At 47.1% G+C, this 71,502-nt stretch overlaps 1 protein-coding gene across 1 annotated transcript; it reads left to right on the top strand.

Moving 5' to 3' along the window:
• Positions 1 to 24,586: 24,586 nt before the first annotated feature.
• On the top strand, positions 24,587 to 47,990 carry SPOCD1 (SPOC domain containing 1). The gene is made up of 14 exons (XM_074934343.1): positions 24,587 to 24,607; positions 25,643 to 25,774; positions 27,341 to 27,463; positions 28,227 to 28,332; positions 31,683 to 31,821; positions 33,580 to 33,739; positions 34,388 to 34,504; positions 35,571 to 35,696; positions 36,707 to 36,824; positions 37,453 to 37,597; positions 38,838 to 38,991; positions 43,321 to 43,410; positions 44,392 to 44,578; positions 46,558 to 47,990. Exons 2-14 carry the CDS (start codon positions 25,646 to 25,648, stop codon positions 47,613 to 47,615), a joined length of 2,652 nt encoding a protein of 883 aa, XP_074790444.1. The 5' UTR covers positions 24,587 to 24,607; positions 25,643 to 25,645; the 3' UTR covers positions 47,616 to 47,990.
• Positions 47,991 to 71,502: the final 23,512 nt, after the last annotated feature.

Genomic DNA, 71,502 nt, shown 5'->3' with positions numbered 1-71,502 from the left:
GAACCACTGGTCTAGGAGTACTAACCTAGGGGCTCTGAAGCCCTGGCTCTAGAGAGAATGGGACTGGAATGCAACTATTCTCTACGCTACTTGAGATCATTAGCACTAAGTCTCCTTGGAAAAACACTTTTATATACTATTGCTGTAGATACAAGGGGGCTGAATTAAGATTACACAGACAAACAATTCTTGCGTTTCCTAACTTTTTGAGTGCTTGACTTTGCAACATTAATGTTTTTTGTTTGTAACTTAGCCTTTCTAAAAAAGCAAACTGGGGGGAAAAATGTCAATCAGATTGACACCCCAAGCTTCATCAGGACTCACTGACCTCTGCCACTTGGGCTGATGGAGTGACTGACAGTAGTACACGCACTGGTCAGGGGCATGACACATGCTATTATTTGCGGAGGGTAGAGGAATGGTCAGACTCAAGAATCTCGGGTTCTGTTCCAGGCTCTGAAGGGGAGTGTTCTCTTGTGCGCGTAGACACTTCTGTCTGTTTCACTCCTCAGCTTGACCTCTTCTTCCCTGTCCCAGTAGTGTCTTTCCCTGGCTCCACATTCTTGTCTATACTCAGGCTTCTTATGCCAGTCTCTTCACCCAGCTAGCCTTAGTCTCCCACTTTGAGTTTGCTGTTTGAGTCCCAATCCTCCCTGCCACTAGGTCCTAGTCCTGGTCTCCCTCCCCCGGCAGGTTCCTTCCCCCACCCTGACTCTTTGAGAAGTGGCTCAATTTTGACACAACTGCATTTTCCAACAGAAAACTGTTCGTTTGGAATTTTTTGACCAGCTGTAATCAATTGCTTAATTGCCTGTATTTTTAAGCCCTTTATTTCCTTCCATCCTGCCTGCTATGCACTCTGCTAACATCAATACATTGCTTGCTCCCCCCCCCCCCCCACCCCAAATCCCATTTTGAGTCTTCTAAATGTGTTGTTTCTAGCTATCTACCCCAGATGCCACCAGGGAGTGATAATTAGGCACAGAAAGCTAATGGGGTTAGTGTGAAGGGCTCCCCTGACAGCTGCTCATCACCCTGTTGGGTATTAAGGACATAAATGATGTGATTCTGAGGCTCTTTTCTCTCTGGTTCTAATTCACTAGGGCCCACTGGTGCATGGTGCTGAATGCCCTCCTCCCTACTGAATTGGTAAAGGAAGAGGGCACTGCAAAGCTACTCCATGTCACACCAGCATGAGGTCAATTAAAGGCCTCCTTGGCTGATTTCTTTAAGATGGCTTGACTGTGTGTGTGTGTGTTTGTAGAACTGATGGCATTCAGGAATCCTTGACATGCTTGTGAAAGCTGAGCAGTCTTCTCTGGAACTGGATTTACTTCCTCCCCCTTTATGCTTCAGCCCTGAAAGGGATGTAATTAGCAATGTTTTGCACCTGTGTCTATACCATCTTTTGTTCCCTGCCCTCCTCCAATTTTCATGATAGTGCTGTGGACTAGGTAAATATTCTTACCCCCATTTTACAAAAGCGAAAACGGAGGCACAGTGATTATATGCCTTGGCCAAGGTCACACCTCAACTCACGGGTGTGGGGGGGAATTGGAACCCAAGAGTCCTGCCTCCCGATTTCCAGCTCTGTCTACTGGACATGTGTTTCCAACCACATTTAAAATTCTGCCAAGAGAGAATTAAATTACCAGCAAAGTTTTGGTTTTGACTTTCTGGCATTGTCTAATCAATATGGGCCCTGCCAAAAGTAAATGCTAAGGTAATAGCAAAGATAAAACTTAGGTTGCTTCAGAATGGGGTTAGGTGACACAAGAGTTGAAATGCTGGACCTTGCTGGAGCCTTGTCTATACCACAGCTTCCATTAGTGGGGCTGTATCTGTTTGGAATTATGGCTCCAGGGAAGAAAAATCTGGCTGTGGACAAGAACACTGAGGGTGGAATGTGGCCCTTTGTCTGGAATAGCGATGACTGTTGCAGACAAATGGGGTGGGAGAGAAACAAAACCACCGTGAAAAATGCAACAGAACTTGTGTTTCCGTCTCACGATGCAGCTAGCAAAGAAGACCTGTTGCTAAAATCAATCCAGAAGTGGGGATTGTGGCTGGAAAATCACCAATTCCTCCTCTGACATTTACCAAAACTTCTATACTATGGGTGTGAGATTCTAGGAGATGATATGGTTGTTTTTAAAAACAGTAAATTTCCTGAAACTTTCTTTTATGAGTAGGTAAAGACTCTCTCACCTGCTGCTAACATCCCTTGAGAAAACAACCAGCAGGGTAAGATTGTTTAAAACAAAACAGAAACTCCTGCTCTGGACAGTTAATCAATGGCATTTTTAACAGCCCTTCCTGGAGATCTTGGCTGGATGCAGCCACCTGCTTAAATAGAAAACCTTTGATTCTGTGCAACTTGCTCTGATAAGAGGTGTTCCAGTGAGATGTCAATGACCCTCTTCTTGCAGCTATTTCTCTGCTCAGTTCAGGCCCAGATTTAACTAAAATATTAGCCCAAAGAGCTTAAAACTTCTCCTGCTTAATCTAATCCAGGTGGCTCAGCCCAATTTTATCACCAGCAAAGCCCCATCAGATGCAAGCAGGAGTCTTAAGCATAATCTTCTAAATTGGCTCTCTCCCATATGGCTTGCAGAAATTCTATCATTACATGTAGAAGGGAGGTTTAGATTGGACATTAGGAAAAAATTCCTAATTGTCAGGGTGATTAAGCACTGGAATAAATTGCCTAGGGAGGTTGTGGAATCTCCATCATTGGAGATTTTTAAGAGCAGGTTAGACAAACACTTGTTAGGGATAATCTGATAATACTTAGTCCTGCCATGAATGCAGGTAACTGGACTAGATCACCTCTCGAGGTCCCCTCCAGTCCCATGATTCTATGTAGGAAAGATGTCTGATTAGTCCCATCCAAGTCTATCTGTTGAGAATCTTGGTGTTGACGGATGTTGGCTGATTCTTTATAGCACTGCTCAAAGCTATTGAACAAACAAAATATCCAGTTTCCAGCATCAGAGTTCTGGATAACGGTAAATTACTCAGAGGCCCTATGCCAAGTTGTCCCAAAACTTTTACTTTTTCATTTACAAATCTTGAGCAAAATTTGTATTTCATGGGGTGGTGGTTCTTCTTTATTATTTGTATTACAATAGCGCCTAGAGTTCCCAACCCAAATTAGGGCCCCAAGTGTGTTCAGCACTGTACAAACACAAATTAAAAGACCGCATCTGCCCAGAATAACTTCTCGTCAGGGAGCTGCCTACTGAGCTGGCCGCCTGGCTCCCCGTAGATCTTGGGGAGCTGGAGAGTCCACCTCCCCACCAGGTGGGCAGTCCAGGGAACCAGTCAGCTGGGAAGCCCACTGTCTGCCCAGGGAGCTGGGGAGTCCTGACAGCCTTCCACATGGGCTGTGGAGGAGCCTAGCAGCCCACCAAGCAGGCAGCCAAGGGAGCCAGCTAGCTGGTGAGCCTGCTGCCTGGGAAGCCAAATAGCCCAGGGAGATGGGGTGTCTCCTGACCCGGAAGCTGGGCAGCCTGCCAGGTGGGATGCTGGTACACTGGACAGCCCAAGGAGCTGGGGAGCCCCAGGAGTTGGGCAGGCTGGCAGGAAACGAGGCAGGCAGGCAGTCTAAACGTTGTCAAAAGTTTCAATGGCGTTGACAAGTTCCCACAGAACACTTTGATCCCCACGAATTAGCATTTTCGGACAGAAAACTGTTTGGCTGGAAAACTTCCAGCCAACTCTAATCTATCCACTCTCACAAAGGGACAGACTGATGGAGAGAGATCTATTGACTGGCAAATCAGAGCGACAGATGAAATGAAATCCGCAGACAGATCCGGTGCTATGGAGGACTACGGACGGTGAACCTAGCCTCTGTTTGCCAGAAGCTGGGAATGAGCAGCAGGGGATGGATCACTGGATGATCACCTCTTCTGTTCATTCCCTCTGGGGCACCTGGCACTGGCCACTGTCAGAAGCCAGGATACTGGACTAGATGGACTTTTGGTCTGACCCAATATGGCTCCTCTTAGATACTGATCCAGGTGGAGAAAATGAACATACAAGTCAGTGGAGAACTTGCTGTAATGCACAGCACTATTTGTGGTTCGGCCTCCTCTGCACTGCCATCCTCAGAAAAGTGCTTCTTCCAGGACCGATGAAATCTCTAGGCCACCCCTTAAAGTGCTAATATGAAAACAAATGATGGCAAAACCCACCCATCCCCACTCAAAAGAAATCCAGAAAAACACAGAAGCAAATCATGCAACTAATGATATGGGCTAATTATCAATGTGCAGTCACTTGCTTTTAGCTGCACCATCTCCCTCATCTGCCATTAGCCCAGGGCGGGGACCTCTTCTTCTCATATGCCTGTAATGCCCCACTTTTGGTGTAAGAATAATAATAATCCTGGCAACCTTTACGAACACAGTCTGTGTTCCAAAGTCAAGCCCAAACCTACAGCCATGGGGGGGAGAGAGAGAAAGATCCCATTAAGAAAAATGTTGTCAAGGAAACTGTTCTCACTCTATGCAGCCAATAATGCACAAAGAAAATTCTCTCTGCTGCACAGCTCAGTACAGCATGAGGTAGGCTCCACAAATGTAATTAGGACAGCAGGAACTCAGCGTGGCTACAAAGACTTGTTTTGATTCCCATGTGGACTCCCATCCCAACCTGCTGTCGCTATTTTTTGAATCTTGAGTAACAAGCCAGACTTGCTTTCCTTGTATGACGCTGGCCAGAAATTTTAAATGGGAGAAGGGTGAGGAGGAAGGTGACATATGTTAGAACAGACTGGCTCTTGGTAGTGGTATTCTTCCTGCAAGCATAATTATTCAAGCAAGACGAATACCCTGCATTTCAGTTAATTTCTCTCCAACTTGTGTTAAATCCATTACAGGATGCCTTGCGTTTGACATTTACGACTGCCCTTAATGACAGTAAATTTAAACCCAACAGGGAAGCTGTGGATTGCTGCCAGGTCCGTAAATGCCACTGTATTTAGATAGGATTCCTTTAGGATCACCCCTGTGGGGGAGGTTACAGCCTTCACGATTGTACTAACTGGGACCAGGAGCAGTAAGAACATTGATCTCTCTCGCACATGCATGCTTTCAGAATCCAGACTCATGTCACTGATAACCTGAGGTTGCTTCCTGGTTACTAGGTAATACCAGTATTCAAGGTGAAGCCCTGACTTCTGTAAACACAATTTTTCTCATGGATTTCCTGTCTGCTTGTTGTTAAACTGAGACAAACCCGCTCATTCATTTCAGGCCCTCAGACTGGAATTAAATTGGGTTCCCAGAGGCCCAGCAAAATTACCAAACCTTGTGCCTTTGCTTGGAAATTGTTTTTAAATGAATTTTAGTGCTCACAATAGCTAGAGGATGATTGAACTGGCTCAAATCAGGAGCCATGCAGTCGAGCATACAGCTCTGTGAGCGCACCTCAATATATTCCAGTCCCCCAGGCCCAGCTGTTCCAAAACTGTCAGGCGACATCCACTCCTGAGCCCTCACACCCTGTCAGTAATCAAACTAAATCCAGACCTACAATGAACTCCTCCTGTATTCCTGTCCTAGACACCTACACAGCTCTACTGATGCACCTCACACCTGACCTGCAGCATCCTTTGTTTATCTTAGTCCTGGTTCTCTTCTGAATAGAGACTTTCAACTGTGTCCTATTTTGCCAGATGGCGCAAGGTTTCTTCTGATGTGTGCAAATATCAATTAGGGACCAGGGTGAACCGATTAAAACCATTTTCACTTGTAAATCCAGCACACTGTAAGCCAGTCCTGCGCAGCTGAAAGATGAGGGCTCTAATCTATTTCCCCCACCAACCCTTTTGTATTTATTATTTGTATCTACTCCCTTTATTCCACCTGTTTGAGAACAACAGGTGATTGCAAGAGGGCAGCTGCTGAAAAATGCCACACGGGCTGGATCAAATCAGCAGGTGACATTTTTTCACTGTGATTATCTTCAAGATCAGCTGGGGCTGCAACAAACCAGCCGCCCTTTCATTTACTAGAGGACAAAACTGCTATTACCCAGTCTTAGAAGAACAGATGAGCGCAATGTGACTGCGTGTGATGTCCCTGTCTAGCTGCGAAGCGGCACCACGGTGGCACTGACGCACCAGCACAACGTCGAAGCCAGGCTGCTGCAAGGTTCAAGAGGAGAAAAGGCCTCTGGAAGGAGAATTTTTTTTATTTTATCGTTCAAAATCACATAACTATCAACGGCCTCTGAAAGCCTAGAGAGGGAACAGGCCGTTGCTTCTTAAAAGATCTTTACATCTGTAGTTTGCTTGCTGGACAGTGGATTCAAACTCTCTGCACTGCTCCCCAAAAGTACCATTTGGAAGCTGGGCAGACCCTCCCGTCTGTGGAAGGACAAATGCCAACAAGAGTGATTTAATTTTTAATCTCATAGCATTTTATTTTATAAATCTTGCTGATGATGTGAATCAGGGAAAGATCCAAAGTACGTATTAGAAGGGAATTCAGATCGCCTCAAAGGAAGATGGAGGAAGGCACTATTGTCAAACCCACGCATTCCAAAATCATGAGATTTGCATAAAAACTAACATGATTAAAAAAGACCATTTTGGGTTCTTTCTATTTGCATTCTGGGCTCGTAGGATCATACATGGGTCACATTTTCAAGCTTTACTCTGCAGCCATGAGGGCTAGAATTGTACTTTTCTCTAAATAACAGCTGAGCTTTTCATGCAAAACTCTTAATTCTGCCTGCCGTGGCTTTAAGAAAAAGACCACATATTGTGAGAGCTGACAACCCTGGGAAGGAGTCGAGAGGCTGCTGGAGGAAGGGAGGAATGCTTTTAGAAATGAGTAACAAACAATGAATTTTTCATCCTAGAACACCAAGCTGCTGAATTTGGATCTGGATTCACAATTGAAGTTGGCCGCGGAGGGGGAAGAGTTCAGTTCTGTGGTTGTGGATCCAGCTGTGTGTAATTTGCTGCAACCTGCCACTTCTTTCTGCTGTCCACTGAAGGTCTCACCTTTGCTTTCACTTGCTATGCAAAACACTGAGTTGTGGTTAGTGGTCAACGGCCATCTCCATCTTGCTTTCTGGCATCCCGCCCCTGCCGAGTAGTTCGCTAAACAGGTGTCTCTCCCCGCTTGTTTGATCAGGGAAAAGTTTCATAAGCTCTGGCTACAGTGGGGATGGAGATGCCATTAATGCTGCTGCTGTTTGGCAGGGAGAGAGCCCCCCTCTGCCTGCTCTTGTGCATTCTGCCCTTGTGCACTTTGCCTGGCCACCCTATGGGAATATCCAGGAACCTATCACAATGATCCACCAAGGTCTGCATCACCACTGACTAACACTCCTGACTGTGTACTGTGCTCCTGGGTTTGTTGGGGGTGGGGGGAGACATAGAATGGGTGCATAGTTTACAGCAATGGCTGGAAACACCAACTGTTTAAATCTCTCAATAATCTCTAGCACACTGGCCACCTTGACCACACGCCCCTGCAACAAACTGTAATTGCCCTGCTCTCCTCCATCTCAACAGTACCCACCATGGTGCTCCTGATTCCAAACTGGTGCCCAGCTGATTGGCAGCTACCTGGGGAAGCAGTCAGCTCCCACGAGGCAATCAGCACTCTGTTTCACACAGTGAAGGAAGCTCTGACCCTTAGGGTTTGGTGGTGCATTATCTGGGCTTGTTCACTTTCCTTATTCTGATCCCACCTTGAGAGCAAGGTGTTTGCACCAGTCTGGGGCTGTGGTCCTGATCCAAAAGGGCCGCTGCATCCCATAAACATCATCTTCAAGCACCCCACCAAGCCAGCTTCTCTGGGAGGTGTGGTTAGGTGAATGAGTGTTGCCACAAAAACTCCAAGAACCGCTGGTCTTGGTCTCCGGCTGTACATGGATCACACCAGAACAGCCCCCAGAACCTCACTACAGCTGCCTTGCAGAAGCTCCAGCCTCAGCTCTTCTTGCCGAACAAGGAATGAGAGTTGAGCATTCATCCCGGCCTCCAATCAGAGGACAGAATTAGCATCTATTTTGCCGATAGGGAGAAAAGAGGCCATCTCATCGATGCAAATGGGTCTGGGCTTCCTCACACGCAGCCCAAGATGCTGCTTGGTCCTTCCTGCCATCTAGCAGTCCTGTGCTGATTCAGCAAGGCACTGAGACAGCCCAGTCTGCTCTCGCAGCAGAACTTGCTGCCTGATTCCTCCTCTCCCCAGATGCCCAGAGCCTGAATAAAATTGTCTCTGAGCATAAATACCCCCGGAGGGTGAGTGGCAGTCCCCAGGGTCCCAATCACTCTGGAATGACATCATTAGGCCTGTAGGGGAACTAACTGTACATCTGAGCTTCCAGATCAATTAGAATCAACTCCTTGTTCTGGGCATAAAAAATATACTAGGAGCATTTGCCCAGTGGACCCAGCAGTGAATCAATTATGGAAAGTGGTTAGTGCTGTGCTGAGGAAATGCCTTTTAGCCACACAGCAAACAGCAGGTTTGTTTTCTCTTCTTCCTTTTTTGGCCATGTGTCTGCCACTTGCTTGACTGGATCAATGCACCAGGAACCGTTCAAACTAATTTCAGCCCTGATTCCATCCATCACCCCATCCCCCTCCTGCCCTCACCCTGCTTTGGCTCTTTTAGCAGCAGACACACATTGATTCACATACCGCTCTCAGAGTTGCCTGAGTGCACAGGGGGTTTCTTCTTCCTTTAAAAGTAATTGCATTTAGGTACCAAGCCTGGGGACCTTGCGGAATTCCAGCATGATAAGACTGTTTGATATGCCCCGGTTTTCTGCTCTCCCCATCCCTGCTTCTTCTATTGTAACCCTTGCTGTCCAGCAGGCTGGATATAGTTGAAAGGAAAGTACATGAGCTCCTAACCTTTAAGATCCCACACACCTCGGTGCCAGCCCACATCTCTGCACTCATTCATCCTACCTCTCACCTAATTACTCCTCTTGTCTCCTTCTTCCACTCTTGGCTTTGCACCGTTATTCATGCCACCTTTCCACTTTCCTCCTTTAAGTTCACTTCTTCTGTGGAGCCTGTTCAATCCAAGTCTTTTGGGGAGCTCCTTCAATCAAGGTACTGGACCTTCAAGGTACAAGGACCTTGAGCTTTGCTGATCCCTTTTGCACTGCATGAGTCTCCACACAGCACAGACCAACCTCCCAAAGTCCTGTCCCAAGCATGAATTGCACTCTGTGTCAAATTGTAATGAGACCTCTGTGGAATGGTCTCTTCAACAGCTGTTCCAAAATCCTGGTCAGGACCCTAGAGAGAATGACCCTGGGGACATTACAAAGCATTCTTACATTGTTCTCCTCCTTGCCAATGATGCCTCTACATCTTCCACTCACAGGATATTGTCCCATATATTGTCATTGTCTGAGTTAGACTGGAAGCTCCATGGGGCAGGGGCCTTGTCTTTCTACGCATTCTGTAAAGTGCAGTGTATCTTACTTACGGTGCTGTGTAAACAATAGGGCATGTCAGAACGTGTTCTCAAACGACACACGTTTAATATCAAAGAGAGAGAAAACTGCATGTGTCCCCTGTGACTCCGCTTCATTCCATTTGGTTTGAGTGCTTTGCTCAAGGTCTCTTGCAGGCCCACTTCCTGACAGCCACTGCCGTCCTGCCATTCTTTCATGTAACAATTTTGAGGACAAGTCCAAATGTAACCTCTCAATGTATAAGACCTGTATTGAAACTGCAATAATGCAGAGTAATTGTTTTTCTAGTCAGCCAAGGCTTCCTGACTGCAAAATCTGCAGAGCCGAATGCAGCAAGCAATGGTTTCATAATGGATATCAGCAATTTCTCAGCTACCTGAAAACCAATACCGAATCGATAGGCCGGAAGAACTGGAGTAGCTTTGATCTGTACCCCGTTACGCCCTCCCACAAGGCCTGGAAGAAATATATTTGCAGACTTATAAAGTTAATTGATTTCCTCAGTGTGGATGAACAGGTGCACTCATTTACTTAGAATTCTCTGGAACTTTGATCGATCGATCTATCTCTCCCTCCCCATCCACCCTCCCTCTCTCTCTCGCATTATCATCACTATAGTATTGTCACACTTCATAAAACTTGCATTATAAACTCAGGTCTCCCTCATGTTTGCTGTGTAGTTGAAGTGGAAAACAAAAGAGGATGGCACAGCAATGCTAATAGGAGAGGGATTTTTTCCTGGCATATGTGGAATTCACAGTACCTCTACAGCAAGAAAATGAAAATTATACTAAAACACTGCTGGGATTTATTGAATGCTCACTTTGCATTTGGTGTGATTCAAAGAGGGAATTTTAGATGGATTTGGGGTGACCCGTCCTAACAGAATTCAGACAAGAAGCAATTCCTCAGTCAAGAAAGATTCAGAGCACACACTTATTAAACGAGAACACGGATTTTTTTTAACTAAAATGATAAATTACCTGCAGGCCTTGGACTCCAGGTATGCTGCAAGTACAGCATAGCAAGGTTTTTGTGCCCTTGGTTATACAGTATGTTATTTTCTTACATACAGTGATAGTACTTTGCAATTATATAGCATGTTCCATTCACAGAATTTTGAGAGGATTAGTGATTTAATCCTCACATCACCCCAGGAGGCAAGCAAGGATTAATGCTCCCATTTTATAGATGTGAATTGACGTGCAGTGAAATGAATTGACTTGCCCAAATCATGATGTCTGTGGCTGGTCCCAGACTTAGACTGTCAACTCTTTGGGGCTAGGACTGTCCGTTTGTTAGACGTGTGTCCTGTGCCTAACAATGGGGTCCTGCTCCCTGACTGGGGCCCCCAGGTAGTGCCATGATACAAACAATAAGGGCTGAGAATCAACCTAGCTCTCCAAGTTCTATGCCTTCATCAACAGACCCTTCTCCTATAACAGTAGGCAGTGTAAAATAGCGTTAGGCAGATCTTTATTTTACAAATATATGGAGGCAGTAAAGAAACTAACTGCTAACAAAATATAAGATAATAATGGGATAATAGCGCTGGTTCTCAGAATGTCAGCCAGTGGCTCCTACTTCAAGTCAGGAGTGTCAAACATCTAACCTACTTGCTGTGCTTAGCTGACCCCCCTGACAGATCTAGGTTGTTTATTTACTGTTCTGTTTCTAAGTTCTTAACCATTTCTAGGTTCTTATCCTGCTTTCATCCCATGGTATCCAAGAGCCTTCCAGGGTTTAAAAGGAACACAGTGACTAACATCTGTCCACTGTGGTTTCTCTCTTTGTCCTCCAAGGGTGAAATTACACGAGTTTTGCTTGTTTGTTTTAATGTTATTTAGGGCTTGTCTAAACATGAAAGTTATTCCAGAAAAAGATAGGGAAAATGTAAGAGCTGTTCCTGAATAACTCCCAAGACAAGCCCTTAACAGCTGATGTTTATGGGTTATTGTTGGGGAAGGCAAAGTGGAAGAGGTGTGCTTTACATTTGGACTAGAAAATGGGGCGGTTAGTGGTGGTTTTTTAGATCTTGCAGTAACGAGTTCGACAGGCTAGGGTTGGCCTCTGAAAAAACCTACAGAATGCAAACTTTCACATGGAAAAGTGATAGCTCTTATGGTGGTGAAGAAATCATCCCAATGTTGCCCAATCTTACAGAGCCTGACACAACCCTGCCCCCCACCCCACCCCCACCCCGGTGAGGAGAAATGTGAGCTGCCTCTTTCATCTCAGTAGGGTGGTGACTGTTATGCTGCTGGATCTTTCTGCAAATTTCCCACTGCCATCAATGGGATATGTGCTGTGGATACAGGATAATTTAACTTGGATTTCTTTGTAGCCCTGGGCCACAAAACATAACTAAACATTTAATTCGTCCCACTGTCAGTTTGACAGCCCTACCATGGTAGAAGTTTGGGGCTATGTGCTAGCTATTTGTGACAACTGGAAAGGTGGGGTTTATTCCCAGCTCTATCACTGACCTACTGTGTGACCCTGGACAAGTCACTTTCCCTCCCTGTGCCTCTGTTTCCCCTCAGCCCTTTGTCTGTTTTGCATAGAACGACTGTAAGCTTTGTTGAGCAGGGACCATCTTTTACTATGAGTCTGTACAACCTCTAGCACACTGGGGCCCTGCTTTCAGCTGAGATATGCAGATGCTACTATAATAATCATCATATACCCCACACAACTAATAAAAGTTATCTGAACCAGTGGGACAGCAGCTACTCAGGAACGACTGGTCAGAATACACGGATTTCTCTTTTAACTTTTAAATTCTGTGCTGTGGAACGGTGATCGCCAGCCTCCAAAAGTGGAGTCCTCTACCTGGGCAGAGGCAGTGCAAGCTTCCCTTTATCTTGCCAACATGCCTCGCCCATGACCTAGAGGGAACATTTCTTGCCAGAGTACAAGAATTACAAGCAGAGTGTGTCACTGCAGGGCTTATGGCTGTAGTCATATCCATCCCCACCCAGCAGTTTAATTGAAGCGTTTCATGGCGGTTTCCAAGTGCGTCAGTTGTTCAGTGCTGGCTGGCTTTGCGGAACAATTAAGTTTACAGGGACTTGAAAGGCTTCCAAGGACAAGGACAAACTCAGGCTAGGTGGGTCACCAGGAATAGTGTGGTGATCTGACTTGACGACCCAGGGCTTGTCTACACTGACACTTTACAGCACTGCAACTTTCTCGCTCAGAGGTGTGAAAAAACATGCCCTCCCACCCCCGAGCACTGCAAGTTTCGGTGCTGTAAAGCGCCAATATAAACCGTACTCCCAGTGCTGGTAGCTACACCCTTCGTGGAGGTGGTTTTTTTAGAGCGCTGGGAAACCTCTTTTAGAGCGCTGGGCCTAGTATGTCACCCGCACACAGAGCTTGAGTGTAAATGGAGGCTGAATTGCAGCACACCCCACACATGCGCACACTGCTGTGAGATTTAGCATTTGGGGTACCACAGATACCACTGGGTGCCAGTCAATAGGTCACCCAAGGGGCAGATGGTGTGCCAGGCCCACCACAGAGGTAGGTGGATCATCATTAGGGTTGTTGGGAATTGCTGTATGTAATGGGCGGGAAGGACTGCGTGGGTAATCTTGGCAATGTCACCTTCCTGCTAACAAAATTATACTCCCCCTTGGACAACCCACAGCCCCCACCCCCAATTAATCTTGTCTCCTGGCTACAAACACCGAAGTGCCTCCCTACTAGGCCTCAACTTCTAGTCACACCCATCCCAGCTACCAATGCCAAGACAACCCCAACCAGCCCCCTCCAAGCTAACCCCAGGACCCACCCAACCAGCCCCCCAGCTATAACACACTGAAACCGCCCAATCAGCCCCCCCCGGCTATAACCCCCTGAAACCGCCCAATCAGCCAACAGGCTGTAACCCCCTGAAACCCACAACCATATCCCTGGCTGTAACCCCCTGAAACCTTCAATCGCCCCCCCCCCCCGGCTGTAACCCCCTGAAGCCGCCCAACCAGCCCCCCCACCCAGCTGTAACCCCCTGAAACCTTCAACCGGTCCCCCCCCAGCTGTAACCCCCTGAAAACGCCCAACCAGACCCCCCCCCCAGCTATAACCCCCTGAAACCCTCAACCATACCCCCGGCTGTAACCCCCTGAAGCCGCCCAGCTGGCCCCCCCCGCGGCTGTGACCCCCTGAAGCCTTCAACCAGCCCCCCCGGCTATAACCCCCTGAAACCCTCAACCATACCCCCCCGGCTGTAACCCCCGAAGCCTCCCAACCAGCCCCCGCCCCCGGTTATAACCTCCTGAAACCTTCAACCAGCCCCCCACCCAGCTGTAACCCCCTGAAACGTCCCAACCAGACCCCCCCCCGGCTGTAACGCCCTGAAACCCTCAACCAGCCCCCACCCAGCTGTAATCCCCTGAAACTGCCCAACCAGCCCCCCTGACCCGGCTATAACCCCCTGAAACCTTCAACCAGCCCCTCCGGGCTGTAACCCCCTGAAGCCTCCCAGCCGGCCCCCCCGGACCCTCAACCAGCCCCCCAGCTCTAGCTCTCCAACCAACCTCCCCCGCCCCCCCGCGTTCCCAGAAAGCCCCGCCTTCCCGGCTCACGCGCAGGGGGAGCGCCCCCGTCGGGGGTCACGTGCCGCAGGTGTGAACTCGGACTCGGCGCGGGCCTTGCCTCAGCCACGTGATCGCCTTCCGCCAAACGGCCGCCCGGGCGCTCGTGCCCTGTCACGTGGTGCGTGCGCGGCACGGGCGCGAGGCCCCGCCAGTGAGTGGGGGAAGGGAGAAGTGGGCGGGGCGGGGCGCCGGGAGCCCCCCCCCCGGGGCTAGGGGACCCTGCGTGGGGGCGGGGTCCTTGTGCCCTTCCCCACAGGGGTCCGTCGGCCCCTCCCCTCGGGGTGTGGGGCGGGGTCCCTGTGCCCCTCCCTCCGGTCTGTGCCCCCCCCCCCTTGCCGGACTCCCCCAGGGCGTGGGGCTGAGGCCCTGTTAGTGCCCAAGGGAGGGATCCCTGTGCTATAATTATCGCACGGTAGATGTACAGCATCACTGTGGTGCTTGGGGCATGTTGTGTGTGCGTGGGCGTGCGTGGGACCATGCCTGCCTGCGTGTGGCGCATGCGTGCCGCTGCCTGGTGTGTGCATGAACACGTGCAGTCTCACGTGGGGGGTGTGGGGCACCCGTGGGCGGATAAGATTGAGCATGCGTGTGCAGACACACAGCATGAACGTGCACAGGCCATCAGAAGCACGACTGGGCGTGCAGGAGGGAGCGCTGGTGTGTATGAGGTTGCGCAAAACTGCGTGGGGGTGTGGTGCCCTTCAGAAAAAAAATAGACATCTTGTTATTTCTTTTATATAATCATGTGAAAGAATAATGTGGGGAAAAGAGCCTGGGAGGAAGTTTGTACGGGAGAACTAAGGCCACGTTTTCACAGTTATGTGCCTAACGTTAAGCATCTAAATCCACATTGAGCCACCTACACAAGTAGTCTGATTTTCAGAGGTTTGGGGATCCCACAGCTCCAATAGGGAACTCAAGTTAGAAAATGTAGTCTGTTGTGAAGGAGGAGAGCCTTGAGGAGCCGTGAGTGTGTCAAAATGCACTACAGAACCTTTAGTGTGCAGTGGCCGGGTCCACATGGTGAGTTAGTGCATGGCAAGCTGCTGCACACAAACTCGCCATGTAGACAAGTCTGAGATTTCAAGTACAGGGGACAATGTGGGAGAAATTAGCAGAAGTGATAGGAGATGTTGAGCTGGCAGAGATTAGGGGATAAGCTAAAGAACAGGAGAACTCGACAGAAAAAGTTATGTAGGAGCAGCTGTTAACTTTGAATGTGGCCATTGTGCTTATGTTGTCCACAGAGAATAATGACAGGTTTCAGAGTAACAGCCGTGTTAGTCTGTATTCGCAAAAAGAAAAGGAATACTTGTGGCACCTTAGAGACTAACCAATTTATTTGAGCATAAGCTTTCGTGAAGTGAGCTGTAGCTCATGAAAGCTTATGCTCAAATAAATTGGTTAGTCTCTAAGGTGCCACAAGTCCTCCTTTTCTTACAGAGAATAATGATTTTTTTTACAAGTTACCATGATTCTGTTTTGTTTTTCAACAGTTGTCTCTGTAAGTGCTGTGGGGAACAAGTCTGTTCTGCAGGAGTTTTGAAAAGCATTTCTGTTGCAGTTACTTGAGGAATGAAGTGAAACCAGAAGTACCTCCATCCTGAAGAGAGTTAAACTGAAGAGAGCTGTGTGTCCATCAACTGATTCATCAGTTGGCAGCAAATAAATAAATAAATAAATAAAAGAAGAGGAGGAGAGCCTCAAATAGTCCATTAATCCTAATGGAGAACCAGAGGTTTCATGGTGAACAAACTTTTGTCTGAATGTGGACAGTGAAAACATGGAAACATCAAACACGGAAGCAGGTTCCCTTGGCATTGGGGGCCCTGACAGAGACATAAATCCAGAAGAAGAAGTGTTTAAGAAAAGGACTGTTGTGGCTGGTGAGGCTTTTGAAATTCCTAAAATAAATGGTGTCAACGATGATGATAACAATAAAGGAAGCAGAACTGTCCAAAGTGAAACATGCTTTGATACTGGTGACGATTTGGATGAAAATTGTATTAAAGAACTCAGTAGCACTCTACAAATCCCAGACCTTGAGGCATTGGGGCAAAATGAGAAGTCACATAGCATGAAAAGCCGTTTGAAAGTCCAAAGTCCAGAAGAATCAGTAACGTTACAGGGAGCAAGACTGACTGTTTTGAATGCTGTCAAAACAGAGTTTCATCTTAATAATGAAGGAACCAAATTGAAAGAATTGTTAAGTCAAATGGACTTTTCAGGAAATCTTTCAAACTCCTGGGACCAGGGAACTCACTCCAAGTTGCCCATCTTTCCTGATCTGAAAGAGGAGAAAGAGTTGTTCAGGTTACCGTGTGATTTTTGCCCTTTACCCTCTATGGCTCTTGAGAACAGGAAGGAAAAAGGAGAACGTTCATTAATAGAAAAGTTTAGGATTCCCCCCACTGCAAAAACTTCCTTACCCACCCCAAACAGATCTCCCTTAAACCGCTAAACTCTTATACAGCCCTCCAGACAAGCTCCCAACCAGCCCCCACCAGTTGTGAAAACCCCTAACTAAACTCCCCTTCCATCTGCTAAATCCTACTGAATCTACCTGAGAAGCTGACTAGCCAGACTCCCCAGTTTCCAAAACCGTCACACACAGTAACAAACCCCCAACCAGTTTCTTCCAGTAGTTGTCAGACCCCATTTCTGTGTCCCACTGTGCCAGCTCTACAACTATCAAACCAGACCCCTTTGTAGATGATAGGCACAGGGCAGTTTATGGCACATGGAATCATAGTGAGCCCTTGGGGAAGAGGATTCCCTTTACAGGTCTCATGCAGGGTGTGAAGTTTACCTTGTTCCTGTCTAAAGTTCCTGCCTGTTCTGAGGCTCAGTTGTGTCACATGTTTGGGGGTGGTATGGAGCCAGAGTTGCTGTTCTTTTTGTCCTCTGAGCACCTGAAAGAGGCAGGTTGAACAGGGTCTGTGGAGTCTTATCTGCACTTCCTGTTATTTATAGCTGCCATTTGTAAGTGATGTGGGAACGAGGGAAAGAGATTTTACATAGTAGCATGAAGCTCTGTGATGAGCCTGTCTTTAAGAACGTAAGAACGGCCATACTGGGTCAGACCCAGGATGACCATACATCCAGTTTTGGCTGGAACAGTCCCTTTTTTAAGCCCTATCCTTGCCGTCCCGACCTTTTTGGAAAAAGTGGGCATTTGTCCCATTTGCTCTTGCAATCTTGGTGAGTTTGCAAGAGCAAACAGGACAAATGCCCACTTTTGTCAAAAAAGTGAGGCGTGGAAGAACAATGCCAGCCCCGTGGTCGGGGGGAGGCAGAGCTTGGGCGAGCGGCGATGCCAGCCCCAGCCTGGCATGGGAGGAGGAGTGGGGCAGGGCTCGGGCTAGCTGCTTGGGCCAGCACCACAGGCATGGGATGTGGGGAGGGCTCGGGCTAGTCCCACACGGTATCCCATTTTCCCTTGGGGAAATATGGTCACCCTAGTCAGACCAAAGGCCCGTCTAGCCCAGTATCCTGTCTTCTGATAGTGGCCAATGCCAAGTGCTTCAGAGGGAATGAACAAAACAGATAATCATCCAGTGATCCATCCCCCCCCTTGTCCATTCCCGGCTTCTGGAAAACAGAGGCTAGGGACATCATCCCTGCCCATCCTGGCTAATAGCCATTGATGGATCTGTCCTCCATGAATTTATCTGTTTCTTTTTTGAACCCTGTTATAGTCTTGGCCTTCACAACAACTCATTGGAGTGGAGTACTGTGTTGCCCTGGGGTCTTGTGACCACAGAATGGGGCAGGGCAGCAGAGCATAGGTGCCCTTTGAGGCCCCTCATTCTGATGAACTCTGAGGGGACTTCCGTGGAAAATGGGGCTCTGAGAGAAGGCTAGAGCAGGCCCAAGCCCATGGCTACGGAATTCCATGCTGGGGGCAACTGACTGTTTAATATTTCCTTTTTAAATAGTTAAACAATCAGGATGGGAAATAAAAATTATAATGAATAATTAATGGTAGTATTTGTAAATCCAGTTAATTATTTATCATCATGAAGTGCTAGGTGCTCATTTAGAGCCATACACCACATCCCCATTTAATTTCCATTGATATGGCAGAGCTGTGTGCACCTGGAATCAGGTAGCATATGTCTCTTTAGATGGCAACAAGTCCAGTAATGCACTGCATGTTTTGTGAATATCAGCCAATAGGGGGACACTTTGTGTGTTTTGAGTGTCTCAGTACCTTAGGCCAATTCTGAACTAAAAAGTTAGTCTAACCCAGCTACGTTGCTCATGAGTATGAAAATCCACAACCCTGAGTGATGTTGTTAAGCTGACCTAGCCCCTTGTGTAGACAGCGCAAAGTCAACAGCAGAATTCTTCCATTGACCTAGCTACCACCTCTCGGGGAGGTGGGTTAACTACAGCGATGGGAGAATCCCTCCTATCACTGGAGTGAATGTCTACACTGAAGCGCTATAGCATTGCTAGTGAAGACCTAGCCTTAGAAATGGATGTTCCCTCTTTTCACGTGCTTCTGCTGACCCTGTAAAACTCATGTCAAAGCTGTCGCACTGTCACAGGACTTCCACTACATCGTTTCATGGCAGCAATACAACGAGTATGCTTTTTAACCTGCTGAGATTAAACGTGGGACACAGTATGAGATACAGACCCAAAATGGGGGATAATACAAATAGTATAAGAACCAAGAAACCATGTGGTATTAATTTCTTTAGCATAGACAACCTCCATTTTATTATGCAACAGTTCTGATATCAGTAATTTACAGTATTGAAAGAGATATCATAAGGTCTTTGTGGGATGGAGGCAAATTTGGGTCTAAACAAGGAATGTCTCTTCAAATGAGGGTCAGTGGAGAGAGATGGTAATGAGGCTTGAAAACTGGCCTGGGTACTTAAGATTCTTAGTGTGTGACTCTGCAAGGTGCTAGAGTATTTTCAGTCCCACTAAAGTTAGATGAGAAGTCTTGTAGATCCTATAGTAACTCGGGAACTTCCACCACCCCTTTAAGATACAATGGTGATGAGGGTTGGACAGTGTCTCTTTAACTGTTAACTTTGATTGTAACACTGGTATTCCTGAGTTCCCCTCACAAAATGAAAGCATTATTTTCTTGTTTCACCTCACAGCTTTCACCTCCCAGCTTGTAATGAGCAAGTTACAGGCAAGAGAGTGGGAGAAACACATGCCAGTGACTGTGTTTCAAATGAAGAGCAGAGTGAACAGTCCGCAGTTACTCTGAATGTGGTTAACCAGTACAAGGTGTCGTCAGAAAGTGAAGTCAGAGTATCTGGAGAGGGTTCATCTTACAGCAGAAGCCCTTATGTCAGAGAAATAAAAGCAAAGGAAACAGATTTTAAAGAAAAGCTGATTGTGTCTGGTGGGCCTTCTGAAAGTCCTAAGCAAAATTGTGACAATGACAAGACGGGAAGCAGAACAATTCTAATTAAACCCTGTTCTGTAGTCTTGAAAGACCTCAGGGATGAGTTAAAAGAAAAATGCGAAGATTCTTTAATAAGCTTAGATATTGAAACAGAGTCACTAAAAATGCAAAATGAGAGGCAGGCCAGTTTTTCTGACCTTCTGGAAGTTCCTTTACATGATGTTTTAGATAACAACAATATTAAAAACCAAAATAAAATCATAAAAATCCAAAACATTAAGGCAGTGTTGGAAAATGAGAAATTGAACAACACAGAAAAGAAAGAGATCAAAAGTCCTGAAGAAGTAGTCACTTCAAGAGGACCAAATAGTATGGATACAAAGATTCACCATAACTGTGAAGAAACCCAAGGAGAAGGGTCATTTACTCAAATGGACTCTCCAGATCTTTCAGATATGATTGAGGAGGGCATTTTCTCTAGGCTGTCTCTTGTGGAAAAAGAGTATAAGAGTTCTGCCATAAATCTCTCTAATGTGGAAGAGGAAGGCTCAAGGGCAAAGAGGTTACAGTCAGATTCTTGCCCTCTGTCCAACATGACTCCCGAGGTACAGAAGGAAAAAAATAGAGAGGTAATAACACCTGTTGCAAAGTTTAGGAAACTCTGGAACAATCCAGTTAAGCAATTAGGAAGGGAAGAAATATCTTATCGCTATTTAGTGATGAATCCAAATAGAAAAGGATTTAATTCTAGACTTTCAAGAAGACTTTTTACCAGTAATATTAGTCAGTCCAGCAGGATTATTCTGGCACCTGGGAACACTATGCCGACTGAGGATCTTCAAGGAATTCCAGTAGAAGGTACCTCCACATATTTGTCAGTCAGCAAGATAGAAAATGTGTTTGGTGAAGGAAAGTCCCATAATAGATCTCTCCTGCCTGATGAGAGTGATAGTAGTGAACGCATACACGTCACAGTCTGTGAACCCAGCTGCATTTCACCACCTGTTGTGGAAAAGTTTGAGGCTAATCAGAAGAGTGAGCTTCTTGGTGCAATGAAGAATCACATGCCCAGAGTGGAAAGTTTGGTTCAGTATTTCTTAGACGACTCAGCTGAAGAAGTTTCCCAGGGACAGTTCAATGTGGAAGAACAGAAATCCTTAAACCAAGGAAACTTCAAATCCAATAATGAAAGTGATGATAGTTCTTGGTTTCTGATGGAAATTGCGGAGGACTTAGATAATGTAGACGTTACGAATGTCCCTGATGGACAAAATGAGGCTGTGCAACAGGAGACTAGAGGAGAGGATTTGAATCCTAGTAAGGTCACCTTGCAGTCACAAAGCATGGAGGTTCCAGTGTCAGAGAGACACAAGGCAGAAAGTTATTCTCGCTCCGATGACATAAACAAAATCAAGCACAATGGTATTAAAAAAAGCACAGCTCTTTGTTGTCTTGAATCAGACAGAGATGGACAAATTAGTTGTGTAGAAAAAAAAGTGGCTCCGGATTCAGCCAAAGGAACCTGTCTCACAGGGGTATGTACAAATACTGGTTTTAGGGATCAGGATCAGGAATATATGCATAAAAGAGAGCAGATTTCAGACTTGGCTTTAATTTAGGGTATGTCTTCACTGCAGAATTAGCCCCAGGTTGGCTTAGCCTGGGTCTGAACAGCCATACTGCAAAGCCAGACCCAAGTTACTGTGTCCTCGCTGGTGCTGCATGTGTGTTGCCAGGACTTCTGGGGCCATCCCATGCAGGGCCGGCTCCAGGCACCAGCTTTCCAAGCAGGTGCTTGGGGCGGCATTTAAAGTGGGGCAGCAGTCCATGTCCCGCGGCGGCAATTCGGCGGCAGCAATTCGGCAGCTACTGCTTGGGGCAGCAAAATTGGTAGAGCCGCCCCTGATCCCATGAGTCTTTGTGCTGCAGTAAGCTGAGCCACTCTATGTGAATGGGAAGAGGGGTCCCTAGGGGCAACATCTGGGTAAGAGCCTGGGCTAACAGCAGTGAAAACCTATCCACCCTGGGACATCCTGCAAAGACCACGTGTCCTACTCTGTAATCCTGCATCATGACTGGAGCAGCTTTTTGCTCTGCTCTAGTTGAAGTATTGTGTGCTGGGACCTGAAGTCTGTGTAGCTGCATCAGTTACAATAAAGATGAAGGTAACCATGCTTTAGAACTCCAGAGGTCATGACTGGCTTACAGGCCTCAGTAGAAAATTTTCTCCAGGAAACAATACCAACGCTAAAGAAAGAGGTGATCTGCATCCTTTGCTGATGGTAATTTCAAAGTCTAAATAGGCACTTTGAAATGTTAATATTATTGAAGTATGTCAATTTAAAACCAGTCACTCAGCTAGAGTCAAGATATTTAAAAATATGGTCCAAATTCACCTTTACGTTACTCCATTTATATCAGGGGAATTACACCAAGGATGCGTTTGTTGTTTCTCACATTTATGCAGGGACCCGCTAAAATGGTTGAGACAGGCGCTGCTGTCATCCTTAGCTGGTGTTACAGGAAGTGGTGTTAGTGATTCAGTGGGTGGCACTGTTCTTGCTGAATCAATACGGGACCAATGCACCAGCATAGGTAGGGGTAGTTTGGCTGGTAAAGATGCCATCCTTTGGTTGAGATACAAAATTAGTGTCCTGACTACTTGTGTTCTTAAGATATATATGGAAAGAATAGGTCTGTTAGCCCTGGTGTTTTCATATTCCAGTTAGGATAATTATATTTTGACTTCCTAAAATTTCCTCGGCAGTTTCATTTGGCTATAGTCTTCTTATTTTCCTATGTTAGACTGTTGTCCTGTGCCTAGGTAGACAGCTGCTGTGGTCCACCCCAGGAGGTGATGGCATTTCTGTGGCAGTTGATTTGGATCCTCTGTATATAGCTTGTATAGATCTTTAGGATGAAATGTAAGGTATTTTTATGATGTTCTCACTGCTTGTTTTTCTGGGATGGACTCTGCCTGAATATTCTCCAAAGCAGATCTTTCTCAGATGGAATAAGGTGGGGATTTTCATTCTTGTAATTCTAACTGTTTATTTTCCAAGTGGTTGCAATTACAGCATGATTCTTTTATCTCTAGTCTGTGGACACCTGGCTCTTTTGTTTGATTGCTGTTATCAAGCTGCTCAGCATAGCTTTATCTGCACCTTACTTCAATTGAAATCATCGGTCTTTTACAGACCAGAGTCAGGGAAAACTTATTCCAGAATTGACCTTGGGTCTTCTGTTTTCCTGCATTGTGCATATTCTGTGTGCTCATATTAATACAAATAATAAACGATAATATATTACAACGATAGATCTTCAGAGTTTCACATATGTTACACCATCATTTTCAAGCTGCAGAATAAGTTGAAAAGTGTTTCATTGTGTAAAGCTTGTGATGAAAAGTTAATCTGATGAATTATGTGTTTATTTGGTGAAAGGAGAATTTGGACCCAAGTACGTAGTGGTCCTGACAATATTCCTCTAAATTAAAACACCCCTGCAATGTTTAACCGTTTCCTACACAGTTTTCTCACGTTCTTGGAAGTGACTCATAAAACCTGATGCTCTGCATTTCTGATGTTCAGCTTGAGGGCCTAATTATACAAAGTGCTGAACACCTCCTTGGGAGGTGCTGAATCCCCTCAACGCTCGTTGATGATGGGGCTCAGCACCTCATAGGACGGTCCTCAGCATGCTGCAGAATTAGTTCCTGAGAGTTCTTGTCAACACTAGAATTTTTTACCTTGACTTCATTGATTGTTGGTTAACATGTTAGTAAAAGCTAGTCCGGACACTTCCTAAATATTTGTTCCAGGTTTGTGGTGTACTCTAGGCTGTGCCCTAGGGCAGTGTTTCTCAACTACTGATCTGTGGACTGGTGCTGGTCCCTGAGGTCTCCCTGACACAGTTTAGGAAGGCAGCAAGCCAGTCCCAGGTATGAAAAAGGTTGAGAAACACTACCCTAGGGTGTAGGTAGTTACTGGAAATTCAAAAAACATCCCTAACTTAGGTCTGGTCTATACTTAAAACTTAAGTCAACATAGCTACGCTGCTCAGGGGTGTGAAAAATCTGTTGCTATGCCAACCTAACCTCAGTGTCGATGCAGCCAGGTTGACTGATGCTTGGGGCGGTGGAGTTTCTACAGCAATGGAAAAATCCCTTCTGTCGCTGTAGTCTGTGTCTATGCTATGGGGTTAGAGCAGCATAGCCATGGTGCTGTAGGTCTGCTGTTGTAGCTCCTGAAGTGTAGACGTGGCCTTAGTGCAGTGCAAGCAGAAAATGCTGCTTTGAGACCGCTTGCGTGGCCAGTCTGCAAATGTTATCTTAGCTTCAGCAGGATCAGAGACAGCTTCATGGCACTTTGCATCAGTTTGGGGGAAAATGAACCTCATTCAGGTTTTGGATTAATAAAAAGTCTGATAAGAAATCTTGCCTCCCCAAAACAACCCATTCCTATAGCAGCCAGTGTGACATGCCAGTGTACAGGGATAAGTGTGCAAGCACCAACATGAATGGGACTATTTCAGTGTGCGTGGTAGGATTAAATAGGGGTCTGACAAGGTTAAGAAGTTATAAGCAAGGGGCATATTTATGGCTCTCAGTCATGCTGGGACATGTTCGGGGGTTAGCAGAGGAAAGAGGTCCAGGGAATACTAATTTAGATTAAAGGCAGAAATGCTCTCCTGGAGCAAGACAAAGGTGATTGGGCCAACAGTGTAGCAGTAGGTTGGTTCTTCCTACCCCAATAGGTGTAGTGCGCTTGAAATACAGTGGGTTCCATATTGTTGAAAAACTGCACACAGCTTTGATGAAACGTTTTATACCGTAATGGCACATATAGAAAAAATGACACCTCAATCTCGTTGCTGAAAGATAAATCTTAGTGAACCGGTTTCAGGATTGCTTTTGCTATAATCTAGAATATCCTTTACTACCCACAGCACCTCTCATCTGAGCTGGGCTGTGTGATTTTATGTCTAGAGTTTTATGCCTGAAATATTATTTAAGTATTCAGCAAGAGATTGGTTTATAGGATGAGACAACGAACAACAAATTAGAGTATATTAAAATACCGATTATAATCTCTCTGTTCTCTTTCTGTCCAAGGAGGAAGAGGGCCCTTTGGTTCATCAGTCACATGGTGTACAAATTGTGTATTACGTATGTTTTATGTTTTCCTTTCTTCTGTTGTTTTTTCCTCCTTTGTGATATGTTACTCAGGCATAGAAGATGATGGTGAAGAGTGAATCTTTAGGCCTAGTTTCAAATGGGAATTTGGACCTCCCAGATTCTTCTTTGTCCCTCATTGTCCTCAGGTTGCAGTTCCATAGCCATCACCTTAGCTTGGTGGATGCAGTTGGGAATGAATAGAAATCACCAGCAGGCAATCTGTGGGAGGTGAATCCCTCTACCTTCCCCTTTTGAAGATGAGGGGAATAGTGGAATGAGGGGAATAGTTCTTCTCAATCTGCAGAAACTTTTGCTGATCAGTCAAGGAATAAATAGATACAGCAGCAACTAACCCGTTGTTCCCACTTCTCTTGTTTATGCTGCTACTGGGTTAGTCAGTGGTCATTTCTTGCTTCGGCAGGATTAAGGAAGACCTGATCAAGAGTGTATCTGTGGGGAAATAGAACAATGCAACTTCATCTGGGCAAAGGATAGGGCAGTTTTCTTTCCTGCATTGCAATTCTCTATCCAGTGATCTAAGTATGTAGAAAGTATCAGGAGAGGATATGACTGTGGGGAAGGGAAGACAGTGTAGACTAGTTATCATTGCTCATTTCCTTTGTTCGGTTGGGTTAAAAAGGTGCCCTTCAACTGGCTTATTACCTAGTTGTGTGTGAACTATACTGATGTTTGGGAGACTTGTTGCTTACACCCTTGCACTGTCAGGAGCTGGGAGTGTTGTGGATTCATCATGCTCAGGTCCTGAAGAGATCAAGGTATTCTTTTTGTTCAACAACTACCACTCTGGCCAGTTCAAAAGCTACTTTGTCAGGGAATCCTGTCCAGCACTTGTTGGCTAAAAGGATAGTGACAATCCAGGAATATGTCAATGTTGAAAAACTGGATGGATGCCTTGAGGTTCCAGAAGGAACGTAGAGGTCCTATTGTGGCAGAAGGAAGGTTCTCTCAAGGACTTATTTTACAGCTATTTTTTTCTGTTTAAAAATGTTTTGCTTTCTCCTCCAGAAAATGTCTGGGCCAGTAGTTGGACTCCTTGGAGTCCCTAGCAAGGCCTGTAAGCCAAGGAGACTGCAGAGACTGGTAGAATTGGAGGATTCTTCAGATGATGAGACATGTGTTTGTTGCCAGCCCCCTAAGGTATTTTACCTCAAACCCCCCCCCCCCCCCGAAAAAGTAGCCCAATGAAATGGAGAGCAGCAATTAGGCAAGATTGTGATTTTTTTAGAAGGAAACTTGAACGTGAAGTATAGATGGCAAAAGGAATCATAGTAGATTAGTGTTGGAAGAGACCTCAGGAGGTCATCTAGTCCAGCCCCGTGCTCAAAGCAGGACCAGCCTCAACTAAATCGACCCAGCCAGGGCTTTGAATTCTGACCAGGTTGTTAGTGACCAGAAGTCATTAATTTCCTGAGTGTTTATTGACTTGTATGGCAAAAGTTGATGGTAACTATCCATTTCCTAGCAGACAGAAGTCCACATGACAAAAATTGATACCACATTGGTACCCTTGCAGATAATCTCAGGAGATAAAGAGTCGGGAGTCAATTTGTAATCTCCAGTATGTTCTAGGAAAAAGTCTTTCCAGAGAGGAATAGCAGTAGTTAATTTTCTCGTGCATAAGCGGCCTCTTGCCAAGGAGTCACTAGGGAGAGCAGGTGGTCACTCCCCGCCCCCCCCCCCCCACCCAGTGAGAGACTGATATTGGGAAGCCACTGTTGAAGTGAGGATGAAGGAAAGAGACTGATTATCAGTTAAGATTGGCTGAACAAGAAGCAGGACTGAGTGGATTTGTAGCCTCTGAAGTTTTACATTGTTTTGGTTTTGAGTGCAGTTATGTAACAACAAAAAAAATTTACATTTGTAATTTGCACTTTCACAACAAAGAGATTGCACTACAGTACTTGTATGAGGTGAACTGAAAAATGCTATTTCTTTTGTTTATCATTTTACAGTGCAAATACTTGTAATAAAAAATAATATACACTTTGATTTCAGTTACAACACAGAATACAATATATATGAAAATGTAGAAAAACATCCAAAATATTTAATACATTTCAATTGGTATTCAGTTGTTTAACAGTGCAATTAAAACTGCAATTTATTGCGATAAATTTTTTTAAATCAAGATTCATTTTTTTGAGTTAATCGCGTGAATTAACTGTGATTAATCAACAGCCCTAATTTAAACTATGATGCATAAGGTTTATTCCCCTAGCCAAATTCTTTTGTTGCATTAACTGTTATAACCCTGGGTATTTTTATTATCCATACAAACATCTAGTCTCCTCTTCAATCTTACTAATTTCTTGATCTCAACAGTATCCTGTGGCAATGAGTCCACAGTCTAATTACATGCTGAGTGAAGAAGTGTGACTAGGGGCTAGCGATTTGTGCCCTGAGTTATTTTGTGGGACACCTGGGCAGTTCCCAGCCCCTGCTGCTCTCAGTGCTGGGCCACCAATGTGCCTAGGTTCTGAAGGGAGAGAAGCCTCGTACTGTTTAGCAGTTGTTCCTCTAGCCTAAAGACTAGTGATCACAATTCAGTGAAGTAACGATGGAGTAGGAAAATTGGATAGAACCTTGTGGTTGCAACAGGGGCGTGGAGGACTAGGAGATGGAGAATGTTTCTGTTACTTCAATTTAAAGCGCACACTCTGTTTTGAAAATGTCTTTGTCACTGGCAATGTTTTCCTCCTTCAGAAAATGTCTAGGCCAGTCCTGGGAGTCTCCAGCAGCAAGGCTTGTAAGCCATGTAAGATGCGGAGAGTGGAGGAATTGGAGGATTTATCAGATGACGTATATGCTGATTTCCAGGTTACTCAGGTATTTCATCTCTCCGTGTGCCATCCTGACATAACACAGTGGAGAAGAAAATGTGGAGCAGCAAGAAGGGTGGGATTACTGTGCTTTTCAAGAGGGAAATTTAAAATAAAGCATGGGTAGAGGACTGGTAATGGGCTGTAGGCCTTTTACAGCAAGATCATGAGTCTGAATCTGCCCTAGTAAACCAAAACTGTTACCACCTCTTGGATGTTCAGTGGACTGTGTGAAATGAGGTGATTTTTGTCCAGTTTCTGGTGGACTGTGGAATTTCCCCTAATTGCAGCCTCAGGAGCAGGTAGACAAGAGAGGAGATGATTTTACATTGACTCTCGGGTCTTGTTGCCAGGGAACCCAACTGAATTGCTACACATGCAATTGCAGGTCTGCTTGAACTGGTCTTGATAGTGGACAGGTGTCTATAAAATGAGGATATTATTCCACTGTTCAGATATTTGAGAGGTATTAATGGGAAGTAGAAATTATTTTCAGTAGCAGAGAAGCCATAAAACAAGCAGTAATAGCCTGAAACTAAACACAAGCTCTCAAGATATTATAAGCAAAGGTCTGACCAGTGTAAGACTTGAAAGCAGTGACTAATTCCATTCCCAAAGCTATCTGCAGGTGGGTATTTAGTATATGGTGTCACTGAATTTTGTGCTAGCAAGGTTCATTGTCTGCATGAGTTCTTCCATATTCCATTCTCTTTTCATCCGATTTTTCCTCCCTCTTCCTTTAATCTTTATTATGATTGATGCACCACCAGGAAATTAAAGACAGCGATTACCATCCAACACTATATAAAAAAGAAATGAAGCAGCTCCTGAAACCATATGCAGCACATGTGCTTTGGCAAAAGCCTTTGAACTCACGTAAGTTGTTAAACACTGAAACCAAGGACAGGTGGCCTAGAAACTGAGTCATCTTATTCTCACTATTGTTAGCTGTGTATGTTCATGTTCTTCATTGTATTATGTGCTGTGTCAGATCACCCTAAGTTTTCTGAAGTGGAAATTTGCCTAGAGGAGTTTCTTTCATATGACAGTTCCCTCTTCACAAGGACAGCTGATACAGAAAGGATCTAGCTGTGTAACCTCTCTTATGGAGGCAAGGTAATATAGATGGTGAAGCATTAGCTTTTCTCAGGGGTTGAATTGGGCCAGTTTATGGCATCTTGACTCACCGTTACTTTTTCTTGGAAGCTGGCCTTCACAAAATTCAAGTAATTAAGTCTCTAGCCCTTGTGGTTGAAAAGTGAACCTTTAGAATGTGAACTGAATGTAAATCAATTCAGTGGTATCGTTCTATGAGTGTACAGACATCACGAAACAATAGGTCTGAGAGATGAGAACTGCTCCTAATCTTCTCAAGGAGGTATTGAACCTGAAGCATTATAATGACATTCTAAATGTCAAGATTCTTGACTAGTTCACATTGATCAGCACATCCAAGAAATAAGAGGGCAGATCAGTTTATTAAGATCTGCGCAATCTACGTATGGGCATTATACTGGGACAGAACTCGGGTTATGGATGGAGTTTGGAAGAGTACCACACTTTATTTGGTTCCAGTTCAGCCCTTGTCTTTTCCCTCCTAGGGATTTAAATCCTGGTGTAGGCCAAGTGAAAATGAATTTGGTGGGCATTTGTTCACAGCCCTTAGCTTCTAAACAGTTCGGCATGATACAGTCTATGCAAAAAAGATGCCTAGTATTTGAACAGCAGATCTTATTACAGGTCATGGCTGAGGTGCATCAACCAAAGTTATATAGAGAAACTTGCAAAGCCCATGCTCACATGGTGACTGGCTTTGCTGGTACAGTGACTCCCAGACTGAGACTTGTGTCTAGAGCTGTTATGTAACTACTGCAGCTAACACTCTGATATGTTGTTCAAGCAGCCTTCTGCCCCTTCAGTCCTGCTACCCCTCTAAGTTAAGGGGAATCTGTTAGCAGTGTTCCCGGGGAAGGAACTTCAAGAGGAATTAAAACACCCCCTCCTGAAGGGCAAGATCTTTATAGTGTGAACTGATCACTCTACTTCTAGCAGTATGCTAATGCTGAGAAAGGTCGTCAAATGTTATGAAACTGTTCAAGTGGCATTATGCACGAAAAATGACTGTCAGGTCACCCTGAGGGCTTTTCTTCTCAGTCTCACAGTTCCAAAGCAAGTGTGCTCAGTTTACAAGTTAAGAGATGATTTTTCTAATGGATGGACTCTCAACTTAGAGTCTGAAAACCAGCTGGGTTCCTTCTGCCTCTCAGTTTCCCTCCAATATTAAAGATTCTGCAATCGAAATTGATCGTGTTGATGATACTCGAGGTGGCCGAGAACCCAGCTTGCTCTCCGGCTGTATGGGCTGTTCAGAGGAAATGTGAATAAAAATGGGTTTGGGGTCTAGTTGTGCAGCCCTTACTCACAATGAGAAGTACTCAGGCCAGAAGTCCCACTGAGCTCGGTGTGACTACTGGGTTATAAGGACTATGCAAAGTGAGTGGGATTTGCAGAACCAGGCCCTTTGTGAATAAAGGCAGCAGACTTGACTCAGACACTTGCTGTCTTATCAGCATGCAGCACAAAAATGAAGTTGTTCCCTTTGTTGGATCTTCAGTAGGAAAGCAGTTACCACAGGGAGATGTGGTGTCCCTGTAATGTCCCACCTTTGTGGGTAGCATTTCTGCCATTAGCAGGAAAGACCTTGCTTTTACACTGACTGATGTGCAGGTGATCATTGTTTTATTTATAAGTATGGCCCAGGCAGCAGATGAGCATCAGTGTTGTCCTAGCACACACAGCCTTGGCTCGCTATAAATAGATTAGACCTTAATCCTAAAAAGATAAAGCCATGCTGCTACTTGGTCAGATTAAATAATGTCGTGGAGGATTTTCCAATGTATACAAAGGACAGAACGAAGCTGGGAAGACGTAACTTAATTGCAGTGGCCAAAGCTTTGCAGTAATCTGTCAGTTCAGTTGTCACGCAAATAGGGTAAAGTCTTCACTCCAGACACATGGCCTTCACCCCTTGCATTTTGATTTGTTAGTGTATTTATGACACACAAAGTATTGTGGCAGTGCAGAATATTTCTAACAGTGCAATATGTACCCTATTACAAGATATATTTGGTGCTCGGTTTAATAAGTTACAAGAATCTGCCCTGGTTGTAATGATTTGTATGATAAGTAGATTGGCTTTTCTTAAAGGGCTGGAGGAATATTAAAGGGTCTGTATTCAGCTGTAAATCCATTCTGTGTTTTGGCACAACCCTCTTTGAACTAAATGGGTGTAATGTGGGAATTCCTTTTTGGGTGGAATTTTAGTTTAGCATCATTATAATTTAGGAATGTGAATATTTTCTGCCTCTCACCAAGCCCTCTTCTCCTTTGAGTGAAAGTCATTAGTTTAAACAGTAAACCAAATTAACCACTTCACCTCTGGTACCTGTGCCTTTACTTGCCAGATACATCAAGAGAAAAATATCTCCAGGGCAGTGGTTCTCAACCTATTTACCATTGTTGGCTGCATCCAATATTACCTGTATGGCCCTGTGGATGTCACATGGGCCGCAGCTGTGTGCTGATTGGGCTGCAAGTGGCCAACGGGCCGCAGGTTGAGAACCACTGCTCCAGGGTAACCCCATTCTGTTTTGATTTTAATATCTCATCAGTAGGCTTTGGAAGCCAAGATGCAGGAGTGGAGATGGGCTATGGAAGCCAAGATGCAAGAAGTGAAACAGTTAAAACAGTAATTTAGTATAAATAGCAATTAGAAGAAAAATTAACAAGTAATATGGTTTAATTATACAAGTGATGATGCTAAATCCTTTTCTGTTTGTGGAAAATGCATATACTAAATAGCTTTCATACTCAATGCCAAAATATCTTCTTACATTAGATTATGTGCTGCTAGCTAGAAGGCAGTATTGTTTGCATTGGCATTATTTAGCAATTTGAAATTCAGAGCCACCGCATTCATGGAAGTGGTTTCAGACAAAAACCTGGAATTCTCCCATTGTGTTCGATAGATACAATTTAAAAAAAAAAAGAATTGGACTTTTTATTGGCTGCTGAAATTCAAAAAATTGCTTCACAAATCTGTCAAAACAAATGCTTAACCCCCTAGTCTCCACCCAAAGGGGGTTCAGCATTAATCTTTATGGATTCCCCCTGCCAGTACCGCAGGGAGAGTGTCTGAGATTTTAGGACTTCTCTTTTGTTTTAAGATTACTGTAATGAAAGGAGGAGGAGGGGTAGGAGACCAGCCTCTAAAGAAGATTCAGCTTCTGTTCATAGTTTGCAGCTGTCCGAAGAACAAAGTCGAATTAAGGTCGTTGACTCATTGCGTGGGATGCTACAGAAAAGGTAAAGTGGATTATGAATGATAGTGGCGGGGAAAAGGCTGGGGATATCTTATATGAAAGTCACATGGAATTATTGAGTAAAGTCTTGTGTCTGATGCTGTTTCTCATAAATGCCAGGGCAGTGGAAACTTCCTTGGAGATTTGATTATTGTTATGCAGTAGCAGAACATCTCTTAAACATGCAGCTCTGAGATGTAATAGTCTTGTTTCCGGTAGGGAATGGATCCATTTTAAAAGGAGGGCCACAGCTTTCTCAGCTTAAACTCCTATGGAGCCCTGCGTCACAGCCACCATTCTGCTCTGTGGAAAAATGGGTGGAACTCCCTTCAGAGTCCATCTGTGCAATTCCGTAATCAATCAGAGGGGCGGCTGTTGAGTTATGTGAAAGTCTTCCTATCACTTGTGGTGAATGTGCTACTTCTATACCACAATCAACTCTTGCTGATTTTAGGAGCAAGGGTGCTGTTTTTTAAAAATGTGGCCCTTTAAAAGGTTTCAACTTATTGTTTACCTAGAACATTCCATGTCATGTATGATATTGACAGTCATTTGCAGACCAGAATTATTTATTGCAATAGATTGCTCCATTTGTTGTCTCACTCTTCGCTACTGTTCATGTTTAATTCATTTGGCAGGCTTAGCCCTTTGTCAGGTAATCATGTAAGAAGGTTTTGCTCGTGCACAAAAAATTGGATCAAGGTGGTGAGGTTAATTCAGTACAGGTCAACAACTGGAGAGCCAGCTTCAAATCCTTATTAGGTCAGAAGTGGAAATGAAACTGGTGGGTTTCATCCTAGGGCCTGATTCTCCACTGTCTTGCGTAGTCACTTGCAGTCACTTTGCCTAGATGTAAAGGCCTACATAAGGTGAAGGCACTGGAGACTCAGGCCCTTCGTCCTTATTTCTCCACATTACAAAACGATCACATGATTCTCAGCCTTTGTTAAGTGGTCTGGTCCAAAACTCATTGAAGTCAATGGAAAGTCTCCCATTGAGTTTAGCAGGCTTTGTCTGAGGTCCAAGAATTCTAGGTCTGGAATAGCAGGCAGTACTGCTGGTATTAAGACAGGGGCACACTGGCAGAGCGACAGGTATATGCCAGCCAGAGGAGGAGAATAGCAGGGATGCTGCACGGGAAAATTGCAGAGCTGAGCTTGCACGGTGTACCTGCTCTAGGCACTGCTATTTATCCTTCTCTTTTATGAGCACTATATTTATCCATGAAGTTTAAAACCAGAATATGATCTAGTAAATGTCTGATGTTTTACCCGCCTGTTACTTAGGTTAGATGCAATCATGCTGGAATTCAAGTTATAACGATGTGTTTGAAGAAGTGAGAAGCTCAGCTAAGTGTACAGAAGTTAGGAGGGGCCCCAAGTTTAAATGCAATTTACTGTATGGGGACAGGGAAGCATTCCCTTAGGATGTGGGCTGGAGCACATCTCTGTGTCCCCCCCCCCACTTCTGGCAACTCCTCTGAAGGTGATGTGAGCATAAACAACACATGCTACAGGCTTTCTGACATAGCAGCACAGTTGGAACAAGCTATTTCACAATACAAGGGGTTTCTCTTTGAGATCCTGGGAAGGTTAAGTTTCTAAAAGACCCTGGTTTCTGACTGCTTCCTGTTTGGTGGAGGATTCTCAGGCTCATTTATTTGGGATTTTAATTGAAAAGAGCTTGTACATTTATAAATTGGCTCCCGTTTAGCAGGCAGATCTGACACATCCATCTGTGGTTCTTGCTTGCTGTGTTCCAGGTTGGAGGAGTCTCCTCATCTGGATGTCCATGAAGATATGATATTGAGATTAGCAAACAATGTGGAGAAGGAAATATTCAACCTCTTTCTTTGTGTTGACCAACGATACAAAAACAAGTACCGCAGTCTCCTCTTTAACTTGAAAGCTCCAAAAAATAAGGTAAGAGACTGAGAAAATCTGCCTAACTTTCTCCATTAGCTTGGTAAGAGGGCATCTCTTTAAACTTGTGGCTATATAGAGAACCAGCATAGAAAGAGACTGTCCAATGTTACAGTCTCATTCTATTCACTGATGGAGGAAGCCTATGCAATTGCACATCCAGGCATCCCCTTCTTTGGCCACACGTGATCATTTGGGGTCTTATCCAGGGTTCTAATACACTACTTAATCTTTCATTACTGGTGGCACTTGCCATGCCTACCATTCGTCAGCTGTCATCCTTTGTAAGTGTGTAGAGACATTTGGTCAGCGCCAAACACCTGAGTATCTTTATCTTCTTTGTAGCACATAACATCAGGCCTGCATTGGTACACGTATCTGGCCTGTGAACCTGATGGATGGATGGAGATGTCCAAATTCCTACATAAATGTTGTTGCAAAACCTAGGCTCTCCAGGCATGGCACAAGCAATCCAGTCCAGACCTGCTGAGAGTTAACATTAATTGCCTGAGTACTGTGATAAAGTCTTTGAAATATACATTTAGTGGGAGAAGGAAAGAGAGAGATCTTTGGAAACAGACTGGCTATGCATGTCCCTTGTGGTCATTGTTCTTCCAAGGGCTGCTTATCCTTCTTTTGTTCTTTCAGCTCCTCTTCCACCAGGTGGTTCTTGGAGAGGTTTCCCCGCAGTGTCTTGTTCAAATGAATTCACTGGAGATGGCACCAAAGGAGTTGGCAGAGTGGAGAGCTAAGGAGAGCAAACATGTAAGTCATCCCAGTACAGCTGAGAGAGGGATAAATGCAGTGTCATCCCCTTTTCCCAACGGCCTCTTTGTGATGCCTTTGCTGGACCTTGTTCTTCTGTTGAAGACACAGAGGTGATCTAAACCAAAGTAATTACAGTATGAAAATGGCACCCTTTATTGCTTAAGGGGTCTGAGTATGATTTAGATTTTTTAAAAATAGGGAGAAGGATAGCTAACAGGCTTGGTGCTTTAATTGCACTTTTGCTTTGCCTCTTCTTGATTGGTTTATATTTTGGAGTCTTCTAAAGCTTTTATAAAACAAAACTTAGAAAAGGGTGCAACGCTCTTTCCTTACCAATACAATAGAAAAGAGAGGCAATTGGCTTCCTTGCCTCCCTCTTTCTATGACACTGTGGGGCTTATGTTTACAAAGCAATGATTTTCCCCTCTTAATAGAGGAGGAGTAGTTAACAGTGTCACGCTTTTGCATTTCCTGATGCAGATTAGATGGATGACTGTATTGAGAATGGGATGGCCCAGGGGATAGGCAATGGGGCCCAGAGCTTTTTGCCTCTATGTCACTAGTTCAAATGCAGCTCAGGCTGGTATTGATTGAAAGTTGTTAAATCAGACAGCTGGTTGGTTACCTGCAGGAGATGAATCTGATGGTCTCTGTCCTGTTCCTAATGGGAAGGGGACCACATCACAAAAACTAGCATCCTTATTGATACTAAATAGCAGCCTTGTTGACCAGTCTTTTCATGGAAGCCAAGAACTGAACTGTCCATGGATACTGAGTTTCTGTCTCAGCCTTGGGATGGTCTCCAAGTCAGGTTTGATACACATTATTGGTGGAGGCATGTACTGCTGCTGTATTTATCTTGTGGATAGCTAGAATTCCTTGCTGTTGTTTCACTAAGAGAAGGACTTTATCTTTAAAACCCCTTCTCTTTAAATCCACGGTTTGCTTTTCCATTTTGGCTTTTGCCTGTGTTGATTCCTTATGATGTTTGTTTTCTTGAGCGAGTCCTTGTCCAAGAGATGTCTGCTTGGGTCTCTGTGTACTACAATGTGATTTTTTCCAGGTGCTGCAGATGATAGAGAAACAGGAGCGAGAACCACCAAGGCGTTGCCCCACAAAACTGACCCACAAAGGAGAAATAGAGATACACAGAGAGGTGGATGAGGACTTTACTTTGGAAGACCTATATGTGAGTAGGTGTCCATGTTTGATCAAACAGACTCAACAAGGGTCTTTTATGTGAAGGTATGAGGAAAGATTCAAGGGAAATATGTAGGTGCTTAAAACCAGCTGGTGTCTGAATCTTAGTGCAGATGAGTTTCTGAGGAGTGGGTTGATGGGAGTGGTGGGCCAGCTGGTATAGTGGATTAATGTCAGGCTTCCATCTCTGCAGTGTTCAGTTCAACTCTTGATAAAGTCACAATGAAAACAAGTTTGATGATTTTGTTCTAGGCCATAGTGGACATTTTCCTGCTGAAAATGTACTGTGCAGTCTATGGGGAGGGATCAAGAGAAGCTCTGGAGTAGAATACAGGGGGCCTTCAGGTCATTACTGAAATAAGGAAATTTGCATACTGCTTTTCTGCACTATGATGTGTTCTGGTGTAGTATTATAATTATTATTTGTATTATTGTAGTGCCTAGGAGCCCTAGTCATGAACCCCATTGTGCTAGGCACTGTACAAACATAGAACAAAAAGAAGGGTCCCTGATATCAGTCCTTCATTAGTATAAGGGTAAGAATTCATCAAAAGTTTGGCTTTTCTAGAGGGTTTCAATAGCTCTCTGAGCCATCTTGAGATCAGAGGCTCTTTTTGTATAAGTGTGTTGTGCTGTTCTGGTTTATTATAAAGGCGATGGATGTTGTGTGTTGACACTGTGTCTCCATCACTTCAGCAAGAGGTTATGGTTAACTGATAGTTGACTACTAACAGAAGGGGGAGCCACCCCCGATTGCTGTTTGATGACCATAGGCCTCTTTGAAAGATGGAATCTGGAAAACAGCATTTCCCTGGGGGAGAGTGGGAACTCCCCCATGTCTTTCTTCTAGGGAGAGTGGGTGACACCAGCAGGTGAATGAGGAGGGTGTGAATAGATACTCAGCCACCACTTCCCATAAGGCTGATTCGGGAGCGCAGGTTAGCTCCGTGTGAATGAAGTTCAGCGTGTATGCTACTAACTGTCATACATTCCATGTAGGGATCAGTTCTATGTATGGACAAGAAACGTATTTCCCAGCCCGCTGCAGAGTCCAAAAGAGACACCACAGACCAGCACAGGAGTCACTTACTGGACCTAGATTGCCTTATCTGTACAGGTAAGTAAGCTGGGAGAAGGGATTTGGTTGGTTAGCCTTAGACATATGAGTTCAAATTCTGTCCTACATAACCTTTCTCCATGTCACAAATCCATCACACAACTTGATAGAATTGTTCAAGAGGCCCAGGACCGAATTAGCAATTGTTGAGGAATGAGGTGTATTGGTGGTTTGTACATTACCAGCCTCAGATGATGCCTGGTTCAAGCTAGTGTTATTAGTCTGTCACTCTCATGATCCATAAATTGTAAAAATGTTGATATACACAGGCAAAGAAAGTGGGGAGAGCTTGAGAGAAGTCAGCAGGACTCATGCTTGGGCTGGAGACCAAGGAAAGAGCATTATTCCTCACGGCTAGTCCCAGCCCTTTTCAAGCCAGATCTAGGCAGCATGGATGAGTTTATGGAATGTAAACAAGGGCAGTATAGCTAGGACCTTACACTTGCTGGCAGCCGGGTCAAATGTTATCTTTGGCCATAACACAGTAAAAAGTGTCAATTCTGAGATTATTTCTGTTTTTATATTTCAGAACTTCTCATAGAAATGGAAATCCACCTTGTATTAGAGCAGTGTTCTTTCTTTGTGATCAGAATGTACAGAAACATCAGTGTTTTTTCTGACTTTACAGGAAGGATGGCTCCTGATTGTGAGAGAGGTTTTAACCCACCGCAGAGCAAATCAACCTCAAAGAAGAAGGCAGAAGACAGCTCCAGTAGATTACATTCAAGCAGTGTCAATTCAGACAAAGAGAGAAAACATTTGGAGAAAGACAGGTCTTTGTGGGAATGTATTTTATCTTACTGTTGTGCTTTTTGTTTTAACATGTGGCCTGTATATTCTCCACGGTCCACACACGGTTTTTAAAAAGGACTGAGAACTTCTGTAATTCTGCAGTCTAAGAGGAGTCGAAACCAAAGCTCCTTGGCATAAACTGGCGAGTTGCATTACAGGAGTGGGGTGATTTGGTGGACAGATCCCCACCTCAGTCATAGAAGAGGGTAAAGAGCTCCTCTGGGCATAATCAGACCCAACTAGAAGACTTGTCAAGCCTATGGATGGGTGGTTTCTTAAAAGGGAGGATCCCAGCTCAATTTGGGAGTTCATTTTGAAGGAATAGGGCTGGAACTCAGAGTTCAGCCAGGGTTACTGACTGGGAAAACTGCTTGAGAGCCTTGGGTGCCCAGGTCCTCTCAGAAGGGAGACAGGCTGGTTCTTCTCTCTCTTTCCCCTTCTCCTCCCCTCTCCCTTTTGCTTTCTGAAGGCCCTGGACTCTGCCTTTTGTGGGCTGTGGAAGTTTACTGCCTTTTTTGTTTGGACTACCTTAAATCCCCCCCCCCACAAGCCCCCAGTAATGGCGCAGATGCCCTGAGCAGCACAGCTGGGGGGCTGTGCTCCAGACCTCAGGACAACCCCATAGCAAAACTGTAGTCCAGGAAGGGAGCTCTGAGACAAGACTGGTGCCCAACCTCACCCCAGGGAGATATAACATACTACAGGTGGGGTTTATCTTACTTAGAAGCCCCAGGTATTGATCTGTGCCAGAAGCAGGATGCTGGACTAGATGGACCAGTTGTCTGATCTAGTACAGCAAATGTTATGCCCCTACATGACTGTTTTGCATCATGTGGTGATGGAAAGGGGTGGGGGAGAGAGAGGTCTGGAAAATGGAATTCATATTTGTTACCCATCCTCACTGTTATCCCCAAGTCCTGCCCTTTGGGTTTCCATGTGTGGCCCCTTCTAAAAGGAGATGGGCTGGAGCAGGAGCCATTGTCAATCCCTTATACAGGGGGGAGAGATGGATGTTCTGTACCCCCGACTTACATGTTACAAGGTACAACAAAGGTAACAAATCAGACCAGGTGGCAACCTCCTTTCCCCTCCTTTAAAGTGCAAAATGTGCAGGAAAAGAGGTGGAGTTACTCAAGAAATAAAAGAATAGCACAATCAAAGCATATGGAGTATCCAGACCTATAGGAATGACTCCACTATATAACACTTATTATGTTTTAGGCCTGCCTCAACTGGCGTCCTCAAGAAGAATCCAAGGCTACAGAAGCAAGTCAAGGACACTGTGCTGTGGGAAGGATTCATTCAGATGTTCAGCATTAAACAGTTTGTGGCAAAAGCATATCCTGTTTCAGGCTATGGCACTTACCTCATTCAAGTATGACCCTTGTTTTCTTTTACATTACAGGAGGGACTGTCTATATCAACAAGACTGTGTATTTAATAAAACACCACACGTTTCATGTGGCATTCCACAGACAAGGCATCAAAGCTCAGATTCTTACATCAAGTTATATCATGTGGCCCTTATGAAGTTACTACTCATTTGTTCCTCATACAAACTCTCACTGAAACCAGTTGGAATTTGCCTGAGTAAGAACTGATTAGTAAGGACCTCAGCATTTGGCCTGTGGATGGGACAATAGGAAAGGGGAAACATTTCTGAGATGTCATAGGATTAGCTAGGTGCCTAGAGGACTTGCAGTGATTTGTGGGTTTTTGTGCTCAATTCCAGTTGAACTCCCATGGATATGAGACTATGGACTTTGAACTGAGTTTTCACATGTACAAGCAGGAACTGCTATAGAATGGCAGAATCATAGGAACTAAAAGTGGAGAAGACCAGTTATAGCAACTAGTCCATTGGTCAGGGCACCAGTGCAGGACTGTTCCTTATATTTTCTGAGATTAAAAGGAATCTCTCAGAAAGCACAAATTGGGTTAAAAGGGTTCACTTTCCGTTATTTGTTTCTGTTCTAAACCATGCAAAGTGTGCCCAGATACTTGGGTGATGGCCTTTATAAAGGTGAAAAAGATTACTACTAACAAATAATGATCTCAGTAGGGGATTGCCTGAGTAGGTCTTAAGTAAGTCTGCAGAATATCAAATAATAAGTAATAATTCTTCTTTGAGTGCTTGCTCATGTCGATTCCATTCTAGGTGTGTGCGCACCCACGTGCACAGTCATCAGAGACTTTTGCCTTAGCGGTATCCGTAGGGTCGGCTGTAGCATCCTCTGGAGTGCCGCGCTCATGTGTTGGTATATCAGGCGGCGCCATCCCTACGCCCTCTCAGTTCCTTCTTGCCTCTCGTGGTGGTCAGTTGGAGAGCCTCTCTCCCTTGCTTCGCAAGTGGTCAGCAGCAGAATCTTCTCCACCCTGAGATGGTGGACAAGATCTTTCAGAAGTGGGGATCTCCCCAGGTGGATCTGTTCACGACTCACCAGAACAGGAAGTGCCACCGTTTCTGCTTGTTCCAGGGGTTCGACAGGGACTCCCTGTTGGACGCCTTTCTGCTTCCATGGTCGGGGGCTCTAATCATAGAATCCTAGAATATCAGGGTTGGAAGGGACCTCAGGAGGTCATCAAGTCCAACCCCCTGCTCAAAGCAGGGCCAATCCCCAATTAAATCATCCCAGCCAGGGCTTTGTCAAGCCTGACCTTAAAAACTTCTAAGGAAGGAGATTCCACCACCTCCCTAGGTAACGCATTCCAGTGTTTCACCACCCTCCTAGTGAAAAAGTTTTTCCTAATATCCAACCTAAATCTCCCCCACTGCAACTTGAGTCCATTACTCCTTGTTCTGTCATCTGCTACCACTGAGAACAGTCTAGATCCATCCTCTTTGGAACCCCCTTTCAGGTAGTTGAAAGCAGCTATCAAATCCCCCCTCATTCTTCTCTTCCATAGACTAAACATCCCCAGTTCCCTCAGCCTCTCCTCATAACTCATGTGTTCCAGTCCCCTAATCATTTCTGTTGACCTCCGCTGGAGTCTTTCCAATTTTTCCACATCCTTCTTGTAGTGTGGGGCCCAAAACTGGACACAGTACTCCAGATGAGGCCTCACCAGTGTCGAATAGAGGGGAACGATCACGTCCCTCGATCTGCTGGCAGTGCCCCTACTTATAATCCCAAAATGCCATTGGCCTTCTTGGCAACAAGGGCACACTGTTGACTCATATCCAGCTTCTCGTCCACTGTAACCCCTAGGTCCTTTTCTGCAGAACTGCTGCCTAGCCATTCGGTCCTTAGTCTGTAGTGGTGCATTGGATTCTTCCGTCCTAAGTGCAGGACTCTGCACTTGTCCTTGTTGAACCTCATCAGATTTCTTTTGGCCCAGTCCTCCAATTTGTCTAGGTCCCTCTGTATCCTATCCCTACCCTCCAGCGTATCTACCTCTCCTCCCAGTTTAGTGTCATCTGCAAACTTGCTGAGGGTGCAATCCACACCATCCTCCAGATCATTTATGAAGATATTGAACAAAACCGGCCCCAGGACCGACCCTTGGGGCACTCCACTTGATACCGGCTGCCAACTAGACATGGAGCCATTGATCACTACCCTTTGAGCCTGACAATCTAGCCAGCTTTCTATCCTCCTTATAGTCCAATCATCCAGCCCATACTTCTTTAACTTGCTGGCAAGAATACTGTGGGAGACAGTGTCAAAAGCTTTACTAAAGTCAAGGAACAACACGTCCACTGCTTTCCCTTCATCCACAGAACCAGTTATCTCGTCATAGAAGGCAATTAGATTAGTCAGGCATGACTTGCCCTTGGTGAATCCATGCTGACTGTTCCTGATCACTTTCCTCTCCTCTAAGTGCTTCAGAATTGATTCCTTGAGGACCTGCTCCATGATTTTTCCAGGGACTGAGGTGAGGCTGACTGGCCTGTAGTTCCCCGGATCCTCCTTCTTCCCTTTTTTAAAGATGGGCACTACATTAGCCTTTTTCCAGTCGTCCGGGACTTCCCCCGATCGCCATGAGTTTTCAAAGATAATGGCCAATGGCTCTGCAATCACACTGATGTACGCTTTCCCCCCAGTTGCTCCACAGGGTCCTCATGAAGGTCAGGCAGGACAGGGCCGAGGTCATACTAAATGTCCCGGCTTGGCCTCGCCAGCATTGGTTCAGCGTGCTCCTGGATGTGTTGGCCCCGATGCTGCTGCCCCACTGGCTGGATCTCCTGTCACAGAATCACAGCAGGCTCTTGCACCTGAACCTGGCAGCGCTGCACCTGACAGCTTGGTTGCTCCATGGCTGAGTTCTGTGGAGCAGGAGTGCTCGGCCCGAGTCCAGCAGGTCCTGCTGGGAAGCAGGAAGCCCTTCAGTAGGGCCACCTATCTGGCCGAATGGAACCTTTTTTACGTGAGGCCTTCAACCCGAGGGGTTAGGCCTGTGCAGGCCTCGCTGCAGCTGATTCTGGACTACCTCTAGCATCTTACACTTCAGGGGTTGTCCCTTTCATCTGTTAAGGTCCACTTGGCCGCTATATCAGCCTTTCACCCTCCGTTCCAGGGCAGGTCAGTCTTTGTGCATGGCATGACAGGCCAGTTCCTGAAGGGTCTGGAACAACTCTACCCTTAAGCCCGGGATCCTGTCCCTCCATGGGACCTTAACCTGGTGCTTACGTGGCTCATGGAAACCTCCTTCAAGCCCTTGGCGTCCTGCTCTCTTCTTCTTCTCTCCTGAAAGGTATCGTTCTTGGTGGCAATAACTTCTGCATGGAGGGTTTCCGAGATTAGGGTGCTCACCTTGGAACCACCATATACCATATTCTTCAAGGACAAGGTCCAGCTGTGGCCACACCTGGCCTCTGGCTCATGTGTAATTGGGAAACCACCTGGGCAGGGACATATTCTTGCCAGTCTTCTGTCCAAAACCTCATAAGTCTGAGGAGGAGCATAGGTTGCACTTCCTGGATGTCAGGAGAGCACTAGCCTTCTACATCGAGAGGACCAAGCCATTTCACAAGTCGATGCAGTTGTTTGTCGCAGTGGCAGATAGGATGAAAGGTTGTCCGGTGCCAGCCCAGAGAATTTCGCCTTGGATCACATCTTGCATCCATTTCTGCTATGATCAGGCGAAGGTGCGAGTGATTATCACCGCTCACTTAACTAGAGCGTAAGCCTCGGCGGCAGCCTTCCTAGCCCAAGTGCCCATTCAGGATATCTGCAAGGCTGCTACCTGGTCATCCATTCACACGTTCACGTCTCACTGTGCGCTTACCCAACAAGCTCTAGATGACGCTGGCTTTGGTAGAGCAGTGCTGCAAGCTGCATGACTGTGAACTCTGATCCCACCTCCAGGGATACTGCTTGTGAGTCACCTAGAATGGGATTGACATGAGCAAGCACCCGAAGAAGAAAAAACGGTTACTCACCTTTTCGTAACTGTTGTTCTTCGAGATGTGTTGCTCATGTCCATTCCATTACCAGCCCTCCTGCCCCTCTGACGGAGTTGCTGGCAAGAAGGAACTGAGAGGGCGTAGGGCCGGCAGGGCCTGATATACCGACGCATGAGCGCTGCACTCCAGAGGGTGCCACAGCCAACCTTATGGGTTCCGCTAAGGCAAAAGTCTCTGACGACTGTGCAGGTGGGTGAGCACACACCTAGAATGGAATGCACATGAGCAACACATCTCGAAGAACACCAGTTATGAAAAGGTGGGTAATCTATATTTTTGTCCTTCTGGTTTGTACAGGCGTTACCAGAGCTGATTCAGTCGAGGGGCTGTATTCTCCCGGAGGACGTCTGGGATTATTTAGAGAGCATATGGCCAGCTGAAGCCAAGGTATCCTTTCAAAAGGTTCTTGTTTTCAAGCGCTGAGGATGATTTGTCATGTACTAAGCTGACTTTTAAGCATATCCTAGTTCCTTCAACCTGTGGTCCAAGATGTCAGAAGAACTGAGTTAGTGCAATAATAACCCTTAAACCTTGTATCACAGGAGAACTCAGCTGCTGGACACCAGAAGCAGCCTGCATTCATGCAGCTAAAATGGCTGTTACCTTTACATGTTTGAAAGCATGCCAACAAAGGGTTGCACTTTCCCACATAGTTATGATACCAGCAGGGACAATTTTAATGGTTGCATAGAATGATATTTTGGATCAACTGAAACATTCTGTCCTTTTAAGTGGCAAGTAAAAGTGAATAGTATGTAGGCCCTAATCTTGAGAGGTTCAGTGAACTGGCAACAACCACTGGGTTCAAGGATTGTGGCTATGCATAAATGTGTGACATGGATGGAAGACTTCTAAAGGCTTACTCCAAAGTCCATTGAAGTGATTGGAAGTCTTTCCACTGACTTCATTGAGCTTTGGATCAGGCCCAGTGGTGTCAACTGACCTGATACAGTTCAGGGACATACCATGTGCAGGTAAAAATTGTCTTTACCATATTGTAGGCAAGATCTCTGTCTGTGTTTTTCTCTCTCTCTCTCTCCTGAATTTGTTCATACTCTTGTGATGTCCATATAGAATGTAGAGTCCGCCAGATTGTTTATGTGCACCAAAGTGTGTTTTGTAGGTTGTGTGTGAGGTGAACGCTCTTCATCTTGCCAAAATGCAGTGAGTGAAGCACATAAAGAATGGGAGTGCCCCCTCCCCACAAATGGGATTAAGCTTGAGCCCTTCTGACATGCAAACAAGTTCCTAGATGCCTTCCGTTTTTCAGTCTTTTTTTTGTAGTATTTCTTTACTGCTAGGTGAAGTGTTAGCAGCACTGTGTTTTCAGACAATCCACACAGTTTCCTTCTCCCTGTGTTTGTTTAGGAGATGAGCATGATACGATTCTGCCCTGCCATGACCAAAGACTTCAGAATTTACAACATGCTGTATTCGTATTTGAACAACAAACAGAGATACGGCATTGTGGACAGCAACCAGATGGAAATGTTCATGGTACCGCTGCCAGCCTTCCAGCCAGTACCTGCCAAATTCCATCCACTTGGTGGCCCAGGTATGGATTTTAAACAAGCTGGCTTCCCTTTCTGGTGTGTACCCCAGAGAGGCTCAGGGAAATAACTTGCTGCCTTCAGATTGAGGATCACAGGTTCCAGTGCTATAAATAATTCAGTATAATATAATCCACAGCTTTACCGGGTGTCAGAAAGCAAGGGGCTCTATTTATTTCTCAGTGAAAGGCAGATTTGAAAAATAGGGTTGGGCACTTGCATGCCCTTTACTATGGAAAAAGGCACTTAAAATATGGGTAGTTGCATCTTGTGATGCATGGACATCTATAACCCTCTGTTACCACAGATGAAACGGCAGAGAGCCAGTGGATCTGCTTCTCCTTGTGACAGTGTAAATCGGGAGTAACTCCTTTGAGGTAAATGGATTGACAGCAGTATAAAATGACAGTAAATGAAAGGCAAATCAAGCCCAGTAATCCCACATTGTCCTAATTCCTACGACATTTTCTTTCCCTGCCCAGCTTCGTGTCACATGACCTGAGGTAACTGCCACATATAACTAATGAAATGGCTGGTGCTTGCCTGCAGCACATCAGGATGTAAACTCATGTAACCCCTTGTCACATAATAGTGTGTTCCCACCCAGCTACTCATCATGTGAAATGTCATTTGTCAGAGCTGCAGCTAATCCCTGTCCTACCTCCGTCACATGATGTAACATCACATCATCTCCATATCAGGTAATTGCACTCAGTGCACACTTGAACCCAGCCTGGAAGCTGATTACATTTTCCAGTAATCATTGGCAGAATCACCTCTGAGATGCAGCACAATCCATCGGTGATTGACCTGGCATCTGTCTCACCTCCCAGAAAAAGTGGGAACTCAGTCATCACGGAGAAGCAGATAGTTTTAATTATAAATCGTGTTATCTTTGTGTTCCTAATCTGGGACCGTCCAGAGCTCTGCCATCAAGATAGGACAAGACCAAGAGACTCTAATGTCTCCTGGGCCATTGAAATGGGCTGTACTTTTTTCAGCCATCGCACAATGCAGGGAGAATCAGATACCCAGCTACAAACCACGATGGTTGAAAATTGCAGGTCATCCTTAGTAAAATTGCCTTGGTGTTTAGCTGTGGTCAGCCACCCGTCACAGAATGGTCAGACTGACCTATTTGCAAACAGAACTGAAGTATACTCACTGATTTCAAGTGCGTTTATGTGATTCATGTCAGTGTGTCATTTGAGAAAGAAATATATAATTCACCTTTGAGAGCAATATATATTTTAAACTCTTTTAATTCTCCTTTCAACCTAGATGGGCAAAAAAATAAGGGCAGATTTTTCTACAGCGGTCTCTAAAGTTGGGCCTGCAGTTTTGTGCACAAAAGTGTTTGCACATGCGTGTTATTGTGTGCGTGCAAAAACTTGGATTTGCATTGCTCGACTGCAGACTGTGAACTACGTGATTTGGGCATGTAACTGTAGCGCCGCATGCACAGATCCACTCTTTTGCAGGCCCGAGACGTTGGTGTGAAAAATCTATGTGTAAAAACAAGCCTGCCCAAAATTGCAGGCACAATTTCAGAGGCCAAGTTAACGTCCCTTTTAAAATTTGGCTCTAACCATTGAATACAATTGCTGAGCGGTGGGTGAAGAATAAAAATTAAATCTCAATGTAATGCAGAAAATGTGAATGGGGTTAAAAAAATTGCATGAAAACCTGTGATCCTTATTTATATTTTTACTCAGTCCTTACTGAGGCAAATCTTCCATAGGAACATAAGAACGGCCAGACTGGATCAGACCAGTGGTCCATCTAGCCCTGTATCCTGTCTTTCGACAGTGGCCAATGACTATCAGAGGAAGAAATTTAGGATTTGTCTCAGGGAGAGTTTTGCCTCAATAAGTATTCAATAAAGAGTGAGACACCGAAGGATTTGGCCCAAAGTTAGGAAGATTCCAGCATAAATTGTGGAAAAATCTTCCTTTAACACCACCTTTTTCGTTTGTTTTAATAGGTCTTGATGCAAATCACTCTTGCTTGTTGCTGGGACTGATTCTGCCAAAGAAAGTCTCAGGCGATCCCTCTACAAGTAGCACGGGGCCCAGCCTCTTAAGGGAAACAAAAAGAAAGACAGTGACTTTTAAAAATAACCTTGTGACCAAATGCTTTTCCCCTCCTTTGGACAGTTCTGGGAGCACCAAACTGGCTGAACCATTTCAACAGGTACCATCCAGGGCATTCACAGGTAAGCGGCTCTCTAGGAACGAGTATCCTCCAGCAGTTTCTCACAGCCAGGAACCCCTTACAAACAATAATATGTTCGCTCTCAATATGGCAGTGGGTGAAGTCGTAAATGGAGGGACATGCCATGCAGTATCTTCTTCACACTGCCAAAACAGAAAGGAGGAAACTGACCAATCCATGCAGGATTGTGCTTTCCATTCACTTAGCAACTTCTCCTGGATGGTAGGGCAGTCCTACAGCATGGCTCAGGAATCATTGGGAAGGCAGCACAATATGACTGGGGGACATACGGAGACATACCTCGCTGATGCAGGACCAGCCGCATCACAGAACTGGAATCACGGACCATTGTCTTCATGCTCCTTATGCTCCCATGAATGTGGTGGCAATGTGGCCCTCGATGCCAACATGTTAGGTATTCAGCAGTTATCAGGTATATTTTATCCTGGAGTTACATCTTCTGGTGGAGTTTCTCAGGTGCCATCTGTGCCCCATCTTGTTTCCCATGAACCTTCTGCTACCTCTGACCTCCAAAATCATGCTGCAACTGGAGACTCCAGTCCAGCTGTTCCTGTGGAGGAAGCATTGTCTCTGATCCAGCATCTGGAGGCACTGGTGCAGTTGAATTCACAAATTCAGAACCAGACTCTATTTTCACTTCCTTCATTAGATCTTTCTGCAGTCCTACAGGCAGCCGCACCCGGGGAAACTCAGATTGTTGGAGGATCCGCATTTCCACCCGTCCAGCAGGAAAGTGGTGTGTATCCCGAGTCTCAGTTGACCCTTCCTCCCTTTTGTGGACCAGTATATCCTCCTTCTGGTTGTTAATTACTCCATGCCCTCTAGGGAGCTCCACAGAGAATCATTTGTACAGTTGTCTACTCCCAACATGAAAGCAGCATAATCATAAAGAGTTTGCAACTCATCTTGAAAGCATCAACCTCTGGAATTTAAAAGGGCCTCCCACTAACTTTTGAGAGTTGTGGATAGGTTGAAACATGCCCATATGGAAAGAAGGCTTACAGAATTATTTCACGTACCCTGGGAACAGAGGAATAATGAGCAGTGCTCTAAATACGTCAGCAGCCACATGCAGACGCCAGATATTGATCAGAATGGGAGAAGTAGGGCAAGTGTTACAATGACTCAATGTAAACTGTTTTCTGGTCACTCTGCTTTGTGTGGCCTTTGAAAAGGAACTTTTGGCCATTTCCCTGTGCACTTGGGGCTGGGGGGGGGGGCGACAAGGAAGTACTGTGCGCAAGGAAAGGTGTGTGTGTGTGAGGGGGCAGATCTGAGGCTTACTGAGAAATAACGTGCTACTGAAAGAAGTTGTTTTTTTTTTTTAATTCCACCCAGTCCTGGTGGTGTTTGGAGCTTTTCCGTGTACTAAAGGTTTTAAGGTGACTATTTTGCAATTACACCGAGCATAAGTAGTTTCTCCCGCTGGTGGAAAGGGACTTGCTGTTGAGGTGTTACTGGTGTTACCTTCACCAGAAATGGCAAAAAATGTTTTGTCTATTTACAATACTTACGGTATTTTTAGAAAAGTTTGGTGCACGATGTAAGAATCCAGATTTTCCAAAAAAATGGGTGCTGGTTGTGAGAGGCACCTGTGATGTAGGTGCTGTTATTTTACACCACACCATGACAGGTTTTTTAAAATATTGTATTTGTTCTTTGACAAGGAACCAGCACTGCACAGTAATACTTGAGACTTGAGTTCAAATGGAGGCTGGATGCATGTGTGACTTGCAATCTGAATCGTAGCAACCATGGTCGGTTGTTCTATTTTTATGTTATGGAACTTGCACTGTTTAAAAATGTTCAGAGTAAGAAAAATAAAGATTCTTTAGCAGTTATTTTTTAAAAGAGTCGCAGAGCACTGTCATTGAGAGGTTTTGGGCAAATTCGGAGCAGAGCTGGTTACAACTAGGTTTGAAAACAATTGTCAGGATGGATTTCTGACAGATGGCCGTTTCCCAGCACAGTTTGTAGATAGCATTGTTTTAGCATGGTTTTATTGTCCCATATAGACAAAGATTTCTGTTTAGATAACTGTGCTAACAGAAACAGATGAAGCCCAGGGTTAGACAGAAGAATAAAGAGCTTTGCCTGTCAGTGCAGGGTGCTAGCACCTAATCCAGGGTCAGAAAGCAGGACTCAGCAGCTATCCTCATGCCTGACATTGTTCTTTGCAGTCATATTGGTCCCATTATATTAGAGAGACAAGGTGGGTGAAAGCTTGTCACTTTCTCCAGCAGAAGTTGGTCCAGTAAAAGATATTACCTTACCCACCTCGTCTCTCCCATACCTGGCACACTCTTACTGTTTGACTTGAAGCATGGGCAGCAGGTAACACAGGCCAGGGGAGGCTAAGCCTCCCCTAACCCAGGCCATGGCTCCGCCCCGAGGCCCCGCCCTCTCTCCCCTGAAGCCGGCAGGGGCTCAGCTCCAGCCAGCGGCCTAGGGCTCAGGCTGGCTGGTGGCCCAGGTGTCGGGCTGGCGGCCAGGGGCTGGGACGGCCAGGGGTAGCTCGGGCTGGCCGGCGCAGCTGGGGCCTGGCAGCTCAGGGCAGCTGGGCTGGGGCTCCTCTGCCCGTTGAGGGGAGGGGCTCAGGGTTCCGGCCACGGGGCAGCGGCGGGGAGTCTGGCCATGCGGAGCTGGGAGGGCGGACTAGCCTCTCTGAAGCCGGGGGGGAGGTTTCACCCCGTCCATGACTTGGAGGAATTTTTCCCCTGATATTCAGCCTCAGTTTATCCTCCTTTTTCTTCCCAGTCATCCTCCTCCATTCCATATTAACTAACCTCTTGCCCTGTGGTGTTCAGACTCTCAAACACTTGTAGACTGTTATCACCTCTCCCCTTAGTCATTGTGCAGACAAGCTACTCAGTTCTTTTTTTAGTCTTTCCTAAACCCCTCTGATAATGTCTCCAGGCCTTTGTCACTGCTATTCCCTCTCTCTGTTTGCTTCTGAATCATCTCCATGACATCAAGGGCGGATATTAAGATAAAAAAACAAAAGAACAAGCAACAGCTGTAAACAGAACAACACAACTGCTGTTGGGATAGTTGCAGGCAGCAGGTCCCAATGGAAAGCTCCGCTGTGAAGACTGGGTCTGGGCTGAGAATTCAGCTGTTAGTAATTGCCCCAGTTGGATAGCATAAGCACCTACAGTCAGCAGTGGGTCCAGGTTAGCTTTGTTGTTTCTATGGCATTAGTGCCCCATAGTCACACTTGCATTGTGTGGGCCTGATGCAAAGCCCATTTTGGTGAATGGAAAGACTCTCATTGGCTTAAGTAGGCTTTGAATCAGGCCCTCTTCCACCCTGGGCCCCACAGTTCCCTGAAGCACTGGAGTATGCATGGATTTGAAGGGTCTTCTGGGACCCCACCTTTCCCTGCAGTGTTGGAAACCAAAACGTAAGTGCATGGTGGTAGTGGATGAGAAATTGACAAGAAACTGCTCTGGTTGCTTTTACTCTTCCAGTTCAGTGAGACAAATAAAGAGAAAATACATTCCCATGTTTTAAATCCCCCCCACCCCTTTTCCCAATCCCTATTAGTTACAAAGGGGGGAGGCAGAAGCTGTGTACTGTATGATTTCTAACCTGGCAAGGTTGGTTCAGTCCCAAAATGTGGAAGCATGTGCCTTTAACTGCTGTCATTAAAACTAGTCAAACTATCCCCCGTTATAAATTTGATAATGAACAACATCCCTAATATACCGTTTAATGGGGTTAGACAATTGCTCTTTAAAATGAAGCTAGTTTGTGTTATGGCTTTTAAATCAAGTTTTCATTTTGTTTTACTTATGTGGGGCCAGAGCCTCTGTTGTGTAAATTGGCATAACTGGGGGATACGACAGCTTATGAGATTATGCCAGTGGAGGATTTGGCCTTTTAAGACGGCTCATCCCAGATGTAACTCCAATGGGACAAATTCTGCCTTAATAATGGTGTAATTCCTGAAGTAATTTCATTGTCATCACTGGGGTTACCCCACACCTACTGGTGTAACTGAAAACAGAATTGGACCCAGTGCTTTTAAGAACCTTCTCTTGCCTTATGTCTCTGTTACTTAGCCCTCTCCTAGATTGTGAATCAAATTCTAGTCCCATTGAAATTCACGGCAAAACTCTCAAAATGTCACCTACAGCTCCCCCTCGGCTGGTGTGACTCTACACACCTCTCTGGGCCTGGGCCGTAGAGCCACAATAAAGCCTTGTCCCATGTCTAGATGTGTACACATGCACAGCATTTTACTGCCCTTCCAACACAAACACGGTCTCCTTGCTCCTGCACCCTTAGACCGGAAGGTACATGCAGCATGGCTGTGTTTTATGCATTGGTACTCTTACTCATCGTTTCCTCGTCACATTTTAATTTTGTCTGCATCAGATCTTCAGTCCCGCTTCCTTCAAACCCCATCTGCCCCCCACTAATATTTGCCTGCTCTTGCTTTCTCATTTTGCAGCTTTGCAGAGCTGGACTGATCGGCCAGTATTTTTTTTAGCCAACAGAAGTTGACTTCGGATTTGTTTACAAGATGTTTCCTGTAATTGACTTAAGGATTTTGCTGCGGAGTTTAGAACCAGGCAGTACCCAGAAGATATGCAGAAGCTCCTTGCTTACAGAAAGAGGTGGTGTGTAGACATGTTAAAAGTGAACTCCCTCTTGGAATGAGCCAGCAAGGACGCGGTATCTTTGCTGAGAACTCCCAACTGCTTCAGAATGCGTTAGAGAAATTCTGCTCTCCTCCCTGCATACAAACTTATCTCACTTCCTTGTACAGTATCCAGATGGCACTGAGCTCTGTGTCATGAGATAGTAAACAAAGCAGGCTGCCCTGCTGATACCAGGAAATGCTCCGATTAAGCAGTAAGTGTTTCTCAGCCCAAATGTCTGGGGTCAATTCCTGCCTGCTCCACCTCCTACTTGCTAGAGCAAAGGCTACCTGAGAGAAGCAAAACAGTCTGACTCTCAGGCTTGCTGTCATAGACAGGGTGGGAATCGCACTGTGGCTGAGCCAATGGGCCCCTCAGGAGAGAGATCAGACTCCATGAACAGTAATACTCAGTATTTATTACATAGTACCTTTCACCCAAGAATCTCCAGGCATTTTATGGAGTGGGTGAGATTGCTAGGCCCGTTTACAGAGAGCAGAAGTGTGGTGTTTTAAGGGCCACATTTCCAAATGTGGCCTTTGGTTTTGGTTTCCCATTTTCAGCCAGCCGTGGGCCCTATTTTCAGAGGTGCGGAGCATCGAGTTCAGTGGGAATCGTGGTGTTATGGGCCAGTTCTGAAAGTATGAGGCTGTGGCAGAGCAGGAATTAGAACGGAGGAGTCCTGAGCCCTAGACCCCTGCTCTGACGACCACCCCACAAACTGCTCCTCTGGTTGTTATGTTTCAAACTAAGAGCCTGGTTTTAAACTTGTGCACACAAATTATGGATGTAACTTTGATTGGGAGTTGTCCAGCATGCACGTGCAATTGCAGTATTGCCTTGCAAAAGAGGAGTGCAACTGTGTGTGCAGTGTTAAAAAACCTGGCCCTTGGCTGCCCTACGGAGATCCGGGGTGGTGGTGGTGGGGACCAGCCTGCAACTAAGCCTCATCTAATCTCCTGCCGAAAGCAGCTTCAGGGGCTGCTGGCGGGAGCCACCTCTAGCCCTTCTCTGCTGAAAGGAGAGGCACTTTGACACAAGCGAGGCCCAAGGATGAAGGAGAAGGAAGAGGGGGTATGGGGGCAATCACAAAGGGCACCCTTCCAAGGTACACTGCAAGGGTTGCTGTTAGGTCTGGGGTCAGCTTTGTCTTGGTGTCGCCAAGCCTTTGAAAATGCGGCACTTTGCTGCCCTCCCGTGGAAGCAGAGAGCCTAGCTGTCAGGGTTCTGCAGGGCCAAAAAGCCATGGTATCGCAGAGTCTGGCCGCAACAGGAACACCGTTCGCTTTTGCAGTGCAGCTGGAGCTGAACCGTGTTCTAACCACATTCTCTAACCATGCCTTGCACTTTGCAGGGTTCTGGTGCAATTCAGTGAGCAGTTTGTTCCCGTTGACTCTGCAAGACTGAGCTGTGTTCTAACCATGCTGGGCCGGGTCCCGTCCCATGACCCGACAGTCTGGGTGAGATGTCTCTATCCCGCTGGTCTGAAGGGTGGGTTCAGTATTTGCATTGCAGGGCTGGTAGAACAGGCCCCTGCCCCTTTGCCAGCGTGCGCTCACCATGCAACTCTCACCACCTGCACTGACAAGCAGTGCATCTCCAGTGCCTGGCACCAGAGATGGGACCGGCTGTTTACTTGGGCCTCTGTGTGTGAAGTGAACGATTGCCAGCCTAGGAGACTGACGGCCTCTGTCCCCGGCACAGGGCAGCATGGGCAGCATCTGAACCCCCTGCCAAAGGGCCTCATGCCTGGCTGGAAAGACCATCTCCAGAGGTGAAAAGAGAGTTCTCACTCCATGTCCTGCTCAGTCCTTGGGCTTTTGGAAGATGCTGCCAACTCCTGCAATTTGGGGTGGTCTTGGTGATGTGGACAGGGCAGTTGCCTAAGACCCACCAATTCACTTCATGTAACCCCTGCCCAGCTGTCTCCTGGTAACAGCTCTCGGCACCTTTGGCTTCAAACCAGCCCACGGAAGTGAAAGAGTCTCTATCCCTGAGCCACCCAACCCCCCGACATACTCATTTAAATGTAAAACCAAAAACACCCCACCCCAATTCATTTATTACAATGTACCCGCCAGAAGAACCCCCCCAACCCTCCCCCCTCTCGCCCCCAGAGACATCCCATCTCATTTCTGATGGAGTCCAAGGGAGCTCAGGCAGATGTTGCTGCATGTAAACAAAACAAATTAATTAAAAGAAAATCAAAACTAGGCACATTCATAATTAGATAATCCACAAGCCCCTAATATAATTAAGTATGTTAATACAGCCGGCTTCCACCAGAAAACAAAATCTATTCCGCTGACAAACGCCAGAGCAAGGCTTTTGTACACAAGTAGGACAGGAAATGCAAGGAGCAGCATAGCTTAGAACAGCTCCTGGTGGGGCAGTGGAAGAGAAAGATCGCTGCGGCCCACCTGTTCAGAGAACGCAAGTGTCCTAGCTGGAGTCACAGCGGCAGCCGTGCACCTCCTCCTCTGCCCAGCCAGTTAACGGCTGTGCCAAACTCGCCCCTTGGTTGCCACCAATTGAAGGCCACAAAAAGCACTAACTTCCCTAAGCGTCTAGAAGTGAGAGCGCAAAGGCCTGTCAATTTAGCCCATGCCCTCAGCCAAAGGAAGATTGTTCCCTACCTTTGTGCTTCAGGGCCTTGTCTCATCCACTTTTAAATGGACAGTTAATGTCCATTTATCTCCTGTGGGAGACTGTTCCGCAGCCTAGTAGATGTTGTCAGTAAGGGTTCCCCCCCCCCATGATATTTGAGCCTCAATCTTCCTTCACTCCTTTTTGTCCCATTGTTCTTAGTTATAACACCTGGGATCCCCTAAACACTTCTGCCCTCTCCTCTGCTTTTATACTCCTCCAGTGCTTGTAGACAGCTGTCACATCCCAAACTGAGGCACTATTGAACCAAGCTCTCTGGGTTCGCTTCCTCTAATCTTTCCTCGTCAGTCAGCCCCCTCAGTCATCTCAGTTCTCCTCTGAATTCCCTTTGGTGCATTACTGTTGAGGTGCCCAGAGCTGCATGTGGTCTCAACCATCGTATAGAACTCAAACATCTACCATGGCTTTTTCACAGCTGATTGCGGCTGGAGGAATGTCCCAGCCAGTCGGGGCTCTGGGTGTGCAAATGAATATTTAGCAGGCTCTTTTCTAGAGCCCTGGGCTTTTCATAGAATATCCTCTCTGGGATCTGAAATGAATCTGCCATGTGGGAAATGCCATTTCTAGAAGCATTTAATGGAGGGAAGGTGCCAGCGCAAACCATAGGGGCCGGGAGACCAGGCTGTAACGCGCTGGACAGAGAAAGGAGAGTAGGACTGCGTGTTTCTCTGCAATGACCAGCAGAGGGTAGCAGAGCACTTGACAATAGTATGGCTGTTTCAGTATTCATATCCTGGGGGGTGAGTGGGGAGGGGGCACAAAATAAACATTGTAAGGAGTGCCAGGTTGCTTGATTTCAAAGCCCAGTGTTTAAAGCAAAGTGGCGGGGATTAGTAGTTAGTGAATAATTCGGATGAAAGAGCTAAGCACTTCGGGACTGCATCCAGAACAACAAGAAAAAGAGCCCCCCGTATCCCCCCCCTTTTTAAAATCAATCTAGCTTCTGCTCTGGCAGAGATAAACCAGTCACAGCTGCGCCAGGAGCATTGCTGGTGCATGGCGGTGCCGGTACGAGCATAGCTCTACCTCAGTGGTAGCTTCATGCCAGGTGTGCGGCATGTCGGTAGCTGCAGGCGCTGTGCGGGCCTGTGCGGCGGGGTGCACCCCTGCACGGCGGTAGGCTTCAAGCAGCAGGAAGTGATATTTGCGCAGACTGTGTGCAAATAAGGAAAGTCATTATCCGGCTGTACATCCAGGGAGCATGGGGGCGGAGGGAAGGGCAGAAAGAGCAGGGGCATAAAAGATTTAGCTAGAAGCCTGGGAAGATAAAGCCCCAATATGTAATACTCTCCCTGACTCTAGTATCTCTCATCTGAGGATCTCAACACACTTTACACATATGAATGACCGTCGCCTCATAACTCCCCTTAAGGAGGTAGCGAAGTACCATTATTACCATTCAACACATGGGGAAACTGAGGCACCAAGCAGGGAAATGACTTTCCAAGGGTCTCACAGCATGTTAGTGGCAGAGGTAGGAATGGAACTCAGTTTTCGTGAATCCCAGTGCGGTGCTTCAACTACTAGGCTATGCTGTCTCCCTCTGTGTCTCTGTGCCTGTCCGTAGCTGGGCATGCACATGGGAGTGGTTGCATTCATCTCTGAATCCCCGCATGCAAGCACCTGTGTGTATATGTCTGCATGTAAATGGCTTTTCTCATGTGTTCGTATCTGCATGTCCGTTTCTGTCCTGTAGCAGCAAATACATGGCTAAGGGATGGTACATGGGCTTGTGTGTATTTATGTGTGGGTCCGGAAAAGTGTGTATTACTCATGTCATTGGCCTCGAGGTCAGGGGGGAACTTTGTGCCCATCTGCAATGGACTGTGGCTGCAGCCTTAAGGAAGAGAAGCATCGGATCTGGGTTTCTGTCCCTGTCTGGACTGGACTCTGACCAAGCTCCCTGTGTGGACAGCAGGAGGTGCCAAAGTTGCGAGAGGCTGAGTCCCTTCAGAGCTCCTTGGCTGTCTGCTGGTCCAGCATCTTTGGAGCAGGCCCTGTGCCCTCTTTGTCTGCTAAGGGCCACAGGTTGCCAGAAATGGCACCCAAGGAAGGCCCAGATCCTTACTGGTATTTAGGTGCCTAATTCCCATTGATATCCGTGGGAATCAGAGACCTGAATCCCTTTAAGGAGCTGGGCCTAAGTGACTCACTGAACCAGACAAAGGAAATGACCAGCCCCTCTCAGCAGCCTCAGGGAGAGCAGGGTATCGTCTCCCTGCAGGAGGAGCCACGGGACTCTTTCAATTAGGTGGATGCAGAAGAAACGGGGAGCTCGGGGGTCAATGTTTAGAGCACCAGTCCCCTCCCAAGGGCGTTGAGGGAGGCGCAGAGATATCCCCCTCCTAAGGTGGGGCAGGGGGAGCTCTTGCATTAGAGCTATGGAGTGAACTCTTGCTATGGGAGCAAGGGACCCTTAAGGGTGAGGGGTATGAGACAGCCTGTGGGATAGAGAAGCCCCTGGGGACAGCGTGATGGGGACAGCACCCCCTAGTGCTGAGGTGAGGTAGGTGATGGGGTTCCAGATGTGTTGGAGATGCCATGATGTTTGAAGCCAGGGCTGTGACGGGCTGGCTGGAAAGGCCCATTCAAGACACTGAATTACCAGCCAGTTTAAGTTTTCTCTGTTTCTGTCTCTCTCTTCCCCTGCGTGAAGCTGTAAGGAAACTCTGCTCAGACTGTGATGGAGAAGCGGCTGGTCAATAAATCTCCTCCCTGCACCGACGTGCCTGGAATAATCTGAGTCCAGGCCAGAGTGCGGACAGCAAAGCAGACAAACACTTCAATCTCCCCAGCGCTGTTCATTTAAACCTCGGCTCTCCCGCTGAGTGACCCTAATCTCTGCGTGTGGATTAGAGCCATGGATTCTCTTTGTCCCCACTGATTGCTCATTCCCTGCCTGTCCCTCTGCTTTCTCTTTGCTTTCAGAAGCCAGCCCCACTAGGTCAACTTTACTGATGGAAAATAAACTCCTTTCTGCTTGAGATCTCCTCTCCAGAGCCCTGTATAAACCACAGTCTCAGGCCATCTCCTCATGCCCCTGCACTGCTGGCTGATCAAGTGTTAGCAGTTGCTCAGGGGTTAGAGAGGGCTGGCAACCCGGCAAAGGGAAGGCAGGTTCTGCTGCGGACAGGACGTTATGAAACATGATGCTTGTCAGTGCCAGGATGGGGTGCGTTAGTGTTGGACATGCTAGCAATGGGCAGAGCAGAGCTATTCTGCTGACTCTCACTGCCAGCCAGGCCAGGTCAGTCTCATGAGCGCCAGTTGAGGAGTACCAAAGGCAGAGAGTCTCTCTGAGGCAGGAGAGAGCCAGAGGAAGGGGCAGGAAGTCCTGCAGGGAGAGCACCTAGGAACAACCAGGTCACGAGGGAGCTCAGGTTGAGTACGGTTCTGCTCAGGGTTCTGTTAGTTCAGGACAAAGGACAAAGCCAGAGTCTCAGGAAGGGCTTCCGTGCAGGAACCCAAAGCCTTGCCCCCCATTCCCTTTGCTGGCAGCTTGTTCTCCTGTGGATGGTGAAGAAAGATCCCTGCCTCTCTGCCTCACAATGATAATGTAACCAGGCCTCCCACCCAAGTCTTTCCACATGTTGTGGGGCTGCATGACACAGCTGTTTGGGCATTCACTGTGACCATGGTGGTAGATTTCAGAGCCTCCTTTTCCAAGAGCACAGGTCCCTAGCATTTGGGTAAAGGAGCAGACACCGTACAGGGCCTCTGACACACAGCTGCGGAGCTGTGATTCCATCCAGCAGAGGGCAGAGGTGTGCAGACGCGCTAGCTGGTTCATTACAGTACTAATCCCCATCCCATGCTCCGCCGTTTCCGTGACAGGCTCTCAAAGAGAGTCCTTCTTTACGCCTCACTACATTCCTCAAAGGCGGTAGGGATTGTGCCCTTCTTGTTCACAGAGAGGTGAAATCACTTGCCCCCGGTGAGTCAGCACAAGAGCCAGAAATGGAACCCAGGAGACCTGCCTCCTCCTAGGCCTTTGCTGTAAACCATTAGCACATCCCCTCCCGAAAACATCTAGCCCGAGGGCTGCATCTGAGCTCACCACAGTTCACTCCATCCGAAACCACACCTGCTCTGATTCAGCGCACTCTAGCGAAGGCGGCCTCCCTGTGGAGTTCATTTTACACAGCTTTGCTATCTGGATGCTTCCACTCCGCTGGGTGCCTGCGTGCCAGTTGCTGGTTATCGCCCGCAAAGTAAACATTAAAAAAAACCAAACAGATAAATCAATAGGCTCTTTGCCATGGTGACTCACAGAGACAGATAAGGGGGGGTCAGGCTCCGATCTCACTGACACTCGAGCCGCTTGTACGGAAATCGATGGCGCTCACAACTGGTGCAGCTGAGGTCAGCATATACGCGCCCAGCTGGAAAGTGCTTGGAGGGAAGGTGCTCATAGAAATGCAGATTCAACGGTGGGAAAGTTACTCCAAGGTGACATCTTGAGTTGCATGGCCTTCTGAGCTAGACAGTCAGGTGCCACCCCGGCACCGAAAGAGGTCAGTGCCCTGGGAAAATCCTTGGCTCCTGGCAACGGAGCTCAGGAGTAGATGTAAGCTGTAATTACCAGCTTGAACAGCTGCTGAGCAGTGGAGGGTTATTGAACTCCAATCAATGGCTGGCCGGGGATCCCGGGGATAATTAGAGAGTTGAGCAGGTTGTATGTCAATAGAGCACATGCTAATTCTCCTATCTACTGGCCGCAGAGTTCAGAGGGAGGGAGAGCTACTTGTTGTTCCAAAGAGAAGAGAAGAAGAGATCAAAACAGCAATGGCCCATTAGAAACCCCCTGCTCATAATTAGCATGAGCCCGTTAGCAAACCAAACCCACCAAACTTAGCTCGGCACTGCAAGGAAAGGCAATCTATTACTGCGACCACAATTTCACATCCGGGGCAGAACAGAGTCTGTACCTCTATCTATTACAGTAGCACCAGCTGAGAGCACCATAGAATCATAGAACTGCAGGGCTGGAAGGGACCTCGAGAAGTCCTGAAGTCCAGCCCCCTGCACTGGGGCAGAATTAAGTATTGTCTAGATCATCCCTGACAGGCGGTTGTCCAGCCTGTTCTTAAAAACCAACAATGACGAAGATTCCACAACCTCGCTAGGTAATTTATTCCAGTGCTTAACTACCGTTACGCTTAGGAAGTTTTTCCTAATGTCTAACTTAAATCTCCCTTGCGGCAGTTTAAGCCCCTCACTTCTTGTCCTGCTCTCGGTGGATAAGAAGAACAATTTATCATCTTCCTCTCTATAACAACGTTTTATGACTGTTATCATGCCCCCCCCCCCCCCATAGTCTTCTCTTCTCCAGACTAAACCCATATTTTTCATTCTTCCCCCATAGGTCATGCTTTCTAGACCTTTCATCATTTTTGTTGCTCTCCTCTGGGCTTTCTCCAGTTTGTCCACATCTTTCCCAAAGGGCCTTGCCCCAAAGAGCTTACGCTGTAAACAGACAGCAGCTGGGAGGAAGGACTGTTATCCCCCTAAGGCATGGAGGCACCCAAGGTCACAGTGGCAGAGCCAGGATTAGAATCCCAGTCTCCGAGGCCAGTGCCCCACTACACCATGCTGCCTCTCTAACTTGTCTGGATCCTGAGGATAATGGGAGTAAAACAGGGCACCCAAACCTTGTCTCAGTCCTGGGGCCACATCAGCAATTTGCCACCAAGCTGAGGGAATGTCACAAATCTGCCTCAGATAGAGCAGAGCTCAGCAGTTCTCCTGTCTAGAGGAGACCTGGGCAGGATAATAATTCAGCGTCTGCCCTTTTGCGCTGCACAAAGAGACCTGAAAAGAATTGTCTTCCTGTCTGTTTTTATACATTAGAGCTTGTGGAGCCTGCAAGCCTCTAGGGACCAGCTGAGAAACGGGGGAGCTTTCCCAGTGAAAGCTGATGGGCCAGGAAGGGACAGGCGGCTAGGGCTGGCTGATTGAAAGGTCTTGTTCTCATTAACATCTCTTTAAAACCAGCACTTGGGAAGAAGATTGTCCTAGTCAAAGATATAGCACCCCCGCCCCTTCAGTTGAGGGTCTGTCTTCCTCTCTGAGTCATCCAAGGAGTTCTCCTGCAGAAACCAGGGAGACAAGATGACATTCCTGATAGGGTTTTTTTGCTTGCCTTAAAGAAGCAAAAAGGGACACATCTGCTTTCCCTTTTCAGGCCATTTATAGAAAGGAGCACCCCAAAGATAATACTGACCTCAGCTGCCACTGCTCCGGGTCAATCCAAACAGGGTTTGGCTCGGATCAACACGCAGCAATGCCTGCTGGGACGTGGATGCTCCGCAGACCACCCTATGTGTCAAAGATCGGGGTGACTGCAGATCATGTGGGAAAACGCCATGGACTGTCTGCAGGACACCCCTTGATTAAAATGTTTCAGTTCCCCGACACATAGAAGTGGAGCTGAGAATGGAGAGCTCACTGCACATGTGGGCTCACAAGAGGACCGTGCTATGAGGAACAGGTGTCAGAGAAGCTGTTGTCACTGGACCAGTCTCTTTAGCTTTTTCCCCAGGCAAAAAGCTAAGATATTTTTAACCTGAGCATGAAAATTACAGGAAGGTGCGGGAAGGGGAGAGCATGGATTGCAATGAGGTGGCTGTGAAATTAATAGACTGTTAACGATCTTGCAGGGGATGGGGGGGAGGGAAGGGGGAGGAAGGGAGAGAGAATTTTTGTCAGGCAAATGGTGCCAGCCACATTGAAAGAGATCAGAAGCATCTCTTCTGGAAATGAAATTCATGAAATAACACCCTATTGCACAGAGGAGTTTTAATGAGCCGTGGGTCTAAGTGGGGAAAATGGAGCCTATTACAAAGTAGATGAATGGAGTTGTTTCCGCAAGTGCCATGAATCCACTTGTTAAATGGACACTGCTAGCTTAGATTAGGCCCGACATTTAGATTCAGGGTGGGAGCGGGAGGCAGTCGTTAGGAAACCGCATAATACTGAAGAGTTTAACTGAAGGAGTTTTCTTTAATGTTGTAACAAATCCATTGCCACGTAAGAAGCTCCTTTTGTTACCCGTGCTGCGTGGCATAGCACTCAGATCCTGCTATGCTCAGAACACAGGCAAGCTGCCACTTGAGACTCTCCATCGGCTGTTAGCAGTACTGGGCTTAGGACACACAGCTGAGGAGTCCCGAGTCCATCCTGCTGAGAGCAGTGGGACACCCGTACGCACACACACACAACGAACTGGTTCATTGCAGTGATACTCCTGTTCACATGTATAGCACCGTTTGTGGCAGGAGTTCAAGGTGAGATATAATTCATTGCATTATCTATATTGGGTACTTCTATAGCCCCCGTCACCGCAGTATCGGAGCTCCTCGCAATCTGTAATGCATTTATCACATGCCGGGACGTGCTGTTATCCCCATGTTACAGATGGGGAGCTGAGGCCCAGATCCTCAAAGGACTTTGGGTACCTAACTCCCATTGGAATGAATAGCTCATCCATAGGTCTCACAGCACTTTACAGAGGCGGTCACCCTCGCTCCACCTCTTCCTGCCTCACCCTTCCCCCGAGACCCCGCCCTGTCCCGCCTCTTCCTGCCCCGCCCTTCCCCTGAGACCTCTCCCCCCTCTTCCCACCCCTGCTCTACCCCCTCCCTCCAGCACCTCCCATCTGCCACTAAACAGCTGATCGGCGGGTGGCTGATGGGTGCTGAGCACCCACTATTTTTTCCCTGGGTGCTCCAGCCCCGGAGCACCCACAGAGTCGGTGCCTGTGGCTAACACTGCGGCAGCCTCCTCGGAAACAGCCAGCCGTCCAGGCTCCTTTCTCAGAGCAGCAGGCTGATGGGGGGCAGCATCTGGAGGACGGGCTGAGTTTCTGGGGTGAGGAAACCCAGCTGGAAATCTCTGGGCGATGAGTTCACCAAGAGCAGCATCCCGCTAGTCTTGGTGATAAATAGGGCCCTACCAAATTCACGGTCCATTTTGGTCGAATTCACAGCCATGGGATTTAAAAAATCATAGATTTCAGCTATTTAAATCTGAAATGTCATGGTGTTGTCATTGTAGGGGCCCTGACCCAAAAAGGAGTTGTGGGGGGGGTCACAAGGTTATTGTCGGGGGGGTTGCGAAACCTCTACCCTTACTTCTGCGCTGCTGCTGGCGACGGCGCTGCCTTCAGAGCTGGGCGCCCGGCCAATAGCCGCCACTCTCCAGCTGCCCTGTTCTGAAGGCAGCCCAGAAGTAAGGGTGGCAATACTGGGACCCCTCTAAAATAACCTTGTGATCCCCTTGCAACTCCCGTTTGGGTCAGGACCCCCAGTTGGAGAAACCCTGGTCTCCTCCTGGTGAAATCTGGTCTTTTGTGTGCTTTTACCCTATGCTATACAGATTTCACCGGGGGGAGACCAGATTTCACCATCCGTGGCACGTTTTTCATGGCCGTGAATTTGGTAGGGCCCTAGCGATAAATAACAGAAGAGGCAGCTCCAGGTCATCAACTTAAATTACCCCTAAAGAGTCAGAGGAGCTGGGCTGGAGGCAGTGCTCAGAAATGAAGTATTATGTCAGGAGATCTTATCTAGGGGTGCTCTCTATGGGGCGAATACCCCCCTGAGCCATGGGCCAGCTTAAGGGCTGTGCTCCACTTCCAAAAGAGGGCAGGCGTGGTGCAAAGGGGAAGTTCCACCCTGCACGCAGGGCAGGAGCAATATGGAGGAGGCCCGGCTGCAGAGGGGCCGGAGTGGGGTGCTGCAGGGCGTGCAGGGGGAGTGGGGAGGAACAGCAGGCCCTGCCGCACTGGGATCTGGCACAGGCAGGCATTTTGCACTGGGCTCAGGGGCGTAGTTCCTCACCCGTGTGCAGAGTGAGGCTGAGTGCATTGCAGGCTTCGCTGCCGAGCCCATCGACTCTCTCCCTGGGGAGAAAGAAATGCCGGGGTCGTGACTGAGATGCTGGGATCCCTTAGAGGAGCAAATTCCTTCCCCTCGCAGGCTCATGGGGTGTATAAACCCCATCCTCGCAGTGACAGGGTTAAAGGGGAGCCAGCGAGCCCAATCAGCCCATTCTGCGGCACCTGGAGGGGAGACTGGTGATTAAGGATTAGACCCAGCTGGGGGGAACCCGGCGGGGTGGTTCCTATCAAGGAAGGACTGCAGGGGCCCTAGGGGAGGACAGCAGCAATAGGGTTTGAGTAGAGGCCAGGCCAGCGTAGGCCCTGGAAGGAGTGGGTAGCCGGCGAAAGGACAAAGGTAGCAACAACCTGGGAAAAGCTGAAGCTCCAGGGAGGATGGGCGAGCGCAGCTCCGTGACAGACACCTGCTGCGGGGCCAGGTAGGAATCAGCAAGGGATTGTACGAAACAGACCCTAGCTGCTTATCACAAGGGCCTGGGCTGGGGGCTGGAGGGGAGGGGAGAAGGTGTCAGTCTCAGGGGTGAGGGCTGAAGGCCTGGTACAGGGTCACTAAGATGCTCGGTTTTCGTTTTGACTTTTTGTCACCCCAGAAGCGGGAAGGCTCTAAGCCTCCGGGCTGACGGCTGAATCCCGAGAAGGGACAGATGCCGAGGGGCCGTACCCTGCCCCGCCACGAGGGTGCGCACTAGCCAGCCCCAGAACTTCTGGGTGCGTGGCCAGGCTCGTCTGTCTATGCAGCGCTACTTTCTCTCTGGGAACGGGGCCCGCGCCTCTACCCACGCCTCCAGTGAGCTAATCTGGAACGAACCCGAACGTTAAAAATTTGTTTAGCCTAATGGAAACATCAGATCAATTCCTGGAGCTAATAGGTGCCATTAAATCGATAGCACGTGCAGCCTATTAGTGTAGCATCTGACAGGAACGCTGGGGAGGTGCGTGAGCAAGCATTAAATCATCCTGCACGGGCGCCTGCTGGGCCGTGACTACCCCCAGCCAGGCTGCTGAGAGCCCCTATTAGCTCTCCCAGGTCTTGTCTTAGCCTATGGGCCCCCTCCCAGTCCCGCTCTGCTGGGATAGCTGATGGGGTGCCGCATGGGACCCAGTTTGAGCAAGCCAACCCCGCCACAGGTCAGATGGCAGCCTGGATGGGATTAGATGCTCAACCCATGGTGAGCTGTATGTGAATTTCGAGCCTGGAAGGAATTCCGTCCCTGGGGCACCTCGGCAGGTGTCTCGTGGGTTTTGCTTTCTCTGGATCATTGAATGGGGCTCATCTCCCAAAATCAGGGTTTAGGCTTAAATGGACCTTCTTTCTCTTGGTCTGAGTGCAGAGCCGGGCTGAGGTGGCGGAAAAGGCAGGCAGTCTCTCTGCAAGTGGGCTCTGGGGAGGTGTCCATTGCTAGTGGGAAGCAATGCGGGGCTAAAGCCGGGGCAGGGGTTGCACCTGAGGGGTCAGCACCGCTCGACAAGCAGTATGGTCTTGAGGCTAGTGTGCTGCACTGGACTAACTTCCATTCCTGGCTCTGCCACTGACCTGCCGTGACCTTGGGCAAATCACTCCTCCTCCCTGGCCCTCTGCTTCCCATCCTACCCTCTGTCTGCCTGATCTATTAACACAGCAGCACTTCATGGTCTCCCGCTAGGTATCTGTACAGCGCCTGGCGCAAGGGGGCCCTGATCTCGGCTGAGGCCTCTGGGTGTTTCTGTAACACACGTAATTAATAAGCTCTGGTTTGATGGCTTCATGTGGGGCAACGGCCTGTGCTCGCCCCTCTGCACTCCACAAGTAGATTACTGGAATTGGGGTACATGGTGAGGAGCCCCATGGCCAACAGATCCTCCAGTAGGGGTCTTTCCTGCATCCCCTCTCCTGCTGTGAGCGTGTGCGTAAGGAGTCCCCTTATCACTTGGTGGTTTGGAGGGGTGGGGCAGTTCCTCCACAGGGCTCTTGATCCTGATGGGATGTCTATCTTTCCATCCTGTCCTTGTGGGTGTCTCCTAGCTGCTTGGCTGGGGCCTGTCGGCTGTTCTTCTGAGCATTCTGGCTTGGAAACACCACGGCAAGAAGATGAAGGGGTAAATTTTTTGCACTTTGGGCCGTAGATTCCAAGGGATCCATAAGGGATCACTGCACTCATGTTGTCTGGGTCACGGAATCGCTAGAAAAACAGGAGGTGTAAATTGGCCTAGTGCCCCTGGCTTTAAAGAAGCAACACTGCTTTCCACCAGCATGGGATCTGGCCCATTAGGTCCCATCTAGCCCTCCCCTCACCCAGTTCAGGATTGTTCCCGGTCGGCTATTTTTCTAGTGCTGTTTATATTTTCCCAGCCCAGGGAGTCAGGGGACCTAGCTCTGTTCTCATCTCTGCCACTGGTTCATTGTGTGACCTTGGGCAAATCACCTCCCGGCTGGGTGCCTCAGTTTCCCCCTCTGGGGTATAAACACCGGGAGGCAGGTCTAAAACGGCAAAGGGAATTCACGTCTCATGAAAATGCAAAAGCGAATCTTGAATGAGCAGAAGGTTCTTTTTCGCTCTCTCTTTAAAATGTAAATGTCAGAGTCATTACTGGTAGTGGAGCACAGCCAAGAATGAGCCAGGGACCTGGGTGGAATAGGTCATAATGATGAACTGTCTATGAAAGGTCGGTGAGGAACTGGAGCCTTGTTTAGAATTGCTGCTCCCAGCCCCAGGGGCTGGCCACCCTGTGCAACGGGCCTAATGCTGCAGTGACATCGGGTGCAGGTTTCACTCCGGTTTCAGTGTGGGTGCTAACTCTCCAGTCACAGAACTGCATCCCGCACTGCTCACCTTCTCCGAGGCAGATCCATAACCTTCCCACATACCTCACCACAGCCCAATGGCCCCTTTGTTACCTCTCCCCCACCTCCTGGCCCACAGCCTCATCCCACTAGGGACTTGACTTCATCAGATCTCATGTCTAAACCAAGCTCAGGTCTGCTCAGTGCTTGGATGGGAGACCCCCGCTCCTCCTGACAGGAAGGGAAGCGGTGTCGGTGATCCAGTATGTGGCACTCTGCCCTGTGAGTCGGCACTGGGTCAACCTTTTACCATGGTGCTCGGAGGTGTTGTGCTTGCTGGAGGCGCTGCCTTTCAGTGGAGATCCAAAACTGAGCTCCTGAGCCCTCGTGTCTGTTAAAGATCCCTTGGTGTGTTTCACGAAGGTGGGGTTGACCTGGCCAAATCTCAGCGTGAGTAATTGTTATACGCTGTGGAGCTAAATTTCTCCTGCGCTTTCTGTGGAATGTGCGTTTCTCTTTCTCCGCCTGTCCTGGATCGTCACATGCTGTTGCTCTGCACTGTTAAACAGCAGCAGTGTTCCACTCCAGAGGCGGCTGCATATCGGTGGCAGGAGAAGTAGATTCCTCTCTGACTTTGGGATGAAAGGAGAGATTCCCCTAATTAAATATCTTTAAGAATAAGAGGGGGAGCTTGGGGGATGGAATCTTTTTCTGCAGTCTTGGTGATGATGATTTTTGTGCATGAAGATGTATTGATGAAGCCAGATCCAAAGCCCTTTGTAAGTAATGGAAGGACCCTCATTGACCTCGGAGGGCTTTGGCTCAGAGTCTAGATTAGAGCAGTCTCTGGGCTATTCTGATACCAAATGGCTAGACAATGCATTGCCCAGGTCCAAAATAGGGTGGGGGTCTGCTTCATCCTATAGGAGGTGAACCCAGCCAGCAAGGGAGCTGGGGATGTTCCCCCAATACAGGGTAAAGCCACCATGAGTGGCCATATGCTGCCCTCTGATGAGCTCCAGTGCCAGGGAATCTCAGCCAGGCAGGACAAAATGCTTGGAAAGCTCCCATTGGGCCCCTGGTCCAGGACCAAGGATTGGGCCCCTGGTCTACAGCCTCAAACCCCTGAGGAACGGAAAGGCTGAGTTTAACATAAGGTGGCATTAGCATGCGTAAATCTCCCCCCCCCCCACCCCCCCGCTCTTCAGAGTAGCCCGAAGTAATTTAGAGAGAGAAAAATGAACCCTCAGGATCTTATAAATTAAGGCTGGAATTGTTCCATATTTCCCAGCATAACTTTAAATAATAATAAAAAAAAAAAGACTAACAACACACAAGCCTTTTGTATAAGGCTGCCAAGAGCTTTCGGCAAGAGGACTTTATAGTACCAAACACAATCAAGCGTAGTCCAAATTACCGAACGCTCATTTAAAACAATTACGCTTTTTATCTTCCGTTATTAAAAAAGATTGTTCGTGGTGGGTTTCTTTTAAAAAGTGAGCGTTTTTTTTGGTAATTCAGTTTTTATAGACCTCAGGGAGCACTGGTGCTGGGCTACGCAGCCCTCCGGCTGGCTTGAGATGGGCGGAGAGGGGCTTGGGGAAACCTCTCGGAGCCTGGATTGCACAGCACTCTGGGGAGGCTACTTTGAGGCTTCAAGTGTGAATTTGCTATATCAAATGAAAGGCAATGACAGGCAAACCCAGCATGAGCAGCCCAGGCTGGGATTGGAATTTGGAGCACAGATCCCAGTGATGTATGTGGGTTTGTCCACACACGGAATCTAATTCAGATTAAAGGAGGGTGTGACTTTAAAGTGGAATAGCTGCACTTGATTAACTCCCTGTGTGGAGGCTCTTAATCCATTTCCACAGTGGATTAAGTTCATTTGGAACAAGGCACTGTTGCTCTGGATAAGCACATCAAAACAGGAAGTTAATCAGGAATAACTCCTGGTGTAGAGAAGCCCTTAGTCGAGGCCTGGGCTCAACACACAAAAGTTGTGTAGCTGTAACTACAGTGGTAAACAGGAGGACTTGTGGCACCTTAGAGACTAACAAATTTATCTGAGCACAAGCTTTTGTGAGCTGCAGCTCACTTCATCGGATGCATGCAGCGGAAAATACAGTAGGAAGATTTTATATACACAGAGAACATGAAACAATGGGTGTTACCATACACGCTATAACAAGTCCTCCTGTTCTTTTTGCGGATACAGACTAACATGGCTGCTACTCTGAAACCTCTTACAGTGGTAAAGTAAAGCAGTACAACCCCTAGTGTAGTGGCAGTTGTACAAAGGTGTACACACTGTTATAACTGTTACACCAGTTCAACTTATTCTCCATCCCATGGTAGAACTAGATTGGTAACAAATCGACTTAGTGATACACCCCTACAAAAGCTGGTGCATTTGCAAACCCCATTCTAAGGCTGGGTGTGAGGTTGCCTACAGGTTAGATGACAGGATTCTTGGGTTCAATTCTCAGCTCTGCCAGTGATATGTGGTGTGCCACGGACAAGTTACTTCACCTCTTTGTGCCTCCGGTTATCCCCGTTTCATAGGGGATAACACTTCTCCCCCATGTCCCAGGGTTGTTCTGGGAGCAGTGCGGGGAGGGGGTCCATATTCTTTAATGCTTTGGCCTCCCTGCTGAACCTGCTGGCTTGTCAGTTGTGTGATGACCTGGGCCAAGTTCAGACCCGGTGTAACATCATTCTCTTCAGTAGCGTTCTTCCCAGGATGAATTCTAGGCCTAGTTGGTAAGGAGGAGCCCAGCCCCAGAGGATGTTCTAGCCTGAGGTTTTTCCTATTTGCGGGTGTGTTTATTCCTCCAAAATCCCCCCAGTGAGACCACAACGGAAGCCCTCCCCCTGTCCCCATTGCACAGAGGCAATTGAGCCTCACCCAAGAGAGGAAATGGGGGAGTCAGGCCTACATGTGGTGTGAGGGGGCCTGGATTTCCCACCTGCATCCCAAGTGTTGCCACCCAAACTTGTCTGCTGGCCTTGAGAAGCTCCTCCGTGCATCCCGCCCCGCTCCCCCTTCCCATTCCCAGACAGCTGCTGTCCTGCTGCTGTTCTAATCCTGAGTAATTGGATTTACAGGGAGTGCTGTATCTAATTACAGAATCCTAATTAAAGGACCAAAGTTACAAGTGCAATGTGTCTTGCTTTCAGCAATTATGATTAATTTTGCCAGAATACACACATGCAGACGTTGATTACAGGACTGCGGGCAAACAGGAATTGAATGCTGATAATTGAGCTGTCAGTGAGAAGAAACTTCAGAGCTCCTGGGGGGGCAGGCTGCATGTGATTTCTGTCCAGGGTGGAGGGGATTTTCCGTGCTTCCACTGGGCTGGAGAGGGCCCTGTACAGGGCTGGTGGGTACACTGATCTTTCATATATCATGCTTCCTCCCTTTCCCACTATCTCAGCCCTGTGATCCCTTAAGGCCCATCGTCCTAGTGACATGATCATATAAGAGGGCAATGACCTCCATCCCCTTGGATGTCCGTGGGAGTCAAGCATGCACAGATCCTCCCAGGAGTCGGGACCTGCCTTGCTGTTTCAGCTGCATGCTGTCTGTCCTCAACCTTAGCCCTGAGTTTTAAACAGCCACCCTTCTCCACCCTGGAGGCTGCATTTCAGTGGTGTCTCAAGTGATTCCAGTGTCTATCAGCTTGAGGGAAAACCTTTGCATCCTTCTGGATGAAAAGCTCTACGGGTGTGTAAAGGGATGAGCAGAAATGGTGGTGCAAGCCTCACAGGAATTGCATTATACGCCCCTGGTGCTCCATCCTGCACAAATGTATCGTGAGTAAGTCTCTGCCCCAAACAGCTTGCAATGTAAGTACAGCAGACAGACACAGGCAGGAGTATTAATCCCATTTTAGAGACGGGGCTGTGAAGCCTGGAGAAATTGAATGACTTGGCCCCGATCGTGCAGGGAGATCCTGGCACTAAAGCTGGCTTTCTGTGTCCTGGTTCAGTGCTTGACCTGGCAAAACCATCCTTCCTCTTAAAGAGAAAGAAAAGACCTAGTGGATGATTGTGTCCATTTTCCTCCCTCCCCTTCCCGTTTCACGAGTAGGGTGACTCCCCTCTTTCCCCCATGGGCTCAGCACAAATGGGAGCTGGTACCGAAGCCGTTGTTTTTAAAAGACATGCTGTAGCTCAGACAGTGGTTATGGGCTTAATGGAGAGATTCTTTGGCCCAGATTAGAGTGGAGCCCTAGATGATCAGGATGGTCCCTTGTGGCCTTCCATCTACGAAAGATGTAGACTAGCTGACCTTGCGGTCCCGTCGAACCCTATGATTCTAAGAAGCTTTAAATGGAGCCTCCGTGGAATTAAGGAACCCCCCCCCCCCCCACCGCAGGTGCTTGGAGGCCTCCTGTGCTTATAAATAATGAGACTGCATGCACCTTCCACCCCTACAGCATCCTCTTTTAAGAAGCAGACCGGAGTGCTGTGTGATCCCGGCAGAAGATTACAAATGAAGTGGGTTAGCCAGGGACTTCTGTAGCAATTTGGAGTGCAGGAGGAACAAAGGGGGTATGGAGACTGCCTTGATGAATTTGTTTAGAGGAGCGGAAAGAATAGCATAGATTGTTCTCCAGCTCCTCAATAATGGAGGGTGGGGGGGAATAAGGGGGAGAGCCATTCCCTTTTTGCTTTTCAAAGTGAGAAGTTGATGGAAATAAAGCAGGTGTCTGAGCACTGCAAGTAGCCAAGGGAGCTCTCGGAGGCAGGCAGATAATTACAGCCCTTGCCTGGACTGATTTGGGTAAAAGGTGGCTATCAAAGCAGGAAAACACTAGAAAAGTGCCTTTTGTTCTCTGTAGCGTGTCAGGGGCCAGCAGGTGCTGCGGGAGCAAGGGAAAAAACAAACCTGAAACCAAACCAATCTCTCAGCCTTTCTAAATCACACATACACACACAAAAATCAGAGCTGGGCCTTGAACAAGGCAAAGGGAAAGCAAACCCGTCCCAGAGGGATGGGAAGGATCTGGCTGGAGATGAAGGGAGAGCATAATCAGCAGTCTAACTGGCTCCGAAAGCAAAACAAGGAAGTGGGGGAGTTCTTCATGGGGCAACCTGGTGTAATATGAAAGAGATGCTGATGGCTACAACGCCTTCCGAAGGAGAGAGAATCAAACAACGGCTTCTTAAACACTGAATGAGGAACTAACAATCACAGAGGAAGCCGTACACAGTGTTGTAGCCCTGTTGATCCCAGGATATTAGTAAGACAAGGTGGGGGAGATACCGTCTTTTATTGGACCAGCTTCAGTTGGTGAGAGAGACGAGCTTTCGAGCTCCACAGAACTCTTCTTATGGCTGCTAAGGAAGCCGACAGTTTGATGTAGTGAGAGGGAGAAGGCTCCTCCTCTCACTAATATCTGTTCTGTGCCAGTGAGATCTGAGTTAGGCTCAGGAAGCATGGCCTAGTGGTTAGTGAGCTAGCCTGGCCTTTGGCAGACCTGGGTTCAGGTCCTTCCTCTGCTCCAGGTTCCTTGTGTGACCTTGGCCAAGTCACTTAGTTTTGTTGCCTTTAGAACAGGGGTCAGAGTATTTCCGTGTGCAGGAGATTGTGGCAAAGCTAGGAACTGAGCCCAGGTCTGCTGAGTCCCAGCCTGGAAGCCAGCTCAACCCTCCTCCCTAGAACGAGGAGCCACAAAAAAGAGCGGACTTCAGTCCAGGGCTTCAAGCTGC

Source organism: Natator depressus, chromosome 19, assembly GCF_965152275.1.
Source record: "Natator depressus isolate rNatDep1 chromosome 19, rNatDep2.hap1, whole genome shotgun sequence".
Lineage (NCBI taxonomy): Eukaryota > Metazoa > Chordata > Testudines > Cheloniidae > Natator > Natator depressus.
Note: the sequence above shows the minus strand (reverse complement) of the source record. Positions and strands in the feature narration are given on the sequence as shown.

Coding starts and splice junctions, on each gene's coding strand:
- SPOCD1 (XM_074934343.1), top strand. CDS start 25,646: ATGTCTGGGCCAGTAGTTGGACTCCTTGGAGTCCCTAGCAAGGCCTGT. Junction 35,697..36,706: donor TTACTTTGGAAGACCTATAT/GTGAGTAGGTGT, acceptor CATTCCATGTAG/GGATCAGTTCTATGTATGGA. Junction 37,598..38,837: donor AAACATTTGGAGAAAGACAG/GTCTTTGTGGGA, acceptor ATTATGTTTTAG/GCCTGCCTCAACTGGCGTCC.